A 72,089-nucleotide genomic window follows, 5' to 3' on the forward strand; every position below is an offset into this window, starting at 1 on the left:
CTGCTCCTGTGTGTAAGGATCCTCTTTTTGGGGTAGGGTGTTGTACCCTAATTAAATATACAAATAGGGTGGCGTTCAGTGCACATGTGGTTTTCTAGATTTGTGGGACCTCTGTGTGGAGTCATGATAGCATCTCCTCTTTCCTCATCCTGTATGAGATGCGGGTGCATCATGGGAAAGTGGGTGTGCTGGGATGATAGGTAAAGAGGTGGAATTATAGTGCAGGGCTTACCAGAGGGAAACATGGTGAGAAAAATTTTCCAGCTTACCTATTCTTAACTATTCTTCCTGACTAATTTCTCCATTTCAAGTCTGTTACCTTTACCTCTGGCTGCAACATGTAAAACCAGCCTAAGAAAGAATATCAAGGCTTTTTTGAATATTAAAACTGTGAGGGCTGCTGGCCACAAGCAAGGACCTGCCAAATGCCAGGAGCTGCATGAGGATCAGCTAGGGAACTTTTCAGAAACAATTGACTTGGTAGATTCAGATTAAGATGCCTCACAGAGCCCAGGCTACAGTTGTTCCTGTTGGTCTAAACTACTGCTTGGACTCAGAGTGGAGCTTGATGTTTAGCAAAAATCTTTAATCTGCTCCATTCTAGCTATATGACTTAGGGTATGCCATTTTCTCTCTGCTCTGGCTGGTATTTATTTTGTCCTGATAGAGATTTTGCTTTTGTATTTTGGCTAATTTTCACAGTAAAATGCATTGTAAAAAAAAAAAAAAAACAACCTGGGGTGAAATAAGTATTATACATTCTCTCTCACTTGTTTGATATTTGCATTTTTTTTACTGCCTCCCCCTGAGGGCTTCAATCCTGCTGGTAGGGAAAAAAAAAATCCAGGGAGACATAGAGAGGTTCTTACACAGAGGCTGTGCTTCCTGACCACTGGCTGCTTCCAAGGAAAACAAATTGCCTGCAACATCCAGCATGCCACACAAAGCCACATCCGCCAGGCCCTGGTATGTCATATCTAGTCTGTCCCCGGAAGCTGCAGCCTAAGCCCTAGATGTTGGAGAAAATAGAGCTAGGAATCTGAGGTTGTTGATATCCTGAGATCATCGGGCTGGACAGATTTCAGACTGGTTCAAGGTTTCAGGAAGATTGGGCACTCTAAGCTTCCTCCAGGAGTGAGCACTGCCAGTCCGTGTCTTCAAAATGAGGTGACGCTGCTGAATACCTTGCTACATGTAGTGGCTGTCTGGTTATTCCACTTCCAGGAAATTGAAAACACCGAGTTGCCTATTTCACTGCAAATATTACTTAAATACGATTGCATTCAATAGTATTTAAATACAATTGCTACTATACACTACACTTCTTGGGGGGCAGAAAGCCTTCAGCTATCCCATCTCTCAGGAATGTCCTTGGACACCAAACTCTGTCTCCACCATGCTCATGCCCTTTTGCAGGGTTGTGTGATCCATGAGGTATCCTGGTCACCCCTGGCTCAATTCAGGCAAATCCCAAGGGCTGTGGCCAAACCTTTCACTGATTCTGTGGCAAACAGCTGAACAGCTCTGCCTGACCAGCCTTATTTTCTTCCATTCCCTTCAATAGCCTCAGCCCCCAGGGGCCTCTTGCACAGAGCACTCAGAATCTACTTCCCAAAGGGTCAAATCTGCAACAGAGCTCATGCATGAGGACAAGAAATTATCCTAGGAACAAATTATTTTTTTCCAGAATAGAGGTCAAAACTCTTGACATTCCTGTAGGATTCAATGCAGATGACACCTCCCCTTCAGAGGTGCTGAGTGGAATTGGGCATCTCCTGAACTGTCATGGCACTGTGAGGTGGGCTATGCAGTTGTATTTCTGAAAGTTCTTTGACCCCATTCTTTAGGAAAGGCAACCACATTGGCAGGGCCATTCCCTCTCAGAAGAGAGGAAAGAGTCTAAGAGTCTGCTCAGCCCAAACCAGCCAAAGCGCTTAGCAGATTCTTTCTTACAACTGTTCTGTGGAACTCTTTTTTTTTTTTTTTTTGAGGCTGTACCTCAGATGAAAATAATCCCCAAGATTTCTGACTCATCTCTCCTCCTAGTACTCCAGAAGCTGAAGCTTTGTCTGGGGTTAAGCATTTCCAATTTTTGGTGTTCCATGTTCCATAAACAGGATGAAGGAGATGAGCTCCCTAGTCCCTCCATTTGATTGATGAAGGAATTAGTGATTCCTACAGTGAGGCCCAAGGGCTTTGGCTGGCTCACCTAAACTGTAACACATTTCTTGTCAAGTGTGCTGGTTCTGTAGCGATTGAAGCAGCTGACCCTTTAAAAGGCAGATTTTTCTTTAGAAAAAAGTTGGCAGAATTGGGCTTAGAAAAGATTTTTTTTTTATTCCTTGTCCAACATGGCAGCCAGACTGCGAGTACACACAGAGCCTTAGAACATTCTGGTCATAGCATTACATATCTTGTAATATCAATGCATGCTTTTCCTTCTGTGTTTCCTTCTGTTATTTCTTCCTCTGCTTCCCAATATTTATACCCTTTGTCCCCACCAATTTTTATTTAGCATTATCTATTTATGTAGGAAAGGAATGTATACTACAAAGATTCAAGGACAGAAATAACTTAAGTTTAGGACAAAATTTTGAGTTAATCAGTTTGGGAAGAAGTAAGAAAGTCAAGAGGTCTTAGCTGCTAGTCCCCTGGCCTACTTTCCACACTTGGAGGTAGGTAGCCAGAGAAATCATCAGATAGGTTTGAGACTTCTGGAAGGGAGAGCAAGACAGTAAAAGAAAGCGAGGCGTACAGACAAGTAGCCAACATGCAGTTAAATATTAAGTCGGAGCAGGCAGGAATACTTCTTTGGCCCAGAGAGGCTGGAAGGTTTGTATGTGGGAAGAGTCCAGAAGTAGCTGATAGAACCAAAAGAGTCTTGCCAGTAGGAGTAAGGGATGATGCAGCAGCAGCTTGGACCAACAGCTGAGGGCCAGATGGAAAGATGCTCACATCAGGAGATGCTGGCATGGACAGAAGACTAAAGCCACATTTTTGCCAACATGTGCCTCACCCTTGAGTTAACCTTTAGATTAAGACAAAACTCTGGTGAAGGGAAATGAATCTGAAATCCTGACAGAATAGGAACTTGTGTTAAAATCTAGAATTATAACTGCCTTTATGTACCAACAGCCAAAATTTCTTGTCAGGTGGAAAACCCATTAGACTGTTGGTCAGATTCATCTCCTTTCTGATCTGATTGGACTACATACTTCAGTGACGATAGCCACTTTACTTCCTAAAATAGAAATGAGAGACCTTGCTCCAACAGATTCAGTCTCATTGCTTAGCTCAGACATGTCAGGATTTTTGGCTGCACACAACAGATATTAGTTCAGGTTAATGTACTCAGAAAAGGACAGAGGCTCTGAGGTTGCTATGGGAGGTACCAGCCATCCCAACTGCTGGTCTCTTGACTCTCTGCAAAAGCCCTGTGTATACATCCTCACTGTCTGATTATTCGTTCAGTAATGACAACACAGATGGACAGGAGAGAGGGAACAGGTATATGAATATACTCATTTACATACATGAAATACAAAATAGCTCAATGTATGCAAAGCAGCTTTGGAGGATATCCAAGAAATTGGATAAATTTGGTTTCCCTGGGGGAAAGTGGGTGGTGGAGAGACAGGTGTAAGGAATGTTTCTCAGCTACAATACACCTTTATTACACTTTTTGAATTTTGATCCAAGGCCATACAAAACTTATTTTAAAAATCAATTATTGGGGCTGGTGCTATGGGGGTGGGGTTACTGCCTACAGTGCTGGCATCCCATATGAGTACCAGTTCAAGTCTTGGCTGTTCCACTTCTGATCCAGCTTTCCTACTAATGTGCCTGGAAAAGCTACAGAAGATGGACCAAGTCCCTGGGGGCCTGCACCTATGTGGGAGATCTGGAAGAAGCTCCTGGTTCCTAGCTTTGCACCTGCCCATCTCCCATGGTTGTGGCCATTTGGGAGTGATCTGCCTCCTTGCTCTCTGTAACTCTACCTTTTGAATAAAATAAATTTAAATAGATCAATAATTAAAATTCTATCCAATTCAGTTACAGAGTTCAAACCTACCCCTCAATTAAAATGCTTCCTGCTTCTCCTAGATCTGATAAGAGATGTGGCTCCAGAATTCAGAGCAGAAAGAGTCAGCTCTATTTTCTTTCCCTTCCCCTTTGGTTGCTGTTCCCCTCACACCCTTGCTCTTAATTCCTGCAGGGGGAGGGTGAGATGTGGATACAATCTCTTAGATGGTACTATTTGCACTTCTCTTCCGATCTTCCACACTCTGTGGGCACTTCATGGAGTGTTCAGAAGTTCCTCTGCCCCTTCACTGCCTGGGGAACTCCCATCTGCAGTGTCCTGGTATCGGTGGGTTTGGGGTTCTTGAACTGATCTCTACTAAACACCCCTGCCTACTGCTGCCCTCTCCTCACTCGACCCTTGCCCTGGGGTCTTTCATGGTCTTTTAATATAGGTTCTCTGCCCGAGAAGGTGGTGCTCTTGAGGTAAACACTTAGCTTTCCTTTTGGCATCCCATCCATTTCACTCTTGGAATGTTGCATTACTACTTGCAACACCAAATATACTGCCAATAAGAAATGCTCCAGCCAGTTTCTGGCCGTTAGTACTCTCCAGGGAAGAGGCAGACATTAGTCTTAACATTGAAGTCTGCCTTCCAAATCCAAAATTACCCAACCACTCTACATGTATGGCACTGAGGTGGGAACATAAATGACTGAGCACCAGCCTTCCTCTGGCTAGAATTTGATGAGGATGGGGGTGGAAGGAAAGGAAAACCTAGACTGGTAACTAGTAACTCAGAAGAATCAGGCCTCTTATTAATATACAGCCTCATGCATATGTGAGCCAGCCTGGATTGTCCAGGCGAGAAGCCAAACACAGGTCTGGCCATTTCCTGTCAAATCCTGTAAACTGCTCTCCCAAGGACTGAAGAAGGTGATAGCCTGCTCTCCTCAGCTTTAGGGTTCTAGCCAAAATTGTGAGACAAATAGAAATGTATTATTCCACATTCTACTTATATTGGTTAAATCTTCAGAATATCATCCTGACATGTGAAGAAAGTTCTTAGCTATAACAATAATAAGGCCAATCATCATTTATCGATATTGCTTAGGACGTACTAAGACCTTGACATGCTAAATGTGTTTCCTGCTCACAACACTCTCATGGGATAGGGACTTTCAACTTCTTCCCACATGAAAACCTAAAACCCAGGGGCTGCCCAGAGAGAGGCAGGGCTGGAATTTAAATCCACATGTGTCTGATGCTCAAGCTTAATCTGCAAATAAAGATGCCAGGTATATTTACTGTCTAATGCAACTGCCCCCCACCCCCGAAGTGCAGTGCGAGTGTCATTTTTCAAAGGAGTAATATATCCTTAAGTTCATCACATTCCCTATGGATTCCTTAGTAATGTATATACTTCTGTTTCTCCTATTTACAAATTCAGCTCATCAAATAATGAGCTTTCTCTTTGTCCTGGCATTGTTCTAGGTGTTGGAAATACATAAGTGTGTAAAACAAGCAAAAAAATCTCTCCCTTTATAGAAACTATACATTCATTAAAGTCATACTGAAATAATTTTGTAACTATATGCTTTATCAATTATGTGACATTAAATGTGTAACTACTATCTAGTGAAAGCTCAGGAAGGATTTTGTGATTTAGTATGGGTCTCATACTGAACATACTTGGAAAGCACTGATACACTATTTAACTGAGAAATTCACTTATCACAAGGGCACGACCTTCTGGATGAGGGAGTTTGTTTGCAGTCGAGTTCCACTCCAGACTGAAAACATTCGGGACACAGAGGAAACATATTGATATGATGAGGCACCTCAGGAGCAGGAGCAAGGCTTCAGATTAGGATTGCTTTTATCTTTTGTTTTCCTTTTGACCCTGCGACTCTGAAGAAGTGCTTGCTGGAGTAAAGTCACATGACCCCCAACTCCTCAGGGAAGAGGCGCACTAGGTGCTCGTTAAGACGTCTATCATGACTTGTTTAGCTCAAAGGTTCCCAAATTCAGGAAAGGTGTCAGTAAGCCAACTTGGTCTTTCTGTCTCGGACCTTCCCTTCGCCGGTCACTGGCGGGAGCAGATTCGCTACGACCGTCAGCTATCCTTCCGGATCCTGCGCAAGGACAGGCGATAGAATGAGGGGGCAGGCGACTGGCCTAGGACACCGGGAGTTCTGGCGCGACTCCTCGCATCCCACCTCGCTGTCTCTCCGCTCCTTTTGCCCCAGCGTCCCTCAATCTCCTCAGGTTTGACTGTCTGCTTACGTCCTCGCTTCCCTTCGTGGAAGTTCCCACATAAGCTACAAACTACATTTCCCACAATGCCACGTACAGCCCAGTCTCCGTGGTATCTCCCTAAGATGCCGTTATAATTAAAATAGCCCAAATTCACATTTCTGAGGAAGAAACGACTTATTAACTTCTTCCCAAAAAGTTATCGCTTCTTTTTCCCCCTCACATAACACCTACTTTCGGCAAACGACCTGTGGTCCAGAAAATTCTGACAGGCGACTGCTTTGGCCACCCTCCTCCTGAGGCTTCGGGGCTTGCTAGGTCCCCGGGGACCTAGCGGTGTCATTGGCGGATGACCGCAGCTCTAGCTGCTGCCGCGTCCACCGCGACCATGGTCTCTGGCAGCAGCGGCCTGGCGGCCGCCCGCCTACTATCACGCACGTTCCTCTGTGAGTCGGGCCGGGACTCCATCCTCCTGTCCCTTAGGTGCTCGGGGTCCGCAGGTCCCCACCGTCCGCGCCAGGCCGCAGCTGCGTCCTCCTGGCGGGACCTCGGCGAGGGCTGGGGAGCCTTGTGGGGTGACCTGAGCTTTACCGGATACGTGGGGCAGGGCCCCGAGTCAGGCCGCTGGAGGATGGTGACCCGGAGCCGGGAGCGTGACGAGGGGAGCGGCGGGGCGGCGCCTGGCCTGGCCCGGTGTGGCGTGGGGAGTGCGGAGGAGCGGGGCGGACTCAGCCCGGAGAGTGTCTGGGTGGAGAGAAGGGGCACACGAGCTTTCTAATAGGAAGTGGGAGCTGGAGCTGTTTGTACTGCGGAGTCCGCAGTCGGAGTCGTGCTGTCTGCAGACCGAGGGTCTGGGCAGTGGCCGTGGCCCGCACCCTTCCTCCAGCCACTTAATTGCCCTGTCTCCACCTGGCGGCATGACCCTCAGGTTGCGAAAACTGAACGCGCAGGGTTGCTGGTCTTTGAGTAACGCTGCCTGCTGAAAATTCTTGCCTGTGTTCAAAGTCTGTAAGTTAGGGCTGGAACAAACTTTGGAATTCACCACATCCGAGTTTGACGTCTGGTTGTTCTGGTGCCTGCTGTGTCATAACCTCGGGCGCTTTTTCTCGAATCTGTTTCTCAACAAATGGTTCAAACCACCCCCCCCAAAACCATATCCTGTTCGATTGAAAGTGAGGCGCCAGCACTTGTAAGGTGCATGATTCTGTCTGGCGCCAGAAGTGGAAAAGGATTACTGGTTAAAGTTATGACGCTGTTATTTGGCAGGCGCATCGTGATTGAAGATGCTTTGCAAACTAGAGCTTTCAGAGGCTCTGGGTTCTTTATGCAGCCGAAGAAATTGACGCAAAATGTCCAGTGTGTAATACGTGGCTACATCTCTTTTCCTTTCTTCCGCCTTGCTTTATAATTCTGCTGCTCATGCTGAGTGTTGAATAAGACTTCGTTTCTTTCTTAAGGCGATGTTCCCAAAGTGTACAGCGGTGAACAGGCCTTCAGGGCTTTGTTTTGTTACCAGAGCACTTCAGGGCAGAGGTCTGACTGGATAACTGGTGAAATAGGGAAGAATTGGTTTGTTTGGGAAAGTTTCTTGCAGTTTTTTATGCAATCACTTGAGGGTGTTTTAGGCATTAGGGGGGAGTGGGGAAGGATTAGTTATGCCCAGTAATCCCTTTGGTCAGTGGAGTTTTGAGAACAAGGCTCGAAGAAGTAATGGGTATTGACTTACACTAACTCGTTTGAAGGGAGCACGGTTTAAAATGTGGAAGGTGAGATGGGTAGCCTGGCCCTGGGGGCGGGGGTGGCCCCAGGAAAGTGTGGGCCGCCTGTGTCTTGCTCTGGGCCCTTGCCGGGCTGAGGTGCTGGGGAGTCTCGCCTTGGGTGAGTGGACTGTTGGAATAGGAGAGGCATCCAGAGAAGGAGGCAGCTAGAGCAGTAGGCCCCTTCGTTTACCCCAGCAGCACCTAATGACACTTCACCAATCCTCCTCTCACAGAACAAGTGTTTTTCTTCCTAGATCCCCTGGTTTGTTTTTCTGTTGCTGGAGTTGCCGTCTTGGATTCTACAAGTCCTGTGATTAGCCTGAGAATTGAATTATCTGAGAAGTTTGAGATCTAAAGCAATATAGTGTCTATACAAGAAGTTGGGTTACAGACAACAGTCTTTTTAATGTATAAAGCCCAATAAATACACAAAGCACCAACTCATCTTTCCTGTGCACAGTTTGAAAAGGCAGCAGCCACAACACTACTTTGCAAACTTCTTTTAAGTTGCTCACAAATGATGGTCTGAAGGTTAATCGAAACTAGAGAGGCAGGTGTTAGCACCGTGGCTTGGTGGTCTTGCTGTTTACCCCAGCAGGCCTGTGTGAGTCCACTTCCTTCTGCTCTACTTCAGCGTCCTGCGAGGCAGCAGATGATGGCTCAACTCCTTGGGTCCCTGCCATCCACATGGGAGACCAGGTGGAGTCTAGGCTCCCTGCTTCAGCCTGGCCCAGCCCCAGCTGCGGCTGGTATTTGTGCAATGAACCAGGCCATGGAAGGTTTCTCCATGTCAGGCTGTTTTTCAAGTAGATGAAAATGAATACGTATTTTTTAGAGGCTAGAAATGCTAGAAAATGTTGTTACCTCTGTTCTCTTTCATTTCTGCTGATGGTGCACTACGTGCTGAAGGTAGTAAGTGTTGGAATATTGATTTGAGTTCAAAAAGAGAACAACAAAACACGTAACTATGCCTTCCAGAACTCTTGAAAGGGGTAGCTTAGAATGTTAGAAAATTTTGATCCCCTAAGCCCTCTAAGTCACATAGCTTATGAAAAAAAGGAAAGAGTCCAATTAAAATTGGGAAAGAAAATAAAGTGAGATTTCTGTTATAAAGGTTTAAGTTTTATAATCATCTTTTAAATAATGATGTTTCAGGAGATCCTAGAAATTCTGTATTTTAAAATTTCAAAATTATGAGGTTTTAAGCCCCAGAAAGTGAACCTCACAGTCTGTAGGGTTCCCCACCTTTGGCAAATGAGAAAATAACTGCAGAGACTCTCCCAGCCATACCACAAGGGATACGAGAGCCTGGGCTTTTGACTCTACAGTGTCCTTTCCATTAATGTGTGCTGTGTGATAATTTGAACATTTTATTTGAAGTGCTGGGTTTTTTTCCTTTTTCTTTTTTAGTAGTCTCAGGTTTCTTGAGAAGGTCACTGCACTATTCAGTTGTACCACTTGGTGTTTTACCGTTACGCTTGCCAAGTTGTGTAGGACTGTTTTTAGAATCAGGAAAATGTTTAGAAATGTAGTAGGAAAAGGAGACTCTGAATCATTAATGCTTCCGATGATAATGTGTTATTGCAAGGCATTAACATCTTTGTTTTGCAAATCTTTGTTTTGCAAATCTTCGTTTTATAGTTTGGAAGTATGGGACAGCCATGGTCCAAATATTCAACTATGACTGTGAGAAAATGTTTTGATTTTTAATATCACTAGTTCTTCCATAGAAATGTAGTTGGAGATATTCAAAATAATTTCTTTTAAGGATAGAGGAAGTTTCGTTTGGCCAAAGGATGGGCATTTTATTGGCTTAGGCCCGCCCTTCTTTTTTATTATATTATAGTATTAGAGCAAGGGATCTTGCAGCTTCTGGTTCACTCCCTGAATGGCCACATGGCCGGAGCTGCGTCAAGCAGAAGTTAGGAGCCTGGAGCTTCCTCTGGGTCTCCTACATTGTCACAGGGTCCTAAGGGAGTGAGCCAGCCTCACCTGCTTTCCTAAGCCATAATCGGGGGACTGGGAAATAGAGCAGTTGGGACTTGGAAGTGGCATCCACATGGGAGGCCAGTGTGCCAGCCCTGACAGCATTTTTTCTTACTAATACTTGATAGTGCTTAAAAACATTGTGTATTAGATTTGATGAAATATGGCACAGTCAATAAAGCTTCCTGTGTGAGTCAATATTAAAAATATAATTTCACATTTGAATAGGGCATTGTTTAGGATTTGGGGCTAAATGATTACTAACCAGTCCAACAGGCAGGTAACAGTAGCCTTGGCATTACATTTGCATACTACATATGGTTAATAAGTATATGTTAGTTAAATTCACAAGTATGTGGGTGAATAAATGAGTAGCAGGCATGGAGTTGGAGTTAGGAGTATGTTTATGAACAGAGTCTTAGGATATTGGTTAGGAACACAGTGCTTGTCACACAAGGGTGTGGCTTGTGTCCACCTGGGCACGTTCACTTTGGACATAGACTGCACCATTTGTCTTGCTGGACAGTTCATAATGTTGCAATTGTTGCTGAAGAACAGGATTTGAATATGTGACCTACTGGTCCAAATGCCTTACTCCCTGTAAAAGCACATGTCTGAGACTCCCTAATCCGCTTCCTTCATCATTGTTACAGTTTGCACTTTCATTTTTGCTTAATGTTCAGGGCAGAAAGGGCTTGAGTCTGTCTTGTTCAGCTTGTGGATGTCTGACACCTGCTGGGTGATAACCTGCCTCAGTGAATGCCACAGAGCAATTTGGTCTGCTCATTCCACATCAGTAATAAACAAAATAGCTGGGCCTGGTGTGGTAGCCTAGTGGCTAAAGTCTTCTCTTTGAACATACCAGGATCCCATATGGGTACTGGTTCTAATCCCGGCAGTCCCGTTTCCCATCCAGCTCCCTGCTTGTGGGCTGGGAAAGCAGCCGAGGACAGCCCAAAGCCTTGGGACACTGCACCTGTATGGGAGACCCGGAAGAAGCTCCTGGCTCCTGGCTTTGAATTGGCTCAGCTCTGGACATTGCAGCCACTTGGGGAGTGAACCTTTGGGCGGAAGATCTTCCTCTGTCTCTCCTCCTCTCGTATATTTGATTTTGCAATAAAAATAAAATCTTAAAAAACAAACAACAACAACAAAGATAGCTATTAGTAATCCAGTGCTTCCCCTCCTGTAGGCATTACTTGATGTGCTTTATATATTATGAACTAAGTCTCACATCAGACTGTGAGGTAATAAAAATTATCCTCATTTTTACAGTGAGCTTGCAATATCACAAATCCTTTATTTGTTAAACACTGTGTGTACATACCATGTGTAGGCATGAGTTAATATGTTTATAAAAAACATAGAATATCCATTAGAATATATATTAAAACATTATGGCTGGGCTTACTTGGTTTTTAAAATATGAACCATGGGTTTTGTTTTTTTTAGGACAAGATTCAGATTTTGTGCCCTTGTAGATTTGTGGACCCAATTATGAGAGTGTACAAGGGACTGCTACCCTCTGCATAGAGATCATCTCATAATAACCTTGCAGCTTCCCCACTGACAGCTGGTGCTTCATTTACAGATAGGAAGATCAAAGCCAATACTGATGAAACGACAGGCTGTGGATTCTGGGCCGTGGCTGGCGAGCAGCAGAGCAGGCCTGTCTGCCTTGGTGGTGTTCCCAGTGGCTCCTGGGACACAGCCCCAGGGTGAGGGTGGCCTGTATGGGGAGAAAATGTTGCCACTGATTCCCCTGCAGGTGTCCCAGGATATGCAGCGACAACTATCACCATTAGGGAGTTCTGGTGACCAAATACTGGCCACCTTGCTGTCTTAATATTTAATTAAAAATGCTCATTTTGTCATTAATAATAACGTTAGAAATTTCATCATACATTGCTTTAACTTTTGTCATCAGTTGTGTTTCTTGTGTATGGCCCTTTTTGTTTCTTCTGTTAGGGAAGGGCAAGAGTGGGCCTTGAGTGACAGAGTGGGCTGGTTGGGCTCTGCTGCTCATTCAGTGGAGATATCTTGGGCCTCGGTTCCCTGCTGCATCTGCCGACCTGGGGTCAGGTACTGAGTTGCTGTTGCTGAATTGGGACTTGACTGTCACTCTCCCTCATGGCCCCTTGTTCAGCAGTCTGTTACCCAGCAGTTCTGTGGGTGCACACAGCAGTCCTTTCCTGGATAGTAAGGCGGGATTTGGGGCCCATCCTTCCCTTGGAGTCCCAGGGGACTTTAGGTCACACCTGCTAGGAACAGACACTGGTGATCCTTGTAGAACATGAACCCTGAGGATTTAGGGGAGCATGAAGCAGAAAGCATGATGTTGGTGGGTTATGGGTAATGTATGATGAGAGAAGATGTTCTTTTCTGGTTGTGGGCTTCATGGGCTACCTCACTGGGAGGTGGGGGCCTGACTGCTTAGAGGAGTCTTGGGTTGGCCCTAGAGAGGGCAGATTGGTTAGCTGTAAAGCAGGGTTAGAAGCTAGACACCATTGTCAGTCGTGTGTTTTTCTTCTTACTGAATTTTGAAGTAAGGAGCTGGTAACAATTGAAAAATTGTGGATTTTTCTGTTTTCTTAGTTATTGTGAAAAATGGCAGTATTTTTAAAAAAATAAACTTCTCATATCCCTTCCTATGATTTCCATATTTGTTTTTTTGTGAGTCCTTGTGTCCTACATCAGAAGAAATCAAATTGACATTGTTTATATTTTAGATGAGTTTTATTCTATGACTTTTTTTAGATTATTTTTTATCTACTTCAAAGGCAGTGCTACAAAGAGAGAGGGAGAAATAGAGAGCAAGGCCTTCCTCTGCTGGTTCACTCCTCAAATGACTGCAGCAAGCAGGAACCAGAACTTCTTCCCAGGTTTTGCCCGTGGATGCACTCCAGCCATCCTGTACTGCTCCAGCGCATTGCATTAGCAGGGCGCCTGGGTGGGATGCTGTTGCTTCAGGTGGCCACTTGACCCGTTAAGCACCAGCACTGGCCTCCGTGACTTAACATTTAATGTATTATTCCTGGGCAGCGAGTTGCAGAGTAGTTGTCACCTATACCCCTGACACATTGTGCCCTCTTAGCTCATTTATTGTTTGTTGTTATTGGACTTAAGAATACTGAGTCAAATGGGAAACCACGTGGCAGTTTAATAACTGTTATTGATGGGGGTAATACCTGGTTTCTAGTCCTCACTTTTAATTTGATATGTTTGTCTTTGAACCTCACTTTGCTTTTGGAGAATGAAGATAATAAACCAACTTTCCTGTTTTGGTTAAGAAAACATTACAAGATTTGGTAATGGGGATCCTGAAGAATAAAGCAGGGTCTATTATTATTATATATTATTATTATCTGCTGTACTCAGTGTGTTTCATTAGAAAATGACATTTGGAAGCAGGCAGTTAGCCTAGTGGTTAGATGACTGTGTCCCACTTCAGAGTGCTTGGGTGGGATTCCCAGTGTTGGCTACTTATTCCAGATTCCTGCTAATGCAAACTTCCTGGGAGGCAGTGGTGTGGCTCAAGCAGCTGGGATGCTGTGCCCCACATTTGAGACTGGGTTCTGCTCCTGAAGCCCTGACCCAGCCCCCGAGGTTGAAGACTTTTTAGGGGAGTGAGCTTGCAGATGGGAGCCTTCTGTTTTCTTACTGTCTCTCTGCTTAATTAAAGAAAGTACCATTTAAATTTGCTGTAATCATAGGATACTCTTGTAGTAAAGGTTTTTTTTTTTGGTGGGGGGTGTCACCAAGTTGAATTCATGGTTTCAAAGATGAGAAAAATTTCATAATATATCATGTTTACTTTTCAGTGCAACAGAATGGGATTCGACATTGTTCCTATACAGCTTCCCGGAAGCATCTGTACATTGATAAAAATACAAAGGTTATTTGCCAGGGTTTCACTGGTAAGCAGGTATGTGTATTTGGATTTTTGTTAAAAATTTTTTTTTCTATTTTTAATATTACAAAAGTAATAGGTTACTCTTGCTGAAAAATATACTGTGTAGTGTTAAGGCTGAACATTTAGAAGAGAATGGGTGCTATAATCAGCTGTGAGATGAAAGTTTTGTTTGTTTATTAAAGCTTTTATTAATTTTACTTAAGAGTTACAGAGAGAGAAGGAAAGACATAAAGAGAGATCTTTCACCCACTGTCATGCCCCAGGTCCCGCAGTGGCCAGAGCTGGGCCATTCTGAAGCTAGGAGTGTCTTCCTGGTCTCCCATGTGGGTGCAGGGGCCCAAGCACTTGGGCCATCTCTGCTGCTTTCATAGGCCATAAGTAGAGAGCTGAATTGGAAGTGGACCGCCTGAACACACACCGGCACCCGTATGGGATTCTGGCACCTCAGGCAGATGCTTAGCTTGCTGTACCATCGTGTTGGCTCTGAAAATTATTTTTAAATTTATCTTGAAAATCCATGGACTGTGACATATTGTTTTAAAATGACTACAGTGCCACTTATTTTCTGCCAGTGTTGAATCTGATCATTGTTTTTAACAATTGATAAAGTAGGTTGCTGCTGTTCAAAAAGTGTTGTGCAGAATCTACCTGCAGTACAGAGAAATGCTGAGATGGTCATGGGAACTGAGCAGGGCAGCGGCAACAGCACGTTGACATTCCCCATCACTCACAGGGACTTACAGGCAAGATCGCCTGAAGGATTTTAATTTGTTCTCATTCACTTAGTTATTCTCTTTCTTCTCTGCCTACATCATAGAAGTTGTATACGTTTAAATATATCTGTCATGTGATTTATGATGAAATCACAAAATGAATATCTCCTTTTTCTTATTGTTTGTTCCCTAAGAATTGCTTTTGTTACTAAGTTAGCATGAACTTGGAAGTGTATTTGATGCAAATGGCACAGTAAAGCCACGAAGCAGGTGGTTCCTGAGGCCTTTGTGCGGAACAGATTGAAAGTGAGCATGGACAGTAATCCCTGAAGAGTTTTGGGTAACTTAGGTCAAGGTGGCAGCAGTGAAAAGGGAAACTGTTGTTTATGATTTGAAGGTAGAGCTGTATAATTTATTAATGGGCAGGTCTGGGTTATAAGAAAAAGAGAAGAAGTCAGGGTGACTTCCCTGGTTTTTGTCTGAATGTTGGTAGAGGTTGTTCCTGAGATGGGCGGGACTGGGGAGGGGCGTGGTCAGGAGTGCAGGTTCAGAGCTTGTTCAATCTGCGATGCTCACTGCACCTCCAAGTGTGGATAGGCAGCTGACGGGGTCAGGGTAGCGTCCAAAGCAAATGTCTGGGCTAGATTCGCATAGTGGAGTAGAGTGGCTGTGTATATAGTGAGGAGGGGATCATCCCATGGATGGTATTGCTGTGATAAGTGTGATATCACTCAGGACATGAATTTGGAGAAAATAGGAAAAGTTTAAGAGAAAGCAGAGGAAAACTAAAGGAGGCAAATAGAGCTTTAGAAGCTTAGCCAAAACAAACAACCAACAACAGCAGCTTAATTCCTGGAGACAGTTTTGGTTGTCTCAGATTGGAGGAAGGAAGGACATGGTCCTGGCAAATGGGTAGAGGTAAGGAATGCTTTTAAATAACCTGTGAAGCACAGGATGATTTCACATAACAGTAAAAAATCACGTGTCCCAGTGGCCACCGAGGCTGTGGTTGGGAGAGAGAGAGTGGGCAGGGAAGTAGTAGCTGGGCAGCATTAAAAGCTCGCTTAAGATGGCTAGAATGGAAGGCAGCTTTACAGGCAGGAAAGACTTTCTTGATGATCAGTAATTTAAAGTGAGAGCAGCCAACACGACTTTGTTTTGTTTTCTCTAGTCACTGGCTGCACAACCACAGTCTCAAAGTAGGTAGCACACGGGGTTTAGCCAAGGTTTCGGTTTTATTACATGTGTAGTTTCAAGTGAGGGAGATCCAAGGTTGTTGGGTGGGTATAATGCTTGACCACAGATTTTAAACTGAGTAAAGACAAGGGTGAGGAGAGAGGGAATTTAGGAAGAGATGTTCTTTTAAGTAAACACCATAGTATTTCTGGTCTTCAACCAACTTGGAAAATAGAATAAAAATAGGCTAATTTTCATAACTATTTTGGTTCAAAACTGTACATAGTAAGTTAATGAATACACTGGGTAACTTTACTGTCTGGGAAAAGTTAACCTATTTGTTTTTCTTTTCCTAAGTGGCCAACATTGCCCTTTGAACTCTTAGCTTCCCAGTCTGCCTTTTCTTATGGATCCTCTGTTTTTCCCATTAGGGCACCTTTCATAGCCAGCAGGCCTTGGAATATGGCACCAAACTGGTTGGAGGAACCACTCCCGGGAAAGGAGGCAAGACACATCTGGGTTTACCCGTCTTCAATACTGTGAAGGAGGTAATTAATGGCACCTGAGTTTGGCAAGGAAAGAAGGGAAAGAATGTGCTTTATTTGGGTACAGTTTTTAAATTTGTCCCATTTGGTGGAATCACTGTTTGCTATTTTAAAATCTAACAACCCAAAGCAATCTGAATTATAGTGAAAAACTGGAATATCATTTTTGTTTATAGACATGCATCAGCTGTAAAGGTAAGAAGTGCTATGATTGGCAGTTATCTTTTTGCTTTGTTATCTTTTGCTTACCTTTCGTTGGGATGTCAGCAGCCACCTGCTAACTCTTCATGTGTGCAGGACTATGCTAGGTGCTTTGTACAGATTGTCTCACTTGGGCCTTACTCTCTGAGGCGGTGCTGTGAACCCACCACTGCCTCTCCCTCTCTGCCTTTTTAAGGCAGAGTTACAGGGAGGGAGAATAAGAGGAATGTTTCATCTACTGGTTCACGCCCTAAATGGTCACGATGGCTTAAACTGACTAAGTTGAAGCTAGAAACCAAGAGCTTCATTCATCTTGGTCTACCACATGTCTCACAGGGGCTTCAAGTACGTGGGCCATCTTTTGCTGTGTTCCAGGTATATTAGCAGGGAGCTGGATTGGAAATGGAGTGTCCTGGACTTGAACGTGGGATGGGATACTGACCTCACAGATGGTGGCTTAACCTGTGGTCGCTGTCATCTCCCTTCTAAAGACAAGAGTAATGCTGGTGCAGAGAAGTTAAATATCTAGCCATGTTTTCACAGTTAAAAAGTGACACAGAGGAAGGCTCAGCATAAATAATGTCATCTTCTGCATGCAAACCGACAAATCACATGGTGCTCATTCCTAATCTAAATTTCTGATTTCTTAGTATTTTTTAAATGCTTTATGAACTAAACTTATTTTGCTAAAGCTCTTCTAATGTGTACCTTTGTAAAAATTCACATGTTTCAAAGTTCTTGCTTTCCATATTTCAGATTTTGCTAGTTTAAATTTTATGTATTCTCTCAGTTTTACTCTAATAAGAACATATACAGATGGGCCCAGCACGGTGGCTCAATGCTAAATCCTCACTTTGCAGCACTGGGATCCCATATTGGTGCCAATTTGTGTTCTGACTGCTCCACTTCCCATCCAGCTCCCTGCTTGTGGCCTGGGAAAGCTGTGGAGAATGGCCCTGAGCCATGGGACCCTGCATTGTGAAAGCAGCTCCTATCTCCTGGCTTTGAGTTGGCTCAGCTCCAGCTATTGCAGCCACTAGGGAAGTGAGTGAATCAGGGAATAGATCTTAGTCTCTGTCTCTTCTGTCTATAAATCTGATCTGCCTTTTCAATAAAAATAAATAAATCTTTTTCTAAAGATCCTGGTGTGTTCAAGGAGAAGATCCTTATTTTTTTTAAAAACTAACTTACAGGGCCCACCGCGATTGCGCAAATGGTTAAGGTCCTCGCCTTGCATGCCCGGGATCCCATATGGGCGCCGGTTCTATCCCGGCAGCCCCACTTCCCTTCCAGCTCCCTGCCTGTGGCCTGGGAAAGCAGTCTAGGACGACCCAAAGCTTTGGGACCCTGCACCCGTGTGGGAGACCCGGAAGAGGCTCCTGGCTACGGATCGGCATAGCATCGGCCATTGCACTCACTTGTGGAGTGAATCATCAGACGGAAGGTCTTCCTCTCTGTCTCTCCTCTCTGTATATCCACCTTTCCAATAAAAAATAATAAAAATAAATCTTAAAAAAAAAAAACTAACTTATAAAACTTAAAGGAAGAAAAAAACTTGAAAAAACATTTTTAAAAAGACATTAAATTATTCCTTTGTAAAGGAACATGATTTACAGCCTTTGTTACTTTTTCAATCATACTCTACTTCAAAACACAAATACATACACAGGCTACCCTATCTTCAAGTTTAAAGTAAACTGAAAACCACAAAGTTTTAGGATTTTTTGTATTTGAGAAATAAGAGTACAAATCAACATCAAGTTGATTAGTATTTTTAAAGAGAACGAAGTCTACAAATCTGTAAATTTCAAAATGTAATACTTTAAAATATATACCATAAAAGCATGTCAAACCATTATACCATATTTCTACATATGTATTCTTTTTTCTTTTAAGATTTATTTATTTCTGGGCCTAGCATGATAGTGTAGTGGTTGAAGTCCTCACCTTGAACACCCCAGGATCCCATCTGGGCACTGGTTCTAACCCCGGCAGTCCCGTTTCCCATCCAGCTCCCTGCTTGTGGGCTGGGAAAGCAGTCAAGGATGGCCCAAAGCCTTGAGACCCTGCACCCATGTGGGAGACCCGGAAGGAGCTCCTGGCTCCTGGCTTTGGACTGGCTCAGCTCTGGACGTTGTGGCCACTTGGGGAGGGAATCATTGGATGGAAGACCTTCCTCTCTGTGTCTCCTCCTCTCTGCACAAATAGGTGTAGCATTTGGATGCAATGTTCTGTAAATTCTTTGACAGATACTATGTCTCTCACCTGTTCAGCTTTACAAGGAGCTTTCTGAGGAGTGGGATGGATTCCTTTTATCTGGTGTGATTTCCAGCCAGCACGTTGTTCTTTGCAGCATTATTAGGTAGACAATGATGGGATGTAGTTTTAAATAGAATATCTACATGCCTGTGGTTTAAATGATTTTGTTTCTAGGTTTTTAAATTTCTTTTGCTCCCCTCTATCTTCATCTTGAACAGGTTTTGTTTTTGTTTTTAGATTTATTTCTTTTCAAGAGAGAGTGAAAGATCTTCCAGCCCTTGGTTCATTTCCTCAATGCCTGTAATAGCCAGGACTGGGGCAGGACAATGCCACGAGCCAGGAGCGTCCTGTAGGTCTTCCAAGCGGGTGATAGAACCTGGGAAGTTGAGCCGTCACCTGCTGCATCTGGGGTGCACACTGTCAGGAAGGTGGATCGGAGGGAAAGGTGGGACTGCATCTCAGGCATTCATGTGTGGGATGTGAGCAACCTTACACCACAGTGCCTACCCCTGTACAGAGTTCTTCACAAAATGATTTTTGACTCCCAGCATCATTTGTGGATTATTTGTCAACATCTTTTGCCTTTGATCTTGTGTTACTCTCATGATACTTGTGTTTGTTAGGGATGCAGTTTAAAAAAAAAAAGCTTCTCAGTCTCTGGGCAACTGGGCTATTCAAGAAGGATTCTCAAGGCACTGCCTTTTACCTCTGTCTCTTTCTCGTTATACCTATATATTCTGTACCTTAGTATGCCTTGTAAACTCATGCTGGTGTGTAATGACTTGGCTTCAGTATCTGGTTTGTAAAGCTTGGGTACTAAGCAAGCATTCAGGATTGCTAGGATAGGTGTTGTTGCTTTTAGAGAGCCGGAGATCATCAGTTATTGTTCAGCAATGTCTCTTACTGTAGAAGCGATATAGCTGCACGTGGAGACAGTTTGATGGATACATCTGTATTTATATAGGTGGAGAGTATGTAAAGAAAGACCAAAGGCAGGTTCATGTCAGAGGAAGGAACAGCAATAAATAAATAAATAAATAAATAAATAAATAAATAAATAAATAAATAAATAAATAAATAAGGTCTCTTTAAGGATCTGCATTATAGTGGGTGATAATGGTAGGGTCTGTTGTTTGTTTGACTCCTTTCTTATTCTATTTCCCTTCAGGCATATGCACTTTAGTTCTATTTGTTTTTAATAAGTGTGTGTTTGGAGTAAAAATTATAGGCAAAAAAACTTCTTTTGCTGTGTTCTTGACAATCTTTACCAAGTGTGATGTATGTTTAAAGAGATGTTGAAGAAACAAGTTCTGGCGACTTGGGGACTTGTCACTAGATCTCGCTCTCCTGGGCAGGTTCCAGCTTTTGGGTACTGGACTAGTGGTACAGTGTCTTGGGTACTCTTTCTTGGTCACTGTGACAACAACAACAATAAGTGTGCCACAGGAATGAGGGTACACAAGTGTAAATCTGACAGTGCTCTCAGGTTTACTGACTTGACATCATCGATCTTGTAATTCATGGTAGTTTTCAACATGGGACAGAGAGGAAGCTCGGCTTGATTGTGTTCTTGTCTGTCTAGTGAACCTGAGAATGGGAAGAATGAAGACATTTTGTCTCTTTTGAGTGCTATCTTTTCCTGATCTCAAAATGGGATTAGAATCTTGCTGTTGATTTTATTTCCCACTGGTTATGAATGAACTAATAAAGTGTCTCATGGATGTTGTTTCAGGCCAAAGAACAAACAGGAGCAACTGCTTCTGTCATTTATGTTCCTCCTCCTTTTGCCGCTGCCGCCATTGATGAAGCTATTGAGGCAGAAATGCCCTTGGTGGTGTGCATTACTGAAGGCATCCCACAGCAGGACATGGTCCGGGTCAAGCATAAACTGCTGCGCCAAGGAAAGACAAGACTCATCGGGCCAAATTGCCCTGGAGTCATCAATGTGAGTTGAAAAAGTTACAAAAGAAAAAAAAAAAACACCACTAGATTTAGCCTTTCAACAGGATAAACAATTTTGAATAACTCTAAGCAAAATTTTATATATGGCCTGTGAGTTTTATTTCTTTACTTTTCTCAAACTATAATTGACTGTGTTATTTTCAGCCTGGAGAATGCAAAATTGGCATCATGCCTGGCCATATTCACAAGAAAGGAAGAATTGGTGAGTTTGTTATCTTTCTTATAGATTAAGAAAAATTTTTTGCCTGAACTCTCAAAACTTACAAAGAGAATTTATGAGTGTACAAATAAAAACATTTTTCAAAAATATTTGACTTTAGTAGTATTTACCTGGGGAAGTTTTTTCGTAAATCAATTTTATGTTCTGGGAAGCACTTACAGTTCTGCAGAATCAGTGAAGATGTTGGTAATGGAGTAGAGGGATAGTGTAATGTTTTCTTGCTTAGCACACTGTGTCCTTCTGTGTGTTTGCATGTCTTAGCAGTAAGTTTCAGTTTGTTACTGTGCTACAGCTTGTTTATCCATTCTTCCCTTAATGAATATTTGGGTTGATTCCATATTGGACCCTTATGAACAGGGTCAAGTAAATATTCTGTTGGTAGACATGATTAATTTCTCTTAGGTACAATACTTTGGAATAATATTATTAAGTTACAGGGTGGAGTACGATCATCTTTAACCAAAAAATTGCAAAATGGTTTTTTTGAAGAGGCTGAATAATTTTGTGTTCTTGCCTCCAATGCATGAAAATTTAGTTGTTATGTATTTTTGCTAGCATATAGGATTGATAGCTTTTTTTCTTTTAATTTACTTATTATACAGGGAGCAAATAGCATCTTATTGTGGTTTTAATTTCAACCTTCCTCATTGGCATTTGGTGTTGTCACTATTTTTTATGTTAGCTATTTTGAGAACTGTTTAGTGATATTGCATTGTCGTTTTCATTTTTACTTCTCTAATGGCTAATAATATTGACCATTTTTTCACCTTCTCAATTCTCATCTGTATACTATCTTCAGTGGAATACAGCCCTCCTGCCTTTACTGTTCACATTCTTATTGGATTATGTGTTTCTTTCTATTATGAGAGTTCTTTATGTATTCTAGATATTAGTACTTTGATAGATATGTCTGTATCTATAAAAACTTTTTGGGATATTGTTAGGAATATAGCAAGAACACAGCTAGCAGTCATTCCCCATGTAATCCTCTCAAAGATAGGTCCTTAGGGAAAGGAAGGGAGGCCATGTTGAGGAAGCCACTGAGAAGGACCTTGGACCTTATTGATTTAAAATCTATATACTGATTGAAGATCATTGGAAAAATAGTTGTGGGGAAGGTGGCTGATGGCCAGTTTTGATGGTTTGGTAGTTTGGTTACCTGAATAATCATCTGTTATGTTCTGGGGCCCTAAGCAGGATTGTACCCATCAGTTTCATATTGATATCCCTTTGATAAAGATTCTCAGAAGACATAATTTGTGTTTTTCTTGTATTTGCTTCTGCAGTTATTTGTGGTTATTTTAGTTACTTGTAGGTTAGTTACAAAGTTGTAAAATAACTTTAATATGCTTTCTTCTCTATCTACATTTAAAAACTTCCCTACTTTAATTTTAGCTTTTTCTTTTCATTTGAGGATATTAATTCATTTGGATGGAAAATCATGGAGTGAATTTTATGTATACTCATGTTAATTACTCCAAGTTTTAAAAATTTACTTTACCTTATGATAGTCTATGCTTTAAACAACACTTAATAGGTTTTAATTCTCTTCCTTTTAGGTATTGTGTCCAGATCTGGCACCCTAACTTACGAAGCAGTTCACCAAACAACACAAGTCGGATTGGGGCAGTCTTTGTGTGTTGGTGAGGGATTTTTGCTATTAATGAAAGAGTCTGATGTCTTCATTGAATGATATAGTTATCAATTAATTTTCAAAAGGTATTTATGACACTTTACTAAAAAGATGTTAGGAACTTGAATTTAATCTGCTAAAATATGAAGCTGTTATATATTTTTTTCAAGACTTATGGTCAAAGATTTTTCTCTTAAAAGATTTATTTATTTGAAAGAGCTTCAGACAAAGAGGGAAAGAAAAAGAGGCATTTTCTGTGTGTGGGTTCAATTCTCAAATGGTCTCAACAGCCGGAACTGGCCCAGATCAATGCCAGGACTCCTTCTGGGTCTCCCTCAAGTGTGGCATGGGCCTGTGCACTTGGACATTTTCCAGACACATTAATAGGGAGCTAGGTGAGAAGCTGAGCAGCTGCGACCCTGTCATAGCCCAAGATTTATTTCTTGGTTGAAGAATGATCATTTGAGATATGTTGCCCTAGAGAGCCTGGGTGCCCTGAAGAATCATTTATTTTGCTGTGAAGAATTGTTTAGTTATTGTAATGACTTTTGTTATTGTGATTATGGTCAGTGCTATATAGTTGCTAAATTCTTTGCCATTCACTGTCATTCTTAAAGCAGCCCTCTGAGAAACCCTCATCTGGGAAGTTGTACTAAGAAAACCACATTGGTAGGAAAGTGGAGGTTAAGGAAGATTAAGTGTCACATAACCCCCCTTCCTACCTCCCTCTTTAAAAATAGACATTTTAGCATGTTTTCACACTTTAATGCCATTGTTTATTGTGAAAAGCCAGGAAAATTTCTTTTATATATGTGCTCCTTTAAGTCCATTGAATATGTGTTAAATTTTGAAGATATGTTCTTTTTAAAAAAATTTTTTTAAAATATAAACCTGGAATATTTATTAAAATCCGAATATATAAATTGAGTATTTAAGTCATTACTTGGGTCCACTTTTTATATGCAAAACACAGTCTTGTGCATAAGAAAATGTGGTGTGACTGGGAATAAAAAATGTTTTGAAACAAAAACATTGGCCAATTCTGTTGTCACAATTTCAGTTTCTTTTTTCTTTTTTTTAAAGCTTTATTTGAAAGGCAGAACTACAGAGAGAGAATGAGATGTTCCATTCATTGATTCACTCCCTAAAGACCATAATGGCTAGGGCTGGTCCAGGCAGAATGCAGGAGCCAGGAATTCCACCCAAGTCTGTCACATGGGTGTTGGAGACTCTAGTACTTGGGGCATTCATCTGCTGTGTTCCTAAGAACATTACCAGGGAGCTGGTTCAGAAGTAGAACAGCCAGGATTCGAACCAGCACTCTCAGGTAGGATGCCAGTGTTACAAGTGTTAATTTGCAGCGTTACCATACTGGCCCCAGCTTCATTTTTTATTCTGTAAATGAGGAATAATTAAGTTCTTCTCACAAGGAAATTGAGGATATTAGGAATTTATTGGTCCAGTGTATGCTAACGGATAGGGCTCAATACATGGTGGTCACATAATGAATGTGAACTGCTTTTCTCAGCTTCATTTTTTAGAGGTGCATTTAAAAAGTAAGAAAATAATCCTACCCTCAGTAAGTTCATAATTTAAAAGTAAAAATTGGTAGTCTATAGGGAACTTTTACTTTAACCCAGTCTAATCTTTCTTTCTTAAATGGCATCTGCTGGTAGTAGAACCCCACCCCAATATGTAGTGTTTGCCATTACCTACTCTTGCATCTAAAGCAGGGATGGGGAATATTGGCCCATATGTAAGGTACGTGAAATCAGTTGATTTGGCCTTGCCAGGCAACCGTAGGTAAACTAGAAATTGAATAAATCTACAGCAGGACAATTTTAAAGTTGATAATTTTGTGTGGCTACAAAGGATGTTAAAAGCAGGTATTTTGTCCACTGTAGGAAAATGGTTCCCTCTGATGAGCTAAAGAAAGGGAGGGCAGTGTACCTTTCTGCCTGTTACCCTGTCGCTTTTCCTAAAACTGCAGAGTGTTTCTCTGCAACGTGCTTTATCAAGTACTTTTTTGTGCAAAAAATTACTAAATGTTTATTTTTACAACATAAACATGTTATTTTCTTAAAGCACTTATTTTTAAAGAGTTATCTGGGAATAATTTTGTAGGAAAGAAGAGGTTTGATAAGGGAACTAAGCTATAAAGAAAGTGAATGTTACAAAACAACTACCTTTTAGCATTTGTTAATATTGGAAAAAGAAATAATTAGCATTTTGATTTTTGAGTATTAGGTAAAAGATTTCTGATACATTTAAAAATAGAAAATAGAGATAGGTAAAATAAAAAAAAATAATTGAAACAGCATTTCTTGGCCTAAGTTATATGATTCATCCTTACATTTTTTTGTTGTTTAAATATTTGTTTACTTTTATTGGAAAGGCAGATTTACAGAGAGAAGGAGAGACAGAGAAAAAGATCTTTCATCAGCTGGTTCACTCTTCAAGTAGCTACAGTGGCCAGAGCTGAGCCTATCTGAAGCCAGGAGGCAGGAGCTTCTTCTGGGTCTCCCATGCGGGTGCAGAGTCCCAAAGCTTAGGGCCATCCTCAACTGCTTTCCCAGGGCACAAGCAGGGAGGTAGATGGCAGGCAGAACAGCCAGGATATGAACTGGTACCCATATGGGATGCCGGCACTTGCAAGGCGAGGACTTTAACCACTAGGTTACTGTGCTGGGTCCTCATCTTTAAATCTTTGACTAATGTTGATATTTTTTGACTTTTTCAGGCATTGGAGGTGATCCTTTTAATGGAACAAATTTTATTGACTGCCTGGAAATCTTTCTGAACGACTCAACCACAGAAGGCATCATCCTGATTGGTGAAATTGGTGGTAATGCTGAAGAAAATGCTGCGGACTTTTTGAAGCAACATAATTCAGTAAGTCTGGGTGCAGGACGATATAGATAGCTCTTTGCTGTTGAGTAACATCAAAGATTTGCTTTAGAAGTTGTGTGTATGTGTATGTGTTTTCCGTCTTTGGAGCTGGACCTTTGATATCACTTAGACTATTCTGGCTTCTTTGGATTTTTTTTTTCCCTCTTTCTTGCCATCATTGTTCTCTGTGTCTCCACTGCGAACCTTCCTCACTAGGATTCACCTCATATTTTGTGGTGGATAAGTTGGCCTTCTGTTGAACAGCGAACATTCAGGCCATCAGCCTAAAAACCCCACTTAGCCAGCAGACTTACATCTTCACCTGTGATTGGTCTTTTTTTCTTACAGTTTCAGGGGGGAGACAATTGTTGTTTCTAAACATCTTATCCCTTACATTTGTTGCCCGATTACCTCTCTCTGGCTTTGGACTTTGCTTTTGTAGCTTTCCCACTGATGACATGCTTTAATCTTGCCATCTGTGAAGGCTTTCCTTGTTGCCTTTGTGTCAGATGTAAAGGAGTAGAGAGGAGTAGCCTTATAGTTCTCTGTAGGTTGAGGGAGTTGAGCTCTTTGTGAGTGAAGGAGGGAGAAGAGGTAGAGCAGGCACAGTAATGACCACCACAGTGACTGTTTGCTCTGGCCATGATTATGTCCAAGAACCATGGGGAATAACGTGCAGGTAATTTCCAAAGTTTCTCTGTTGCCTATGGGTGAGTGGAAAAACAGCTCTAGGAAGCCAAGCAAGAGAGTGGAGATAACTTTCTATGCGTATGGGAGAGTGGAGGAATGAATGAATGAAATGCCATAGAAAAGTAATGAATGCTGGAGAGTTAAAGAAACTAAGTATTATGCCTCTAATTTGATACACACAAAACAGTGCATTTATTTGTGCTTTAGGGATGTTTAAGAAGTACTTTGAATATGTGATTTTCTTTTATGGTGATGTTAACCCTAACTCCCCCAAGATGTGACTGAACATTGCCCTCATTCTGGCTTCTGTATGCTTCCTAGAAGTTGTGAGATCTTGGACGTGTTTGTTGGTCTGATGCTTCCACTTTCCTACCTTGGTAATAGGGAGGATATCCCTAGCAGAATAAAGTAGTAGCTGCCTCCTCAAATTTGTTAAGGGTTGGAAGTTCAATGACTTAGCAACGTGTAGCCAAATAGGACTTGCATATGGTTAGCACTCTTGTTGAACTGCTTGCTGCTGTTGAGTCTCACTCTCCTGATACTGTATTTGCAGAGGTTGCCATGCCCTTGATTCCTTTTTCATCCTTTATATACTGTTGATTTTTCTCCTGGTTTTCTTCCTCTTTCTCCTTCCTGTCTATTTAAGTGAAAATGATAATCCTAAATATACTCTGTCATACATTCTGCAGTGTCCAGTGACAGGAGTCTGAGAAGTATCTTTGTTTTCTCTCATCCTCTGTTTCCACTGAGTTACAAAGCTCTGTCTCTCAGACTTTAGTGCTTTGTCTAGATTCAGGGCTCTCTCTGCCCCTCTCCCTACTGTGCTCAGGACTGGACTTTTTTCTCACTGTGATCTTCTCCATGATACTACCCTTCTTGATGTCTCTGCTTCTTTCCCCCAACTGCCTCTGCCCAGTGTCTCCCAGACCATCCTGATGTCCTTCTGAAATACAGACATTGTCGCCATTTGTCCCTGGTTAAAACCAGAAAGCATCTCACATGACGTGACAGATAAAGGGCAGGGTTAGCATGGTATTCTAATTCCTAGCCCAGTACCCAGACTTCCTTTTTAGGTCCAGTTCTTGTCCCATGTCACACACCAGTTTTCCTTCCCTAAGACATTCTAAGTATCTGACTGTCACTCCAGACTGCATTATGAACAGCAACTGTCATCTTTACTCTTGGAGCCCGGCCCAGTTCCCAGACGCAGTAGGCACAATAAATGTCGAATAAGAGAATAAATAATGTATTGTTAGGAGATCAGAGTGAAATGCTGGTAGATCATTTTAAAAGCAGGAAAGTTGTGAAATTTGAGATTTAAGTAAATATTTCTTAAGAAAAAATAAGTTAATATGGCATTATATGATGTTAAAATGAATTTTAAATGTATTTAGACCCAACTCTGTATCTCTTGAATAACTTAAATTTAGTGGGAAACTAAACATATACATTTTATTTCATTTGGCACATGTTTTCCTATTTTTAGTTTGTCCTTATGGGACTGATTTTTACATGGAATCTAATGAGTATGAGATTCTAGGTTTAGCAGTATCTGGCACAGTACTGGGTGTGGAGCAGATACTCAATAGACGTTACCTGCTGCTAACATACTGTTACAGTTCATAACAAGCAGAAGTGCTTTAATCTTTGTCTTGACCTTTAGAGAAAGACATTTTCTTTAGGAATGAGGAAACTGGCACGAGGAGGTCAGCAACCTGCCTGTGGTACACATCCAGGGGTGGGATTCGTGCCCAGGTCTGCCTAACTTTACCACCCTACTGTGAGAGGATCAGGAGGAAGATGGTGGGGGTTAAGGACAGAGCCAGCTGTCAGGCTGTGTGTGTATCATCCTACCTGGGCTTTCAGCTTCTTATAGCTTGTTGTTAGGCTCATATAATGACCAAAGGGCCATGAGTGAATAAATAAGGAGCTGTTATTTGTTTTTTGTCACAGATACTATGATACATGCTATATGTACAGAAATGAGATCATAATCCTGTTTTTAGTTTTGTACAGGAACTCTTGGGAAACAGGTTACAGACATTTTACTGAATGTAGTAGTAGAGTCATATAAAAGCAACAGAAGTATAACTGAAGAAATGAGGTGATCAACTGGAAGAACGTTTGTGGGGTGTGGAGAAAAGTCAGGAAAGGTTTATGGGGAAGAAGACATTTGACCTAGGTCTTACAAGTTTGCTAAATATCCAAGGGGAGTAGAGAAGGTTCTCAACAGAGGCCAGTGTAGATAGAGCAGTCTGAGTTAAAGACAAAAGGGAGAATGTAAGGCGGCACATCTAGAAGAATCAGTGTCAGACCGTGCAGCAGTGTGCGTAAAGTCAGGGCTGTGGAGTCATACGCGAACCGTTTACTGCAGTGTACCTCTAGTAAAAACAAAACAGAAGCCTTACTGTGCTGATCAGAACTATTGATTTTATGAAGTTTTGACAACTGAGTCTGTATTTTGTGATGAGATGGTAAGTAAAGCATTTTTGCAATAGGGGTTGTCAGCTGAACTACCTTAGTTGCTTTTTTTCTGGAACACCAATTTTTACTTTAAAGAGGTACTTGCAGACAGAGTGGTTTTTCAGACTTGGATGTTTGGCATCACTTGTCTCAGAAATGAAAAATGTGAACCTGCTGTTATCAGGAAAGCAACTGATATTTGTTGCTAATGACAGAATTTGAGGTTTCAGGTAAGTATTACAATTTTGAAAAATTCGTGTCTGCCACCCTGAGCTTGATGATGTCTCCCTATTTAGTGACTTTTAGTGAGATTTGATAATGCTGGCTGTGGTTTATTTGAAAGTTTTACATAACTCAGTGAATTGATATTTTCCAGCTTACCAATGCATGTTACAAAATCATTGTGGGTAAGATATGCAAAGTATAAGACTAATGGGTTTCAAAGTGACAAAGGACTAAGATTTTATTAGCATAATTTCAGATTCCAACATTACATCTAACTTTTGAGAAATTGCCACTTTAGGAACTTCAGTTATCTGAAATGCAATTCACATACTGCTTCTTTTTCTAGCTTTGTATTTGTGTAACTCCAGACTTTTTTCTTACACTTCAGCCAAATTAACATAGAGTAGCATATTGACTACAAAAACAGATATCACTTTTTTATTAAACATTCAAGACTTGTGACACATTTTAAAATGCCACTGTTACTAGAATATTTTTAATAGTTTTAAGTTGTTTTTAAATGAACTAAGAATTTATTAAAAATTTTTATAAAGTTTCTATTTAATTTTGAATACAGTAAATATTAAATATAATCTGTATGAACAAAAGCTGTTTGAGATCCTCAGGAATTTTTGTAACATTTTCTCTGATCGAATAGTTTAGGAGCTGCTGGTCTAGGGGAAGCTCTTAGTGCTGGAATCAAAACCGTTACCATCGAAGCACTTTGGTCAGGTTCTGCCTCCTGTAGGCCTCTCTGCTTTGCTTGTATTCTTTATTACCTCTGAACTATTGGAACTGTCGCATTACCTTTTATTGTGAAATTTAACTGTATATTCACATTTTCTTCTTGGTATTTCATAACTGATAGTGATATATATTTGATATTCTTCAACTACAGAGTAAATACAGAGTATATACATTCTTTTTTGTATGTATTTTATAACTCAGAATCTAGTACAGTGATAGTTTTGTGCTTAGATATTATATATTAGAATGGATTTTTGTTAAATGAAATCAAGAAATTCAGAGTAGAAAAGGCTCTTCAGCATTAATCTCATTCAGCCATTTAATTCCAAAGATGAGGAAAGAGGTTTGAAGAGATGTATCTTGTCCAAGGTACATAGGAAATTCAGTCTGAGTCCTATATGCTTTCTGCAATACCTTTCTGCCTCATTTCTTTAGCACATTTATTAAGGGTGAATAGACAAAATTAAGTTGAAATGAAACAGTCATATGTGTGTTTCTTAAGTCGTTATTAATCCAAGTCATGTATCACATGTTTTCAGATTTCTCTATTCCAGTGAATGATTGATACGTTTATTTGTAAAGCAGATTGTGCCAGTGAAACAGCAGTTTAATTTCCACCAGATATAAAAGCTTGCCAGGATTGTTTTCCCGAGTTTATATTGGAAGTTGCAACATTCTGGGGGGAATACAACAGGTATTTCATTCATAGTGTAGCATTTGCGTTGGTCTTCCTAGGGTGAATGATGGATATTCTCTGTCTCAGCCATTTACCATTTACCAGCAGGATCATGGATTTGAGTTCCAGTTCAGATTCTTAAGAGCATTTTAAATGCCACTTTGTCTCCAGGGTCCAAATGCCAAGCCTGTAGTGTCCTTCATTGCTGGCTTAACTGCTCCTCCTGGCAGAAGAATGGGTCATGCCGGGGCAATTATTGCTGGAGGGAAAGGTGGAGCTAAAGAGAAGATCTCTGCCCTCCAGAGTGCAGGAGTGGTGGTCAGCATGTCTCCTGCCCAGTTGGGAACCACCATCTACAAGGTGAGCTCTAAGCCGAGTGTGTGGAGTCACACTGGGTCCTGGAAACCATTTTCTTTTCTTCTGAGTCTTCATCTTTTTTTTTTTTCCATTCTGAAATGCATTTAAATTGTCTTAAAGCAACTCCATTAATGTTCTAATGCATTAATTTGGCACAACCAAGAATAATGTAATTTTAAAAATTGCCTTTAAACTTTGGGTTTTGTTTTTTTTGTAAGTGGCACAATACAGTTTGTAGTACAGCATTTTAAGAACCAAAACAGCCACACATTTCATTTTCTAGGTACCATGGAAGGTCTTTGAATGTAACTGCCCTGACCCCCATAGGAGTTGTGTTACTGAGGAGAAAGTTTGAGACTGAGGAGAAGAAATGGAAATTACGTGAAGAGGGAGTTGCTATACAGGGAGGTCTACAAAAGAGGATGGGGAGTTTCAGCCTTTAACTTCTGGCCCCGACAGTTGTGATGCCATTGTTGTGTATAGGTTGGAGGAGTAACTTACCTACTTCCTCTTTTCCCCTACTTTTTGTCGGATGGTGCAGCTTGAGGTATTCTACACAAGGAGTTTTTACCATTTTGGCACCTAAAACTTTAAAGCAATTTTTATGATGGTTGTAGACTTGCCAAAAACAAAAATAAAATAAGACAAAAATAATAGCCAAAACAATAGTAACCCTGCTTTTTTAAGCATGTTGAAAATCAGCACAATTTGTTTTCCCAGAAAGCAACGATATTCATAGAATTTTAAAGTCCTGATTTGATAGAATCATCTTTGCTGTTAGGAATAATAAGATGGATTCCTTGTTTTATTGAGACTTCTCATGTTCTTTGGAACATACTATGTGTCATGGTGTTTGAAATTAATCTAGGTGATTAGTAATGTACGAAGAAGTGTTTTATTTGAAAGTGGGGGAGAGAGATTGAAAAACATGGTTAATTCACATTAAATATGTGTGTTACCATTTCATTCCAGTAAGGGGCAGTAGGCACCTATACATTTTGTCCAACTCTAATTGTAACAGTCTAGAAAACTATGATTTTTAGTATTGTTTCCTGAAATCATTCTTGGTTTAAGGCATATATTTGTCTCAAGGATTTCTAAAGTCCTTGACATTTTGTTCAAATTCTGAGTCTGTGTTTAGTTTTAATCTTAGAAAATATAAGCAAACCTGTTTGAGGTTTGTATATATAGTATTATGGATTTGTGTAAGTGCGGTGAAATTTAACAACTCCTGATAATGATACTGCAGGGAAAAAATATTAATTAGAGCCTCCCACTCAGCCTCTGGATTAGGAGGTGTAAAATTGGAGCCTTGAATCTTGCTTAGTGCAAGCTGACACAGACTAACTTGAAAGTTGCTACGTTGTGTTCAAGCACCCTTCTAATACATTGTGCTTCTGTAATCTGGTTCAGAGATATTAAAGATAGTAGATTTCAGAATCATTTTGACCATGTATGTAATTTGGATCTTTTATCTCTTTGTCTCCTCTCAATTCTCCCATTTTTTTTTTTCTTTCTTCCTAAAGGAATTTGAGAAGAGGAAGATGCTATGAAAGAACAAAGCATAAAGTTTCTTAAACTTGTGGAGTGAATCATGACATGTGAACCAGTGGCAGTTTGCTTCTCTTGTCCATTGATTGTCAGCCTATGTGCCTGATATTGATCTTTTAAAACGATGGGAAGCCAAAGCAAGATTTAAAATGTCCTAAATTGAGATGTTTTCACCTCATTGTATAACAGAGACAGCCAATAAATCTACCTTGATTTGAATATGGTTTTGGAGACTTGTTATTTTGGATACTGGGGAGAGAGAGAGAAATAAAGGAATGTGTGTGTGTGTGTGTGTGTTGGGGTTGTGGGGTGGGAGCTTTGAAGTGCATATCAGGAGCACAAGAATATTATAACTAAGACTTTTAAAACAGACTTTATTTGAAAGGCAAAATGACAGAGACAGAGCTCTTCCTCCTGCTGGTTCTCTCCCCAAACAGCTGCAGTAGCTGGTTCTGAGCCAGGCTGAAACTAAGGACCACGGACTCCATCCTGCTCTTCCATGTCAGTGGCTGGGACTCTGCTGCCTTCCCAGGTGCATTGACAGGAAGCCAAGTTGGAATCAGAGTATCTGGGACTCAAGAAGCAAACGTGGTACTTAACTATCTGTACTGCAGGACCAGCCCCTGAAACTAAAAAATTTGAGAGAATGAGGCTGATAATTTTATCATGCCTTTGGTCTAATTATCTACACTAAGAATGACCTTATCTTTTGAATCAGTTATTTCATACTCGCATATACTAATTTCTATTTTACTGGGTGGATTATAGGGTTATAAATAAATGTATAAAGTTCCTGATATGTAAGAAGGCAACTTAATGGTCATCAGTGCCTCTATTATCACCACCACCATAGTCATCATCAGTATTGCAGGCAGCTCTGTTTTTGTTCAGGAAATGGGGAGTCTTGCTTAATGCTGTCCTTTTTTTGTGAAGGTAGTCCTCTACTCCATACAAAACCTAACTTTGTTTGACATTTAGGAAACATCTGGAGGCCCAGTGCCATGGCTCTGTGCCCAAATCCTCGCTTAGTAAAGGCTGGGATCCCATATAGGTGCTGCTTCCTGTCCTGGTTGCTCCACTTTCCATTCAGCTCCCTGCTTGTGGTCTGGGAAAGCAATCGAGGACGGCCCAAAATCTTGGGACTCTACACCTGCATGGGAGACCTGAAAGAAGCTCCAGGTTCCTGGCTTTGGATTGGCTCAGCTAGGGCCATTGTGGCCATTTTGGGAGTGAGACAGAAGATGGAAGATCTTTCTGCCTATCTCTCTGTAAATCTGATCTACCTTTCCAATAAAAATTTTTTTAAAAATTTAAAAGATGCTTACTGAAGAAAAGCAGGGACAAATCGGCTCTCTGTGCTTAGAAGGGAGCTTGTTAGTGTAAAGCAATTCCAATGGGTAATTGTCGATAAAAACCAAGCATGCCTGTCATTAGGAATTTATGTTGTGGACAGAGACAAATATTTTTAAATTGTGTAAACTGCTTTGAAGGCAATGAAAAGCTTCAAACCAAGAGCTTTAAACCAAAAGCTTCAGGAAGTAGTGTTAGGGAGAAGGCTGATGGCAGTCATCCCTGGGGAGGAGAGAACCTGAGCTGAGAGGGTGCAGCCATGCAGCAAGCCATGAGCACCCAGGCAAGGGGAACAGCCTGGGTAGAGATGGGAGGAGAGATGAAGCAACAAAAGGTGCACAGGAAGAGTTAGAGGAGGATTGGGGAACCCTGGGGAAATGTGGGAGTTTACATGACTATCTGCAAACACTGCTGAGGTACTATGAGCAAGTGCCCAGGACAGTGATTGGCTTTGGCATCTAGAAGAATTCCTGCACACAACAGGCATAGTGACCACCCCGATACCCCATGCCAGTAGGGTACCTGTGTGGAGACTGAGGTGTGTGGGGCTGCTCATGGCAGGGGTGAATTCAACTGCATCTTGGCCTTGGCATACATTCTGGACTTGCCCTTCTAATGTGTCTAGGACAGCCTGGGCTGACAACCCTGCCGGGCAAGAAGGCACTTCATCTTGGGTTTTCTCACAAGGCAAAGATCTCTTATCTAACTTACAGAGCTTTGTTTCAGTGATGCAGTTCAGATGAGGGGTACCTGATATTTCTTATCTCAGTTTTCCGTAACAATACCGTTAAGATGGAGATGACAATAGAGTAGTTAAAATGTCCATAGCCTACATTGGAGTAGTTGAGGTTTTATCCCAGCTCTACTCCCAGTTCCAGCTTCCTGCTTATTTATACTCTAGGAGGCACTATGCCCAGACTTTAATTGGGCTCCTGCAACCCATGTGAGAGACCTGGATTGAATACCTGGCTCCTGACTTTAGCTCAGCTCTTGGCATTTGGGGAGTGACCCAACAGATGAGAACTCTGTTTACTCCCTCTGTGACCCAAACCAACCAACCAAATAACAAAAACCTACTCAGAACTGGGTAACTTAAACAATAAATGTATCTCATAGTTCTGGAGTCTGAGAAGTCCAATGCTGAGATGCAAAGGTCAGGTTCTGGAGGCAGTGCTCCTTCCTTTATACAGGCACCTTGTCATATCCATCTGCCATGGAAGGACTTAGCTAGCTCTCTGGTTTGTATTAAAGTACTAATGTCATTCATGGCTTAATAACCTCCTAAAGGCCCACTTCCAAACTACAGTTAGGGTAGCTAGGTAATGAATTTTGAGTGTACTTTTTTTTTTTTTGTACTTTTTTCTAAAAGAAATTTTTGTTTTTCATGCTATAGCTTCACAGGCTCAAGGATTTCTGCTTTTACTCTCCCCATTCTCCTCACTGCAGTGTTTCACCCCATAGTATTACAAGAATATAGTGCTTCAGCAACAGTCACAACTCCATCATTCTGTTATTTAAGTGAATCCTGACATTGTAGACCAATGGTAGAGACTCCAGCATCCTATTGTTGAGATACATTTAACAGTTTCATTGGGAGTCTTTTTTTCATTGGGAGTAGAGATGTATACTGCAGTGTATCTTCACTTCTTGGTATGCTAGTTTCCATTATAGAGTTCCTCTAGGTAAATATATGCACTTACAATGGTACTTTTAAAGCTTTTGTTGTAGAAACTTAAACATTTCCAAAAATATTTACTCCCATTCCCATCATTCAGGTTTGAACATTACTGACAATCTGCTGTTAATGGCAAGATCTGAACTTCCCATCTGCCTCCCTTAGTGTTGTGGCTACACAGTTGCTTGAGGTAGAAGTCATGTACATTGAAATGTGTATGTCTCAGCTGCATACATTGACAAATGAACACAAGTACCCAAACGCTCCTTTGTCATAGAACATGTTCATCATTCCAGAGTTTTATTTCATCCTGCCAGTTCTCCTCCTGCCCTAGAAGATTACCTGTATTCTAACTCACATTAAATTAATTTTGTCTGTTCTAAGGATTTATATGAGACAACACAAGGTGTAGTCTTACTTTCTGGTTTCTTTCATTCAACATATATTTTTGTCATGTTCATCAGTATCTCTGCTTGTAGAATTGGTTTGTATAATTTTTTTCCTGGCTGCATTATTCTGCTTACATTCCTTTTTGGCGTGCAGTGTTGTCCCAGGCTTTTGGCTGTTGGTTTAGAAAGTTGTGGGTTCCTTTGAGCACAAGTCTTTTTGTGAATATAATGTTCTTTCTCCTCGTAGAGATTGCTAGGTGTAGAATTGGTGCAAGTATGGTGCCTATATGTTGCAGTATTTTTCCAAAATGGTTGTGGCTTTCCATGACTATCTTAGGAAAGTTGGAGAGTTTGGTTTTCCTCATCTTGGCAAATTTCTGATGTTTTTGATCTTTTAATCTTAACTGTGGCATAGAGGTTTCAGTGGCATCTCATGGAGTTGTTATTAGCATTTTCCTGGAGAAAGATGATGCTGAACAGCTTGTAATGTACTTTCTGGCTTTTGGTACTTTTTCCTTTGTGAGTTATCAAGAAAAATTTAGCCATTTTTCTCTTGTTTGCTGTGCTCTCATCTTACGTTTTTGTAACCTCAAGTTCATACTCTCCTGTTTGCTTGTAAAACATGTATTACTATTATTACTACTTAGAAATATACACAATTAGTTGTTGGATCAAACTTAAATTAGTTTTTGTGTGTGTTTGTGTGGTATGAGGGGGAGATTAAAGCAGAGGTTTTTTTCCCTATGGATATTCAAATGAGACTAGCAGAATGTATTGAAAAATCTTTCTCTGTCCATTTAAATTACTATTGTGGTTGCCTATATATGAATGGATCTGCTTCTGGGGTATAAACTACTAGAACTTTTGTAATTCCAGTTAAATTTAGAATAAGCTTGTTAATTTCTACAGGATTTTAATTTTGATCGAGTCAAATTCCATAGTCTGTTTTGAGGTTTTGAGAAGAAATGTTACTTAACAACGTTCAGTCTTCTGTGTTTCATGTTTTGTTGCAAAATATTCAAATGTAAGCAGATTTTATACATTATATATTCTAAAATATTGCTATATACATGTATTAGATTTCACATTCTTCAAAGTAGATCTTACAAGATTTTTAAATATAAGGTTAATATAATCTATGCATTAGAAGAGTTTTAACTTTTCTCAGATCTTCAAGCCTTTTCTGAAGTCACAGATGATGTTATTTTGAGGAGATTCGTATTTGTAGATGTCCTTAATTATGTGGAGGAAAATCCCTCTCTATTCCAAGTTAGCTAAATGTGTTTCTTAAAATTTTTATTTACTTACCTTCATTTTTATTTTTATTTGGAAGGCAGAGAGACAGGGAGAGAGAAATAGAGGAAGATCTTCCACCTGCTGCTTCTCTCCTCCAATGCTGCAGTCGTCAGGGCAGGGCGAAGCTGAACCCAGGATCCTGGAACTCAGTCTGAGTCTCACATGCGATTTCCAGGGATCCATGTTCTTGAGCCATAACTTGCTGCCACCTAGCGTATGTTCCAGGATTGGAAGTGCAGGAGCCAGGACTCAAGCCAGGAACTTCCATATGGTAAGCAGGCATCCCAAGTGGAGCACTAACCATTATCCTAGATGCCCTTCCCAGCTGAATGCTTGTTATTGTTTATTGGTTTGCATTTAAACTTCTGACTAGGTGATGATTTTTCTGCAATGATTTTTCTGAATCTGTTGAGGGTTTTTTTTTTTTATAATAAACCCTTTTTTATTGGAAAGTCAGATATACAGAGAGGAAAAGAGACAGAGAGAAAAATCTTCCATCAGTTGATTTACTCCCCAAGTGACCACAATAGCCGGAGTTGAGCCGATCTGAAGCCAGGAGCAAGGAGCTTCTTCCAGGTCTCCCACACAGGTGCAGGGTCCCAAGTCTTTGGGCTGTGCTCTACTGTTTTCCCAGGCCACAAGCAGGGAGATGGAAGGGAAGTGGAGCAGCTGGGACACAAACTGGTGTCCATATGGGATCCTGGTGCATGCAAGGTGAGGACTTTAATCTCTAGACTTCCACACTGGGCTTGAGGTTCTATTCTTTATAGTGCATGGCCGTCAAAGTGAGCACATTGAAGTTCTAGTCTTTAATTTAATCTATTCTTGGTTTTATTTTGTTAATGTGTTGATTTAAAGGTTTAAAAGTTAGCTTATCATCCTGTCCGTAAATGCCAGTTGTTCTTATCATACAGTACTGGATCAATTTCTAATACTGTGCTAAAAATTCCTGCTAACATTGTATTAAGGGAGATATTCCTTTGTCCTTTGTTTCCTGAAAGAGTTGTTTTAAAGTGGGGAACATTTTCTCCTACATTTGATCTTAGTCAAAAGGCCGAGAAGCAATTATTATTTTTTTTTGCCTTAGATTTAATGGAATTCACCAGTAAAATCAACTAAGCTTGAAATGTACTTTGTGACCATTTTTGATTAGAAGTTCAATGTCTTTGATTCAAAAAGGACCATTCAGATTTTCTATTTGACCTTGTGCTATGTTTTACTCTCTGCTGCGTATTAGGCAACAATCTTAGGCAAAATCAGAAATCTCATCCTCTTGTTGCTTTTTTATCAGTCACCTGCCTGATTTTGATCCCTTTGTAGTACCTTCCTGTAAACTTACAAAGAATGTGTCCAAATTTAGTGATTGTAATCTGTGGGAACACTAGTCTTATTTTTAAAAATAGATTTAGCATTATATATAATTTGAAAGGCAGAATGAGAAAGAATATGGGAAATAGTTCTTCCATCTGCTGGTTTACTTTCCAGACAGTCATGCCAGCTGAGGTGATCAGGAGAGAGCTCAGAGTCTAGAACTTTACCCAGGTCTCCACATGTCTGGCAGGGGCCCAAAAATTTGGACCATCTTTTTTTTGCTGCTTTGGAAGGTGCGTTAGCAGGGAACTGGATTGGAAGTGGGGCAGCTGGGATTTGGACTATTTCTTCAACATGGGTTGCTTGCATTGTAGGAAGAGACTTAAACCCTTGTGCCACAGTGTTCACCCCAGGAAAATTAGTCTGATCAAGAAGTTGCTCTTGGGCCCGGCGTGATGGCGCAGTGGTTAAGGTCCTTGCCTTGCACGCCCGGGATCCCATATGGGCGCTGGTTCTAATCCCGGCGGCCCCGCTTCCCATCAAGCTCCCTGCCTGTGGCCCGGAAGAAGTTCCTGGATCCTGGCTTTGGATCGGCATAGCATCAGCCATTGCGCTCACTTGTGGAGTGAATCATCGGATGGAAGATCTTCCTGTCTCTCCTCTCTGTATATCCACCTTTCCAATAAAAATTTAAAAAAAAAAATAAATCTTAAAAAAAAAAAAGAAATTGCTCTTGTCATCAGCAGCTGGAATTTGACCACTGCATCTGTGAACAGAAGTGAAAGGGCCCCTGTTGCCTAGCACCTTCACTTTTGCCCTAGGATGAGTAACAGAGAGTAGGATCCACTATTCTCAGACGTAGTCAAATTTCAAAGGTTATTTCACTGAGGGTATCTGGATTTGTGAGAGTCGCAGGCCCTGACTTTGAGGAGATACAGCATGTCATGGTTGAAGACCAAGGACAAGATGTATAGCAGATTTCTGTGGTCTTCACTCTCCTAGTCACTTCTGGCTGGTGTTAACATTGCTTTTTATTTATTTGAGCATCCCACATATTTCCCACCTCTCTGTTAGTTCTTTCAGCCCAAACACAGAACAAAGCCCTTTCTTCAACTCTCTAGAATCCTTCTTGAGAGTTTTGAGGTGTGCTCAAGTCCAGATCCTGTATCAGCTGTGCCTTTTCTTGAGTTATAACAATGCTATAACAGAGAAGTCCTCACTACTTCCTGCCCCAACCCTTTTTTCATCTCAGGCTGAGATGCCACTTTTCCTTTCAGCCCAAACTCCCCTCCCTATACCCTGTCTTTCCAGCCATGGCTGTTGCCATCTGTAAAAAAAAAAAAATCACTCTGATTTCCCTGAAACTTTGTCACTTCTGTGTCATAGCCCCAGCACATCCCAGCTCCACAGGAGGTCCTGGTCCTTAAAATCAACCACATTAATAATCGCTAAACAGTCACAATCACAGTGTCCACTGGGAGGAATTCTGGTGTCAGTGCCAAATGGGGACTGCTTTTCCCCAGCTTCCCCAGACTCCTAACCTCTGATCCTGGTCTCTGTTATCAGCCTGGTATCCTACCGTTCAGTATGATTCTGATGCTAACTGCCTGGAATTGACACAGACCTCATGGCTTAAGGGGTTCAGTTCTAGAAGCCTGTCTCCACTTTAGATGCCATTCAAAAGTCCCTGTGTGTCCTACACTTGTATCTTAGCTGGATATTAAAGCAGGGCTTCCTATATCCCTCCCAGTTCAGTGACATGCTAAACTGGCACACAGAGCTCTCTGACAGCATGATCCTTAGGTTTGCAGTTTATTAAATGCAACTCAGCAACAAACAAATGGAAGGGAATACAGCAAGGTGTGGGGAATAGGGCACCGGAGGGTCTGTGTGCAGAGTTGGAATGCAACACCCTTCTGCTACATCAGTACCAGTGCTGAGAAAACAGGCTTGCCCCCCACCCCCCGCCGAGAGAGAGAGAGAGAGAGAGAGAGAGAGAGAGAGAGAGAGAGATGAAGTAAATGGATTTAAGGTTAGCTAGAAGTGTTTTTTTCATTGTGTGTGTGTGTGTGTGTGTGTGTGTGTGTGTGTGTGTGTGTGCGTGCTTTACTTCAGATTCCCTTTCTTTTTAACTGAATTAATCAGTTTGAGAGGAAAAAAAGGAGTCGGGGGGGATACCTATCCACTAGTTTATTAGGAGAGAAAGAGATGGCAAAACAAAGGCAGAGATAGAGGTAGAAGGGAAGGGAGAGAGAGGAGAAGTTGAAGGAGAAGAAGAAAGAGTGAGAGAAAGAGAAGAGGGGAGAGAGGGAGAGAGGGAGAGGTTTGAAGGGAAAGAAAGGGAGAGAGAGAGAGAGAGGGCAGGAAAGAGGGGGAGAGAGAAAGAAAGGGAGAAAGGGAGGGAAGACAGAGGGAGAGAAAGGGAGAAAGAGGGAGAAAAAGTGGGAGAGAAGGAGAAAGAGAATGGGAGAAAGGGAGAAGAGAGTGAGCAAGTGAGCTAGCAAATGAGCATTTCCATCTTTTGATTCACTTCCCAAATGTGTCAGATTAGACCAAAGGCTGGTAACTCAACCCTGGTTCCTGATGTGGGTGAAGGGACTCAATCACTGGATCATCACTGTTATCTCTCAGCGTCAGTGTGAGCAGGAAGCTGGAGTCAAGAGGCACAGCTGGATATTGAATCCAGGAACTCTGATATAGGACTCAGGGTTACTAGCTGATGGGTGATATCCTAACTGCTAACTAAACACCCTCCCTCTTCTCATTGCTTTTTTTTAAAGGTTTATTTATTTTTTATTTGAAACACAGATTTATATATATACATGAAGACAGAGAGAGAGAAAGAGAGAGAGCGCGCACTCTTGCATTCACTGGTTCACTCCCCAAAGGCCATATTGGTGAGCAGAGCTCTGCTGGTCTGAAGTCAGGAGCCAGAAGCTTCCTCTGGATCTCCCACATACATGCAGGGACCCAAGCACTTGGGCCATGTATGCTGCTTTACCAGGCACATTAGCAGGGAACTGGATTTGTTTCTTTTCAAGTCCAATGAGTACTATGAACTCTGCCCAGAAATGCATAATCTTGCAGACTGTAAGCAGCAGGTTTGAAATCTTTGAGTGAAATTATTTCCTGATGCCTTTTCATTTTATTATTGAGTTCTTGGGGAGAAGAAATACCAAAGCCTTACATGGAAACTACAGAATTCACTGTATTCCTTATCCTTGAAACCAGTGTGTTCTATTCCAGCAATTCATACCTGCTAACTGGAAAGATGAATGTGATTCTTCATGGGCAATCTTTTGGGAAACACTTTTACTCATCTTTGACTGGGTATGTTTATTTGGCCCTGTCTTCTCTAGTTTCTCACCATCATCTGACTTTGCCAATTCATTGTTGATCTCTGGTCTGACTCTTGAAATGGGAGTTAGCATGGTGGTTTCATATATAATCGTAAGCTCTCCTCTGCAGACTCTAGTTTGGTGGTTTATTGGTTTCTATTACCTTGGGTTGCCCTTGGAAGGTTTCTAACAGATGGCACACACAAAAATGGAACTCTGGGATCAACAGTAGTGACAGCTACTACCATCTTTAGTACTGAACTGACAAGGGTTAGGGAAGGTCTCCCTGAGGCTGGTGAGACCAGTGCTGTGTGAGGCCTTTGCAGGCATGTGGTTCCAGGGAGAGGAATACAATGGCCCGACTCAAGGATTGACATGAAGGGAGGGAGGGGAGTTATGCCCTGACTTCACACCTCTTTCATCTACTAGCAGGAGGCTTGGCTGAACCTGACTGGAAGGCAGACAGTGGGCAAACCTGGACGATGCAGTGTGTGGAGTAGCCTCCTGGGGGCACCAGAAGGGTGAGCAAGGCAGAGGATGCAGATCTAGAAGATCAAGCAGAGAACCACAGCTTCACCCAGTCAGACAAGGAAATAATGAATCTCTTGTAGAGGAAAGAAACTGGGTATCAGGTACTGTAAGATGTTTGGGGCAATACCTGAGGTCTTCAGGGGAGATTTGGGTGGTCATACCCTATATTAGGTGAAAAAGAAAAATACTAAGAAAAAGTCTGCTAATTTTTGGTATGATCTCCAAGGTGTTGAATAACAACAGGATGTTAGCTTTAAGCTTCCTGAGTGCCCCATGAGACACGTGAAGATAGATTTAAGTGTGCTCTAGAGGGTGAGTATGGCATCTACAGATGAGCACCATAGGGTCCAGGATACAAAGTACCTGGCACTTGAGAGGGGTTGTGATGCTGGGCTGATGTATTGTCTCTGGAGAGTTGGCATGTCTTACAGTTTATAGAACATTCTTTGCACCTTCCAAGAGTGCTAGTGGTGACTATGCAAGCATGACTTCCTTGCTGCCAGGCTACTTTCTGGATGGCTTTTTCAAACTGGTCTCCTCTTGAAGTTACTGGAAGGAAGAATTGAGCCCAGAACAGGAGATTAACACCTGAGATTTACAGGTGGTTAGCACTAGCCAAGGGCACATTACTCTTTCTGTGGGTTCAAAATGGTTTGTGTCTGTCCACATTTCCTTAATTACACACAGTGGCTAAGCAGGAAACAAAACAAAACAAAACAAACAGTACAATAAACTGAGAAGATTGACCAGCTCTCATTTTTCAGGCAGGGGTGCTAAAGTCTTAAGAGTAGGGCTTAAAATTACCACCATGTTGCTAGCAAAACTAAGATACCAAGTGGGGTTGTCTCCCCTGGTTCCCAGACTTGTGTCTTACATGGGGAGGGGTGCAAGGACACAACATTTTCAGGGATATTGTGTGTCTCCCTCCTCCCTCAAGTAATGTGCCTTGGACTTCTGACCCACTCTCTTGGAATTCTATATACTTGAGAAGTGGGATAGATTTGCCCTGGGGATCTGGGGACAACTGTCAGGGTGTGGCCTGTACCTGTGGGATGGAATAAGGCTGGAGGACTGGGAGGCACTTGCACTTGCATTTGGCTGCAGTAGCTGAGTGCAACTCTTCTTGCTACTTAGCTGGCCACAGACAACTGAGATAGACTCAGGGGAGTCATGGACACAGGGGGAAGCCACTGGAAAAGGAGTCACAGTCCCTTATCAATATCACTTTACCGAAAATTGCCGCAGACCTCTCTGGGGCTGGGCATCTCAGTCCCATATGGGATCAAAATCTGCAAATGCTTATGATCAGACGCCTATTTAGGTATTCCATCACCCACGGGAAATGGAGCAGGCAATGTGAAAGTCAGTATTCACAGCTGTGATTCAAATAAAGGAGTTCTATTTTAATAAACTTTTATTTCATTAGTATTCTGATATGGAAAGAAGGGTATGATCTCAGTAGCTGGATTAATGATGTTTCATATTTCAGAACTTTAATTTTGGCCCTTTTAGGGAGAGGGGGCCTTTACAATGTGGTCCAGTAGTGATGGCTAACAGCTGGAGAAAGTTAAGCAGCGAGTGTTGAATGTGTCCTCTTCAACAAAGCACCTGCAGGTGACAGGTTTCCAGTGATGGAGTAAGAGAAATGAAGTGCTGAACACAAGGAAGTGCTTCATGGGGGAAGGAGTTAGTTGTCCTGGAGCACTAAGACTTGTGCTACAGTTGGCGGAACCCTGACACAAACTATGTTGTCCCCTTTCACTTTTGCCACACCACCTGCTTACAAATGCATCTTCTTTCTCAAATGCTTACCTTCCCCTTTCTGTCAATATTCTTCAGTCTCTCACCAGCCCCTAAGTTTTAAGAGACTGCTTGGCGTGCGACCTCATTTGACCTAAATGGTCTATCTCACAGTGGTCAGCTTGGCGTGTGACCTGTTCTGATCTAAATGGTCTGTCTCATGGTGGTCAGCTTGGTGTGTGACCTGCTCTGACCTAAAAGGTCTCACAGTAGTCAGCTGTCTTGCCCTTTATTTCTCACACCTTGTGTTTCCCAAGCAGGCTGTACTCTCTGAAGGGCACAGCTTGCATTATGTGTCTCCATGTGTTTCCTAGAGTCATTCCCTGCACTTACTTGGTAGTCAGTAAATATTAAAAGAAAGTGATACTCTTTTTAGACCCAACTCTGCAAGACTCAAAGGAATTGTTTTATGCAGCAAGTTCAGAAATAAGAAACCAAATCCCACAAAAATTGCTTCCTTTTGCATTCTTCATTTTGATGATGTCTCTAAGGTGTGGTTTTCTAGATTCTTTATGTCCCTAATATACTCCAAATTACCTTATATTTCTGTTTTATCTTATGGATAAGAGGTGACATGTAAGAGTACAGGGTCCCCTGTCACCTACAGTGATACACCAAAAACCTGCTGCCATAATCAGAAAAATAGATCTGAACAGAACATTTAATTAAAGGCTCTCTTACCTTGTACCAGTTAATTATGCCTCATAAAGTTAATTCACACGGGCAGAAACACCCCTGGAAATCTGGGGTATGTTGAATGTCATTCAGCCATTTGAGATAATGGTGATTAAGACTACACTGAAGGTAGTCATTCTGATCCAGGCACTACTTGGAGGTCTTTGAGCAGATACTGCTACACTCTGGGAAAGAAGCAAAGGAAGAAAAACGACCGAATATTTTGAATGATCCAAATTCTGTGTGAGAGTTATTTAAAATACAAAGTCTTTGGCCTACTGTAGTTGCAGGACATTCAAAGTCAATCTGCTGACCCTTCAGCTTGGACTCAAATTAGCCTCTACTCTTGCACAGTTATATAATGATAATTGTTGAAGATGTATCTCCCACTAAAAGCACTTTTAGAAAATGAGGGCTGACCTGACATTTGCCCTTTTCTGTCTCAGAGTCATTAGTTACCTGAGTTACTTCAGGGAAGTTGGTTACTTAGTTCCTGGGCACCCAACCTTCATCGTCCTGTCCAAATCCTGCTCTCTCAGCCTTCTTTGCTAGGAAAAAAAATCATTCACAATAAAAAAAAAATCAAACCACAATCCCAGAAAGCTACCTGCAGAAATTCTGCCTTCAATCCTTTGTTCTTTACAGGGCTCCATCTCTGCCTAAAAAGAAAAAAAAAAAATCAAACTGACTGGTTGCCAAGTACAACTAAAATACCTTACACAGAAGAACAGTGTGTGTGTGTTCACTGTTTACTGAGCAATCAGCTGTTCTTCTCACAGATGCAGTCTTTTTTGCAACAATCTTTGAGATTGTCCTGCTTTCAGGACATTTTTGAGATTTTCATACTCTTTGGAAGATCATTAGCTGCAATGACCAGGTAATTAACCTAGCACAGGAGTAGGGAGTGTTTGGTCCACCAGCTGTGTAAAATCCACAAAATCATTTGGTGCATATGGAATGCTGGTTTTGCAGGTGGTGGCTTTACTCACTGTGCCGCAATTCTGGCTTCATAGGTTAGTTTTTTTAATTTGATAATGTTGTATGGTGGTACACCAATGATATAAATATCCAAATGGCTCTTGGCAGATAAGAGGGGTTCTACCCTTGATAGACCTACAAGGATACTTATTTTACTCACAAATTGCTTACATTGCTTGATCTCTGAGACCAGCAGGTACGTGCGTTTCATTTACAGTTACATCCTCAGAGCTAGGATTGTACCTGATGCACAGTAGAGCAACAGGTCATGTCCACTAAGTACTCTACAATTTTCATGAAAAATGATACATTTAAAATTTAACCTAACAACTACATGTATGTGTTAAATGGTCAAATGTATCTTGACAGTCTTGCTTTTTCAGGATATTGGCCTGAAATGGGAAAAAGTGTATTCAGAAGTGTAAATTAGTCTTACTTAGGACAGCTCTATGGGAATGTTGCAGGAGACTGAAATTAATAGGCAGAGCAAGATTGGATTAGAGGTAGCTGAGCCAACCTGTCTCAAAGCTAAACAAACTACAGACTTGAGGTCTTCGATTTGCTCTTGCCCTTTCAAAGCTTTTCTTGGTGTCCTGGCAATTTCATGTTTTCTTAGTTTCTTTTTGTTACAGCTTCATAATGCTGGACCCATATCTGAGAGGTTCTCATTGGAATCCTTTTTTGATTTCCATGAGATGTTTGTCTCAACATAAGTATATCAAGCCTCAGTTCAAAAGACCCCAGTTGTGTGACTGTCCACCAGATTCCCTTAGCTACCCTGCCTCTGCTTGCTTGTCTTGCCTCACTCACGGTGGCTACTCTACATCTACTTCCTTCCTCCCTCTGGCACACAGCACACCTCACATGTTACTGCCTCTGTCCAAACTGGCATCACTGTTTAGGTCTGCCTTCGCAGATCCTTGCATCACTATTTTAGATTCCTCTCTCTCCCTATTAATTCTCATCCAGAGTAACAGCTTTCTTGTTTCAACCCTAGAGATTAATACATGTATTTGGTTTAGAATTTTTGCATATTTAATTGTGTCATGTCTTGTCTGTCTTTCCTTGGATTATCAGGTTGGTGAAAGTTAATGTGCTTATTGCACATCCACATTTGCCATGATAGACTTGGTGCCAGCACAGAGTGTGTGCACATTGAATATTTAATGAATAGGTAAACAGGTGCCTCTGAGGCACTGGGAGAAAAATCACAGAATGTTTTGGCTGAGTTTTTTTTTTTTTTACATGATCATTTCTTTCATTTCACATTCTTGCTCCTAGAGGGCAGGAGCCATGTGTTTAGGTTATTTGTGTCAAGCAGTGCTAAAAGAAGCCAGAACAAATATCTTAGTCCTCCCAAGCTTTTGGACAGAACATATGCGGTGATTTTTGCTGACTCTTTAGGTCTGCATTTAAGTGCTTGATTTGTTTTCCGTGGTAGTAGCTGAGCTGAGGAAGGAGTCACTCAGCCGGCGCATTCCCTGGTTTCTGCTTCCCTGTCCTTGTTGGTGATGGGCTTTGGATGCAAGAGGGAAGAAGTTCATGTTCCCTTTGTTGGCAACTCTAAGTATCATCTGAAACACCAGAGCCAGGTTGTTTATTTGGGAAGCTCTGACAGAACACCAGGGCCTGGGTCCCATGTGGGGACGATTCCAGCCAGATGGTGTGCCATGAGTATCCTATGGAGGCGTTTTCAACATTTCCTCATGGTCCTAATTGGCAGCTAGGGCTGAGGGCTGCTGCCACACAGGCTCTTGTTTTACGAGTGGGCATGTCCCAGAGAAGGGTTCAGAGAAGCTCCAATGAACTGGTCTAAGTTTTCTGTGACGAACTCGAACAGAAGAGCATTGCTCCCAAGCTAAAATTCATTTTCACCCCATAAAATGTGGGAAAAAGGAGTCTGAAATGGCTCTGTAGCCTTGGAAACTTGTGAAGAGAAAAAGCTGTTTGGTGCCTGAAGTTTCTCATTTGATTCCCTACACTCTTGTTCTTATTGTCAGTGTAGACAGGATTTATGAGGTCCACGGACAGTGAGGCCAGGGTGACTTAGAACTTGATTATTTGGTGTGTCAGGGTATTCAAGAGAGAAATAACACCAGGAGATACAGACAGAAATGCCATTTATCTGCCCTTAGGCCTTTGACATAGGACTCTGGGTATTCCTTCAACCTGTGATCAAAAGATCTGCATTTGATTCTCCACTTTGTTATTTGTTCTGTATGATTCTGAGCAAGTCACTTAGCTCCCAGAGCCTTAAACTTCTCATTTGCTGAGTGTGGACAATGGTATATGCCTCAGTGGTTCCTGTGAGGATAAATGGGATAGTATCTGTATTGTCCTTCAGTGCAATGCTAGGTGCATACCAAACACTCAGCAAATGGTGTAATTGGCTGAGTGATTCCTTCCTCAGCTCAGCTACTGCCATGGAAAACAAATCAAGCACTTACATGGAGTGATGAAAGTAAAGGCAAGTTCTGTTTACATGGCTGGTAGTAGGGCCTGTGACAGTAAGAATATTTTTTCTTATTGTTTCTATTCTCAGCTCCTGCTGTGGGTCTTAATTATAGTTGTGGAACTAAATGGAGCAGGTTGTAGTCCTCTGCTTACAGTGGGGTTGAGAGAGGAAATGTGCAGTTGAAGCTTTCTAAAGGGAAAGCAAGTTGAATAATCAAGGAAGGTTAGTTCCAGGAAACAACTCTAGTTTTTCTACAGAACAGAGAACCTGTTCAAGCTCAGTGGACATAGAATGTTAGCATGTGTTTCAGGCACCTGTGGAGCTGCTTGTAACTGATGCGTGGGCCTCACCGTAGAGTTTCTGGCTCAGCAATTCAAGTAGAAAGCCTCTGAGATGGACCCTAAGGATTCTATCTCCTGGTACTCATACCCTTGTATGGGCCCTTTCCCCCGAGGGTGAATGTGGCATAGTGACTTGTAATGAATATGGTGAAAGTGGTTGCACATCACTTTCGAGATTAAGCTGTGAAGACTTTGTTCTCTGAGTTCCTTGCCCTGAGGGAAGGCAGTTACTGCTGCGAACTGATCTGTGAGGACACCCACACAGCAAGAAACTGATGTGTCTGAGTAAAAGCCAGCAATAGTCGGCCTGCTACCAGCCATGTGAATGAACTTGGGAGCATTTTTTTTTCTCTCAGAATGACTCTTGAGATTATTGCAGCCTGGCCAACACCTCCATTTTAGTCTTGCAATAGATTTTGAGTCAGAGGTTCCCACCCCTACCCCCCCGGTAATAGCATCTTTCACAAGTTCCCAGTTGCTGCTGGGTTAGGAACCGTATTTGAGGAACCACTGGTTTATCATCATAGGATCATTCTGTCCTGGGATCTCTGATGACTAGACACCTTGGGGGTAACCAAGGCATCATTTAGGTGTATTTGTCAGATGATAAGGCAGGTAAATAGCAGGACACTTTGCTATCTCTGCCTTCGGTATCCTCTGTGCCATCGAGTTGATTCCTGGGGCTAGCCTTGCCTGGTTGTTCAAGTTAATTCCAGGCGCCTGGCAAAGTAGCCTAGTGGCTAAAGTCCTCACCTTGCACATGCCAGGATCACATATGGGTGCTGGTTCTAAATCCAGCAGCCCCAATGCCCATCCAGCTCCCTGCTGGTAGCCTGGGAAAGCTGTCAAGGACAACCCAAAGCCTTGGGACCCTACACCCACAGGGAGACCTGGAAGAGGTTCCTGGCTCCTGACTTCGGATCGGTGCAGCTCTGGCCATTGCTGCTGCTTGGAGAGCGAATCAACAGATGGAAGATCTTCCTCTCTGTTTCTCCTTTTTGTGTATCTGACTTTCCAATAAAAATAAAATACATCTTTAAACAAATTTAATTCAAGGAGAATTAATTGAATTCCTGATATGCGATAGGACCCATAATTTTATTTAAACAAAGTATTAATGTTTAAAAATATTTTCCTGGAGTGAGTATTTGGTTTTGTGGTTGAGATGACTATAGCCTATGTTGGAGGGTGTGGATTTAAATCCTGGCTCCAGTTTCTTACTCCAGCTTTTTCCCAGTGCAGACCCTGGGAGGTGACAACTAATGATGTTCCTACCGACCCTGTGAGAGGCCCGCATTGTAATTCTGGTTCCTGGTTCTTAGCCTAGCCCTGGTCATCGTGGCTATTTGGGGTGTGAGTTAACAGATGGGAGTTCCCTCTCTGCCAGTATCTCGCTGCCTCTTGTCTGTCCCTCCCAGCAAATAAATATTTTCCTAGTTAATATTTCATGTGCCTCTCTAGAAAATCAGAGGGGTGCGGATGTTCTTATCACCTTAGCAATAAGAAACTAAAGTCATCAAGAGGTAAAGTGAAATGCTTAATAGCATTAGACGATAAAGCCAGAGTTAGGATTGGAACTCTCGTCTCCTGATTACATGAAACTACCTTTCACTCAAACCTATCCTTCAATATTCAGTGATTATTTGTTATTTTATGATGTCAGAGCTCAATACTTTTCAGCAACATAAACTCCTTAACTTTTTTCTTAAAAGATTTATTTCTTTTTATTGCAAAGTCAGATATACAGAGAGGAGGAGAGACAGAGAGGAAGATCTTCCTTCCGATGATTTACTCCCTAAGTGACTGCAATGGCCGGTACTGTGCTGATCTGAAGCCTGGAACCAGGAGCCTCTTCCAGGTCTCCCACATGGGTGCAGGGTCCCAAAGCTTCGGGCCGTCCTCGACTGCTTTCCCAGGCCACAAGCAGGGAGCTGGATGGGAAGTGGAGCTGCCGGGATTAGAACCAGCACCCATATGGGATCCCGGGCACGTTCAAGGTGAGGACTTTAGCCGCTAGGCTACGCCGTTGGGCCCAAACTCCTTAACTTTTACTGAGGGTTATGGAAGGCTGTTAAGTCTAAGAATATAGTCTTAGAGTTTGTGATTTTAAAGTATATATAGCTTGGACACATGCAGACTGAGACTAGACTCACCCCAGAGCTATTTCTTTAGTCTCTCGTGGGCCTGTGGGTTCTGTCTTATATCCTCCCCTTCATCTTTCTTTTTTAAAATATTTTTTAGAAGATTTATTTATCTTCACTGAAAGGAAGACCCACAGGCAGAAGGAGAGGCGGAAAGATTTACCATCCTCTGGTTTACTCCCCCAAATTGTCACAATGGCTAAAGCCGAGCCAATTAGAAGCCAGGAGGCAGGAGCAAAGAGCAGGGAGCTTCTTCTGGGTCTCCCGTGCAAGGGCAGGGTCCTTAGCCTTTGGGCCATCCTCTACTGCTTTCCAAGGCCATACGAAGGGAGCTGGATGGGAAAAGGAGTATCCAGAACATGAGCTGGGGTCCATATGGAATCCCGACACTTGCAAGTTGGAGGATTAGCTGATCGAGCTATCACCCCATCTCTCTCTTCTACTTAATCATGAACTTTGCTCTTGCTGAACTTTTACTTGAGTTTGATCTTGACTAGTTATGGTGACCCTGGCTTTCATTCAGGAATGCCTCTTCAATTCAAGGCCTTAGCATCAGCTGATTAGACTCTTTTAGTGTCATTTCTGAAGACAGAGTAACCTGTTGAGCTTCTGAGACTTGTGGTTTGGGTGCTTCCTCACCATTCAGATAGGAAATGGAGGGGGCTTCATGGCTTGAGAGCCACTCAGTGAGTCAAATGAAAATTTGGGAAACTTTTTAATAAAGGCTATATAAAGATTAGATAGTAAATACTTTGGACTTTGTAGGTTGTGTGATTTGTATTGCAGCTACTCAGCTGTGTCCTTGCAGGACCTAAGCAGGCATAGACAAAACCTTAAGAAGTAGGTATGGTATGTTCCAACCAAATTTTATTCCCATAAGCACGAGTAAACTAGATTTGACACCTGGGCCGTAGGAACACCCTAAAACCTGTTAACTTCTTCATTAGGAATGATTTAGTACTATTCTTTCCTTCCATCCTTTTTTTCTTTTTTTCTTTCTTTTCTTTTTTTCCCTCTCCTCTTCCTCCTCCTTCTTATTTTACTGTTGAATAGCTTTCAAATGTTTGTAGGTCCTTTAACAAGACAGAAATGCCATTGTGTTTGTATTTATCACAGCACTAACATTTCTCAAAATATTTGCCACTATCAAAAATAATTGTTTACAGGCTTATTTTCTTCCTCTGCCAGAATGTAAATTTCAAGAGAACAAGGCCTGTTCTATCTTTGTTGCATCTTAGTCCAGGGCATTCAACAGAGTGGATTCTTAAAAATTGTAAATGCCATTTTAATGAATAAATGAATGAATGGATGAATGGATGGATATTTTAAGACAGTATCCCAGAGGGATAAAATGGAGGTGAAGGAGCAGAAGGGAGATTGTGTTCATTTCCTATTGCTGTAAAACAAACTACCATGAAGTTAGTCACTTAACATGTATTTGTAGTCTCATAGTTTGCAGGGGTCAGGAGCCTGGACACCCCTTGCCTGGGTCCTTTGCTATGGTAAAACACGGATGCACATCCACAGAAGTGTCCATTTCTAAGCACACTTAGGTTGTTGGCAGAATTTGTTTCCTTGTAGGATGACTAAGGGACTTCTGCTTCTTGACTGGATATTTATGGAAGGCTGTCCTCAAGAGGCAATGGAAAATTCCCTGGCTTGAGGACCTCCCCTCTGCAGTTCACACAGGGGTATTTACGTTTTCAGGGCCAGCAGAGAATGTGTGTTAAATCACAGTTACCCACACTGAAACATAATGAAAGGAGTGATATCCCATCTTGTTTTCTGTGTTCAGTAGGTTAGAAGCAAGTTTATAGGTTCTGCCTAAACTGTAGTTTGACTCATTGGGGGTCCTAGCTGAAGACGTGTCTGTCCCAAGAGCACAAGAAGAAAGGGACATGGTCCAAGGAGAGGGACACTTGGCATTTTATGTTTCAGACATTTTTTTTCCTATGAAATTCACTCTTAATTTCACAGATTGTGACATAGCTTACATATTCAGCTTAGGTATCCCCAGTGTCTTTTGGAAGCTTCCAGGATCTCAGATTTGTGGTTTGGTTAGTGACTCATGCTATTTGGAATCTGGATTTTACTTTCATTCTGATGAAGAGAATATTGGGAGAAGAGGAGGTTGGGGAGAAGACACACACACACACACACACACAGAGAAAGAGAGAGAGAGAGAGAGACAGAGATGTTCATTTAGATTGGTTCTGATGATCTCTGGTTAGATAAGAACTGGGAGAGTCTGGATAACAAGATGGGTAAAATGCTAAATTGAGAATTTAGGGCACCCAACCTGGGCCTATATACATCAGTGACTTTGTGGGACACGTGTAGTTGTTAGCCTGGAATTCTCTTAAAGAGAAGCTTCATTCAGTAACTAATGAATCTGGACTGCTCACTCAGGTGAGTTATATAAGGCAGCGTTGCAGAGATATCCCTAAATACTTTGACATCCATTATTGCTGCTTGTCTCTGGTCCATGTCATCTAATGGACTGGAAGGGGCTTGCCTATAAGACTTAGAGCTAAGAAGGTAGATTATATGTATTTTAAAATAACAATCAAAAGAAAGTAATATATTGACTATGCTTATGTTAGAGGAATCTGCAAAATACCTAACACATTTAACTGAATCTAAGGCCACATCACTTGGCCAAATCAATTTGTTGATACTAATGTGTGTACAAATGTTTTTTAGAATTAATGCGTAATGCTTGCTTGCTAGTGCCCACATACCTGGAATTTGTATCACAAGCAGGCAATCCTGATTCTCAGCAGAGCTGGGGTTGACAAGACCTAGGAATATGATACTGGCTACTTTGCATTCACTAGGAGAATAAAACCTCAGAAATGAAAGCCTCTTGTGCTCTGCAAATGGTCTTCTGGCCTTTGCTGAAAGACGTGTTGAGTTAGACTAGATGTGAGTCCCTGGTTAATTAGGTACAAGAATGTAGTTAACAAGATGGGTAGAATTCCAAGCTGAGAATGTGGGGTGCCCAGCATATCAGATGCATGCCAGTGGTTCTTTGGGAAATGTACCTTTGTTGGTTGAATTTTTCTGATAGAAGCTTCATGAGTGAAAGCTGAAGAACTCACTAGTTCACACATTTCATTTTGGGATATAATGTATCAGATAATGGCATCCCTGTTTAAACTTAAACCCATGGTTACCTACATTTTCCAACTGTATATGTTAACATGTATGCAATTAATAAGATTAGTGACACCTGTGGAATGAGAAAAAGATGTTTTTTTAAAAAAATATTTTATTATTTTATGATACATTCCATGGGTTTTGGGATTTCCCTTCCTACCTTCCCAGACCTCCACCCCCCCCATCATTTCCCTTATATCATTATAATAGTATAGTCCTTATTAATCAGTCATAAACCCATCACTCTGCTATTTAAATGTATCCTGACATAGCAGGTCTGGACAATGGTAGAGAATCCAGCATTCTATTGTCAAGTATATTTAACAATTTCATTGGGAATCCATCTTGCCTTGTATCTTCACATCTGGAGGTGATAGTCTCTACTGTACAGTTGTTATCATTCCCATAAATGAAAAACCATAAAGAAATTAACAATAGGGAGAAAAATAGAAAATTAACAACATGAAATTAAATAACTTAGTACTGAATGACCAATGTGTTGCTGAAAAAATAAAACAGAAAACCTGCTTGAAGAAAATGATGCTACTGTGTGACCTGAGTCAGTGAAGAAATTAGTAAGAAAAAACTTTTTTGAATGAATGAAAATAAAAACAAAAATATCCAACCCCCTGATATGTAGTAAAAACAGTATTGAAAGAGCTATTGATTTTGTATTTTGCATTAAGGTTGTTTTATATCAGAGAGAACATATGTGGGAATATATCCAAAGGAAATGAAATCTGAATATGAGAAAGTGATCTGTAATCCTATATTCACAGCCACACAATCTACAATAGCAAAGACATGGAAACAACCCAGATGCTGCTCAAAAGAGGAGTGGATAAAGAAACTGTGGTACATTTACTCAATGGAATATTACTCAGCCTTTCAAAAGAAGGAAATTCTACCGTTTGCAACCAAATGGTAGCAACTTGAGACCATTATGCTCAGTGAAATAAGTCAATCCCAAAATGATGGTTTTGTAGAGCTCATTCCAATGGAAAGGGAAGTAGGCTGTCAAGGTGTGCCAATGACATCGCCTCAGTTTGTTCATCCTGTCTTTCAGTTCAGTGAAAGAACTTACCATCTACCATGGTGAAAAGTTCCCCGTGTCTGCCCCTCATACTTAACAGCTCCTCTAACTCCAGTCTGGAAAGCAAACCAGTAGTGCTCTGATTGACAAGTCTGGCTTGGGTGCCTGCATGTGGCCTGGCTAACTACTCGCAGGGTTATTGTGGTCACTGGTGTTTCCCTCCCATGGGTCCTTCACAAAGCAGATGGTTGCAGTACAATGAGCACTGTGTTGTGGGTGTCGATGGAAGATGGGCACACGGTATGGCTTATTGCTTTGCTTTGGACCTCAGTGAGCCAGACTGAGGTAAGAACAGTGAAGGTGAGAAATGAGAAATGATAATACATGATATCAGATGGACTGTGTTAACTGAGGGGAGATACCCCCAAATGACTATCTCATATTGTTGGGGGTTATTGCAGTGGAACAAGACCTTGACATTTCCATCATGGGACAGAATAAGTTATGTGTTACTTGCCAGTGCTGAAGGAACCCTGCTTTGATTGTCAGTGACGAACTCTGTGGAGAAGAGTGACACCATTTTTACCAGATGTATTGTTTATAGCCAGTGCTATTATAGTGGCCCCTAATCATCATTAATACTAAATTTGCATTTTACTTCCATTTTAAAAACAATGGTAGAATGATAAAGTGTTTATCTATTCATATTTGATAACGTGTAATCTCATTCTTCTCGGATATAATTAATGAGTCCAAATGGTCAAACTCTTAAGAGAACTGTTGCTGGCTATCTATGCCTAAGAGTGATTTTGGAAAGCTATGAGTAGATTCTTTAAAAGTCAGTGTCAATGATTTGTTAATTGCCATAGAAAAATCTAAATGAAAAGGAAATCATTTTCTTTTGAGTACAGAAAGCACATTTGCTTTTAATTAGGGCGAAGGCAGAGATGTCAATGGAATGAGAATAACACACAAGCTCACTGCAGTGCTCACTATCAAAACATATTTTCTGGCTTGTGTTCTTTCTGGTTGATTTATGCATACTGATTATTGGCATCACACAAATTTATAAGTTTTAAAACATTTTTGCTTTTCTTATTTCTGATGCTTGTTATCTTTTTTAAAGATTTTATTTATTTTTATTGGAAAGGCAGATATACAGAGAGGAGAGACAGAGAGGAAGATCTTCCATCTGATGATTCACTCCCAAAGTGACTGCAATGGCTGGTGCTGTGTTGATCCAAAGCCAGGAGCCAGGAACCTCCTCCAGGTCTCGCAGAGGCTCCCACATGGGTGCAGGGTCCCAAGGCTTTGGGCCGTCCTCAATTGCCTTCCCAGGCCACAAGCAGGGAGCTGGATGGGTAGTGGAGCTCCCGGGATTAGAACCGGCACCCATATGGGATCCCGGGGCGTTCAAGGTGAGGACTTTAGCTGATAGACCACTGCGTCAGGCCCAATGGTTGTTATCTTACTTCATCATTTTCTGTTTTGGTATGGAGGCAATTCATCACAGAGGAAAACTTTACTCATTCTGTGTTTTTATGAGTGTATTTAATCTCTGGGTTGTTGGAATTCTTTAATGCTGTTACATTTGGGCATTTAGCTAGTGGTTAAGAAGTCTGTATCATACTTGAGATTGCCTGGATTTGATTCCTCATCCTGGCACCTGACTCCAGATTGCTGCCCGTGTAGATGCTGGGACTCAGAGGTGCTGACTCAGAAGCGGTTGGGTTCCTGCCACACACTAGGATACCTTGTTGTGGTTCTGGCTCCTGGCTTCATCTGTACAGACTGGTTGTTGCAGGCTGTGAAGGAGCAAGTCAGTGAACAGGAACTTTCTCTTTCTTTCTTTCTTCTTCTTTTTTTTTTTTTTTTAAGATTTAAAAATTTTTATTGGAAAGTTAGGTATACACAGAGAGGAAGAGAGACAGGAAGATCTTTTGTCTATTGATTCACTCCCCAAGTGGCTTCAGTGGCCAGAGCTATGCCAATCCAACAGGAGCTAGGAACCTCTTCTGGGTCTCTCATATGGGTGCAGTGTCCCAAGGCTTTGGGCCATCCTCCACTGCCTTTCCAGGCCATAGATGGGACTGGATGGGAAGCAGGGCTGCTGGGATATGAACTTGTACCCATATGGGATCCCGGAGTGTACAAGGCAAAGGCTTTAGCTGGTAGGCTACCGCGCTGGGCTCTCTCTGTTTTTTTTTTTCTTTCTGTCAGTGTTGGGAAGGTGATGTGAAGATGAAGCCATGAAGACCCTCGATTTCGTAGTTTCACTCTGAAGAGAATATTTTGATTGTTTGGAGCTGTTGTATCACAGACCACAGACTTGCTATCTTAAACTGTAAAAATTGATTTTCAAACGGTCCAGGAAATTGGAAATTCAAGATCAAAGTTCTAATAGGGTTGGTGTCCTCCTGCTTCTCCCCTTGATCATGAGGATGGCAGACTCTTGTTATCTCTTCACGTGGCCATCTTTGAAAATATGCCTCAAATGGCAAGTTAAACTCTGCCACTGGTCCCCTTCTGGCTGTGCGTCCTCACCAGAGTAAGGATGGACAGATTTTTTTTTATGACTGAGTAGTATTCCATGGTGTATTTCTTTATGCAGTCATCAGCTCATGGGTATTTAGATTGATCCCATACCTTATATATTGAATTGAACTGCATACATACATACAATATAAAGAATTGATTTGCTATAAATGTGTAAATGATAAATGTTTGACAGATAACACTATCATGTGCTGTTTTAATTTCATTTTGATAAATCCAAAGAATGAGATGGTTCGGTCATATGGTAGATCTATTTCTAGGTATCTGCAGCATCTCCATACTGTCTTCCAAATGGTTGCATTATAACTTTTAAGGCTGTTATTAGAGCTATCTGAATTTATTTTTGTATTTTTAATATTTATTTTTCCAACCTTTAGGTTGAGTATTATTATATTTTAAAGATTTATTTATTTTTACTGGAAAGTCAGATAAGATTTGTAGAGAGAAGGAGAGACAGAAAGATCTTTCATCTTCTGGTTCATTCCTGAAATGGCCACAATGGCCGGAGCTGAGCTGATCCAAAATCAGGAGCCAGAAGCTTCTTATGGGTCTCACCAGGCCCAGTAATTCCTTCCCTTCCCTTCCCTTCCCTTCCCTTCCCTTCCCTTCCCTTCCCTTCCCTTCCCTTCCCTTCCCTTCCCTTCCCTTCCCTTCCCTTCCCTTCCCTTCCCTTCCCTTCCCTTCCCTTCCCTTCCCTTCCCTTCCTTTCCCTTCCCTGTTCCTTTTTCCCTTCCTTCCTTCCTTGCTTCCTTCCTTGCTTCCTTCCTTCCTTCCTTTTTTTATGATTTGTTTTGCTTTTTATTGCAAAGTCAGCTATACAGAGAGGAGGAAGGACAGAGGAAAATCTCCCATCTGATGATTCACTCCCCAAGTGACTGCAATGGCCAGAGCTGAGCCAATCTGAAGCGAGGACCCCGGAGCTTCTTCCGTGTATCCCATGTGGGTGTAGGGTCCCAAGGCTTTGGGCTGTCCTCCACTGCTTTCCCAGGCCACAAGCAGGGAGCTGGATGGGAAGTGGGGCTGCCAGGATATGAACTGGTGCCCTTATGGGATCCTGGCGCATGTAAGGCTACCGTGCTGGCCCCAGCAATGGATATTTTATAAAACTCATATATGAGCACATGAAGAGAGTGAGTTCCATTATGAGAAGATGCGGAATACAGAGATTAGCCTTACCCATTAAAATAGTTTGAGAGTTTCACAATTTAAGAACAGTGAATTTTGAGATAACTGCAGTCTCTTCTAAAATTCTGTGATTCTGTTTACACTTAAAATACATTTATGTTTTTTGTTTCCATAGGTCTTTTTAAAAAAGATTTATTTAGTTATTTGGAAAGCAGAGTTACAGAGAGAAAGAGAGAGAGAGGGAAAGCTCCCTCTGTTGGTTCACTCTCCAAATGGTGGCAAAGTCTGGGCCAAGCCAAAGCAGGATCCAGGAGCTTCTTTCATGCCTTCCATATTTTTGTAGGTTCCTGAGCACTTGGGTCATCCTCTACTGCTTTCCCAGACACGTGAGCAAGGATCTGGATCAGCAGTAGAACAGCCATGAGTTGAATCAGCACCCTCATGGAATGCCAGAGTCATAGGTGGCAGCTTAACCAGCTATACCACAATGCCAACCTCAATTTGTTATTATTTGGGTTGATCTTTTCTCTTTTGGTAGTTAATTCCTTAGCTTACAGTCAGTGTCATACTTATTTACTAGAAGAGGCACAGGATGAAATGATGGTGAGCTAAGATTCAAGAGTGACCTGTGAACACAAAGAACCAGTTACCTGGGTTCGCATTTCAGCATCCCTAGGTGTTACTTAGCGAGCTAGTTAGTTACTATGAGTCTCCCTTTCATCATCTTCATTTAGGAATCACCACAGTATGCCCTTCGTATAGGATCATAAAGAAAATTAACGAAATCAGGAGCTTACCATACTGCGATTATATCAAGAGTTTATCACACTGCCTGACTCAATAAATGTTTTCTATAATTACCAATAGCTGTGGTATTTAAGGCACCAAAGGGAAAATTCTGACCGTATTTCTCCTCACTGATGACACTTTCAGGGACCATATATGACAAAATGTAGAAATTCTGCTGCATTTGATGCAGGAGTTGAGGAATCTAGGCTTATGAATATGGATGCTCATTTATGTGTTAGAAAATGTTACATGGTTTCATATCATAACATCTTCCTCATTAAACATATGGTTCTCATTATCAGTAAACTCTAAATGACGCGGTGTGCCTATTTATATTTAACAATGGAGTCCAGAAATTCTCAGTGAACGATAGCTGCTGAACCGTATGACAGGTGATAATCCATGCGAGCCACATAAACCTGAGCCGATCAACACAAAGGGCTAGAATTCTGCTTCCATGCCTGGGCTCTCCCATTCGGGCAGGTGGGTCAAGGTCCTGCATACCTGCTAATCTCCAGTAATGCTTTCCTTTACGAGAGAAAATGAAGGAAGCTGCAGACACTGAGCGTGGCATAGCCAGCTCCTACTTCAGTCTGGTAGCTGTTAGCTTCATTGTGAAAGGCATGATAACTGTTAGTGGTTTCTGCCTTCTACTGTGGAAGGAAGAAAACAGGTTTCTTGATCAAAGTATTTTTTTGTCATCTTCATCACTGATGAACACACAGATTTCTCTTGGTCCAGGATTATAAATATGGCTGATCTGGAGAAGGAAAATGCTGAATTGGACAGTATTTTGCCTGCAATTCAGCAGCTTTTGATTCTTCTAGGTAGACTGTACGGTCCATGAAGAAAATATCAGGTGCATCATACTTCTATTGCTGCTGTTCCCAGTACTGCAATGTTCTTGACAAACATAAATGCTTAACGTTGGATGCACCATCTGGCTTTTTAAAGCATTAAAATAAGTCTGCTGACATTCTCAGAGTCACAAATTTGGATCAAGTCGTCTGTAGATACTTTCAATAAATCTACCCCCTAAGAAATCTGTGCAAAGTCTTATGAATGTAGAAAAACAAGTTTGATGCAACCACTGCTGGGCTTCCTGAGGTGGAATGATTCTGGCTGGCAGTTTGTTGAACCATTTTCTTGCCCTAGAAAAATGTCTGTAGGTATTAATGGAACCATGTGGTGGGAAAGTATCGATGGATATGAACTTGAGCTGCGATGAGCATCTGGTGTCGTCTTCTCATAGGAATGTTGATGTTTCTCTTTTTTATAAGGTACTCTGTCGTCTGTTTCCTCCAGTGGCTTTTTCTTTTTATCTGCATCCTTGTTCTTGAAGACCTTGGCTCGGCAGGTAGCTGAGTCTGAGTGCTCAATATTTTCCTTGTTCTTATTCTCTAGAAGGTAACAATTTGTGCCTGAAATGACATTCCCCTCTCCCCTACCTTTTCTGTTACATTTTCTCATAGTGACCTCTGGGCTTATGAATAAGCACAGGTGTCATCTTCCCACGATGGCACAGGAATTCTACTGTATTTAGTTGGCTTTGATTGGCTTTGAGATCGCAGCCCTTGGAATCTCAACATCCAGAATCTTATCTCCATGTTGGTTCTATCTCCAGTCCTGTAACCATTGATGAACAGCATATTATAGTCTTCCATTAGAGAACTCCACACAGAGTATACTGCTCATCAATGAACTGTTAATTTCTGGGAAGGCCTTTGAGTTTCCTATTGATTAGCATTTGGATTCCATAAGAATGCCCTTGACTGTGTTGTCAGGGTTTTATCACTGTGGGGGAGTGGGCAACACAAAGCAACTATTGGAAAGGTAAGATTTTATTCTCATTTTCAGGAGGTAAAGTTGAATCTTTTTGCTTAAAAACATGCAATGTTAGGAAATATTTACGCTGTAGGCACTAGCATACAGTTCTGGGTTAATTAAGGATGGGCCAGCATCAAAGTTTTCTATTAGCCCAGATCCAGTCACCTAACTAAGCCCAGGAAACTCAGGGTCCAGGTCATCCTGGTAACTTCCTGGTCCAAGGAGACACCATTTCTTGCACAAAGTGTAGAACATATTCTGTGCAACAAGGGCCAGATGCAAAACTATAAACCAAGATCTCTCACACAGTGTCCATTAGCTGCTCCCAAGCCCTTTTGGCTGCCCGCTCAACTGCTCTCTCTAACCCTCTGGTGCTTGCTTTTTGTTCCCCATGCATCCCAAATGTACTCTGTAAAATTCTCAGGAACAGCTCCTTCTTGCTTATCCACTCCAATGTTCCCAGAGTAATCCCCAGACCCTTGCACTCCAACTCTGAGGTGGTGCAAGACCTCTGGGTGGTCAGTGGAAGTTTTCCAGGTGAACTGTCCAGTAGACTCACTGGCATTCACATGCCACGTTTGTAACCTTCCTTCACTTCCTTCTGTGGGAAGATCCCCTCCTAACCCCGCTCTCTCTTAGTCCTCTGCATTTTACTTGCAGTTGGTTCCTGCCACTTTCTCAACTCAGGGTTTTTAGAACCCAGTCCACATTTCCACTGAGCTAACTCCTTTGACAGAATCCATGACCTGAAAACCTGGGTGTAAGAAGTCTTGCATGGGCTTGAAATCCACTAGTCAGCCCTCCATTCTCTACCATGATCCATGCACCCTTCTTCCTGACAAGTCAAGTCTTCCATGACCTTTAATGTCAGCAGTAAATGCCTAAAGGTTTGTGTATTCTGTCACTGATATCGTGCCATTCACTTTCCTTGGTCTTATTTCTCTGCTATCATGTCAATCTTTAACTCTGAGTACTGATACTTTTTTTTTAAAGATTTATTTTTATTGGAAAGTCAGATATACAGAGAGCAGGAGAGACAGTGAGAAAGATCTTCCATCTGATGATTCATTCCCCAAGTGAGCGCAACAGCTGATGTTATGCCGATCCAAAGCCAGGATCCAGGAACTTCTTCCGGGTCTCCCACACGGGTGCAGGGTCCAAAGGCTTTGGGCTGTCCTCCACTGCTTTCCCAGGCCACAAGCAGGGAGTTGGATGGGAATTGGAGCTACCAGGATTAGAACCAGCGCCCATATGGGATCCCAGCGCATTCAAGGTGAGGACTTTAGCTGCTAGGCAACGCCGCTGGCCCAAGTACTCACACTTTTGGCATTGTCTGGAAATAAGACTTGGGTGAATTTTTTTAGTCTAATCTGAAAATGCTTATCTTTTAAGATGATAGTACAATAATATTGATCATAATTATTGGTGTATTTAGATTCATTTTGACAATCTTTGTGTTTGCTGGGTTTTTTATGATTGCTGTTTTTTTAATTCTTTTCATTTTCCCTTATTCTCTTTTGCTGCTTTCTTTTGGATTGTCCATTTTTCATCTATGCACATGTGGATGTTGTTCATCTCGTATTATTCTGTACTTATCCTTCATGAGTCACATCTGCTGAGGCTTCAAGATCCATTTATTATTTTAATAAATTGTGCAGTCTGCTTCCTTCTCACTACTCCTCTTTGTCCTCTTTGAGTTTAGACCGTCATCAACCTATAACACAATTATGGCGGCATTCTCTCCATCTTCAACTTCATCTTCTCTCAAGGTGGTTTCTGTATCACATTTGCTTAAAACTCTTCAATGCCCTGCTATCCTATTTCATTTTCAGCAAAAATAGAGTCTCTTTCTGTGGCATGGAAACCCATCATGCTCACAAGTGATGACTGTTCAGCTCCTGTGTGTGGCCACCTGCATGGGCCCCACCACCTCCTTGTGAGGGCGGTACACAATGACCTGGTGCTAAGTCCTCTCTGGTATATAGATGTGCACCTGACAATTTGTCACTCACCTTTCCTACCTTTGTTTAGGGTTGCTTTCTCTATGAAAAACTTCAGTACCTATTCGTTACTAGTTATGGTGCTGGCCATATTTGTTTGGTAACCTTAAATATGATCCTCTTATAGATGAAGAACTTCCTAAAGGCAAGGAACATTTTCACTATTTCTGTTTCGAGAATTCAGCACAATACTTGGTCAAATTTCTGTTTATCGAATTAGTGAACAAAAAATAAGATATGACTATTATAAAGGAAAACCTGTTTTACAAATTAAATTATTGATATTAACAGTTTCACTTCTGATAACTTTTATGTTGTTTTTTTTTCCCCTAATGAGAGTGACTTGGCTTTCTATTTACATTCTGAGGTTTATGTAGTCAGTGACTGCATTTGTTATTTGGTAGTTGCATTTTGATCTTATTAAGCATGATATTGAGTATGTTACAAAATCCCAGAGAATACTATTTGATGGATGAGAGATTAAATACAGCCTACATTCTGACCACTTATACTTTATCTATAGAGTATGTTTTCTTTTTAATTGAAATACAGGCTTGTTATAGCCATAATATACTAATAATTTGTGAAAGTGACCAATGGGAATTTATGTAAAAATGCTCCCAAACCAACAATTGTATTCTATTTCAGTGACACTAGTCAGTCTTGGTCTTTCTCTAGCAATTCAGGCTTCCATAGGGGCCCATCCTGCCTATCACATGGGGTCCTGAAATTTCTGTCTGGATTATTCACTAATTTTAATTTTCTTTCTTTATCAGAGACAGAGAAGCCACAAATCTTCATCTACATACAGTCTTACAGAGTACTCTTTGGTTTTTCTTTTTCTCTTTAGGAAATATTTTTCTTCTTCACAATGATATAAAAATGATCTAGGGTAAAATCTACTATCCAGAAATGTATTGGTCTATTAGCCTAATGCTTTCCAACTTAAAAGTAGGCATTTTTTTGGTCAGTGGTTTTCAAAATGTAGTCACCGAGACGACACACCATTAGCAAGTGGAAAAGTATGGGGATGCTAAATTCTGGGTCCAGATCTAATACTCAGAAATTCTAGAGGTATAGAAATGTGCTGTAACATGCCCGAGGAATCCTGATGGAGGACTAAGTTTATGAACCAGTACTTTACATCTTTTGCTAAGGAATGAAAGGAAGTAGCTATTCTTTCCCCGATTTTTCCCTCATGATTATATTAAACACACTTAATCATAGGAGACTTACTTGTAAACAATCATACAACAATACTGGAACAAGGTGTAATGAGATCGTGTATAAAAGCAGTGTAGACATTAATTGGAAGTTGTTTGCATTCACATCCTGTCCGTAATCACTCGTGTGTCCTGGAACACATTACTCAGTCTCTCCCATGGCTCTGATTCCTCCACTCACATCTGTAAATTGGGATCACAATTGTACCTACATGACAGGGAGTTTTGGTTAGAATAAAATAGAATCCTCTTTAGAACAGTGTTGGTGCAGAATGAGAATTGCACAAATGATAGTGAAATAAAATAAGTGAACTAGATGCTGAAGAATTCAAGGAAGTGTGAAACAGTGTAGGCCACTATGCAGGGGATAGAGAAGAGCAAAGTTACACCCATAGCCCTGTGACCTTTGCTGAGACCTGCTGGTGCCTGCAAACTCTTCTTTAAGCCAGAGTTGTTCTTCTAGATGCTTGGTTACTGGCTGCAAAACACAGGAAATCTGCATCTATTGAAGCAGAACAGACATCTTTGTTGTTCTGATTGCAGAAGGAGGAAGCTCTGAGCCCCGCAGTCATGCTTTAGCAGCATGTGGTGGGGGATTTAGGTACTTGGGCCATGGCTGCACTAAACCTTAGCTTTTAGAACTTTCATAACCATTGTTTTCCTGTTTGTTTGTTTGTCTTTTATCAATTGCTGCATTATGTGAGCACTAACACCCACTTCTGTCAGCTGTGTATAGTTCTCATCACTTGGCAGGTTTGATGTGTTTTAACCCAGCCTTTACCTCTCTAATCTCATTTTATCAATCCTCCGCTGTTCAGGCTTGTCTGCCTTCATTTGGCAGACATGGCAGGGTTTTCATTTCCCCCATGTAAATGACTTGTTTATTACAGTAGGGGTCCCTGGTCTTTGGAAACAGCTTATAGAAATCCTCAAATAGAGCTCAGAAAGGGCTTCATGAATAATAACGCCCAAGTAAACCTGAGATGAGCTTGGACATTGCCTATTTGAAATTCATACATCATCCAAACTGCTGTCATTTTAACAGAAAATGTAGAAGGCTTCTTGTGAAGGAAATATGTTTGTTTCTACAAAACGTATCATTTCAGCACAAAACAAACACTAGAAAGGAAAGGTGGGACTTGGTGATTCCTGATATGTTTTACTTGAATGTAAATGTTTTTTTAATTGTACTCTGATTTTTGTCATCTCTTTGCTTTGACTTTTTAATTAAATTTCTCTTTCTATAAATATTTCTCAGCTTCCTTACTTTACAATAAAAAAGAACTGATGATGAGACCATGACAATACAAAGCAAGTTAACTCTCATTTTTGTCCTGGAGGACAAAGGAGAACTGTTGAGTATGTTTGCAACGTGGACTTGGGCTCTCATCTAGACCAGGGGTCCTCAACCTTGGCTGCATATTGCACTTGGCACCATTTGGAGATTTTATATATATGCATATATATATATATGCATAATTTCTGGTATCCATCTAAGAGTTCCTTTCTGGATATGTCCTGGACATTGTAAATTTTCAAAGATGTTCGTAGATGTTCAGGTGGCTCAAACCTATGGCAAAATATGAGCACCAATGGTATAGTTGTGTCAATGACATGCATTTGAAGCTGGTCAGGCACTTGAGAAGAATGGGTTATGTAACACCACAAAGCCCACTTGGAGAGGGCTTAAATGACCTATTAGGGAGAACTTGAGATAGGAATTAGCCAGACATGTTCAGATATTAAGGCTTGGGAGTTCTGAACCTGGATAGAGTAGTTGCTTGAGTCTGTTCCCCAGCTGGTGTCCTGGTCCTACATTTCAGATCTAAGAAAAGAGAGGAGAACCATGAGCAGAAACAGAAAGTACCATCCCAGTAAGTAAAACATTAGGTCCCTGCAGAACAGGTAAGACTTAAGGGAATGAGGCAAGCTCATCTGCTCTGTGGCAGGTCTTGAAGCAAGTATTTCTCCTAAGAGCTGGAGGTCAGCAGTGCAAGTGGCCCTATGTGCAGACAGCAGAGCCCCATGTCACTGTGCCGGCAGACGTGAAGTGTGCTGGGGATGTCTGCACCTTGCTGTCTGAGGGAGCATGGATCACATCCAGCAGATATCCCGGAAGGACAATAGACTTGCCAGGATGCTGTCATTTATGAGAACAAGAAGATCAAGTTTTCTTGGACTCCAGGTATATATCTACTAGAAGGTGATGACTGGGAACACAAGGCATCGTTTATCTATTTAACTGAGGAATCAAGGATATAAATACCATGTATCAAATTAGGTAACTGGAAATGCTTCATTTCTGGCCATACATCTCCTGAAGAATGACAACAATTGAATGCGCTGCCCTTTGTCTAACTTGAGAACATGAGCATATCAAGAAAGTCTGGTTGTTACTGTGAAATTGCTGTAAAATTGTCTATTATTTCATTAAATAGCCTTCATAAAGTTCATCAAGTCCCTTTTACAATTGAAAAATGATTCTATCTTAAAAAAGTGTGATACTTCTATTTATGTTGCTATCTTCTACTTATCAGCAGGGATCTCAAAATCAAATGGAACATCTATTTGCATTGAAAACAACCCCCTCTTTCCATTATGGCTTTACTGTGGTCTTGCAATTTTTTGAATGCCTATCATTGTTAAAGATCATTTACTTATTTGAAAGAAACAGTGAGAAGAAGAGAGGGAGACACATATATGTACACATGCATGCATCCACATCCCCACCGTAACAGAGAGAGAGAGAAGGAGAGGGGAGAGAAAGCAGAGGAGGGGGGCGCAGAGAGAAAGCAGAGAGAGAGAGGGGAGGGGGGGAAGGGGAAAGAAAGAGCAAGAGAATGAATTTGCTTGATAACTTTCCAGATGCCTGCAACAGCTAGGACAGTGCCAGGCTGAAATCATGAGTCAGGAACTCCTGACTCAGATGAGTATCAGGGACCCAAGTACTTGGGCCATTTTATACTCACTCCCTCTCAGGCATGTTACAGGAAACTAAGTCGAAAACACAGTATTTCAGGGAATCCAAACATACCCTCTGATATGGGGGTGGGGGGGCTTAACTTGCTATTCAAGCTATTTTATTTTCTTTAGGTTTTTTTTTTTAAACTGATTTTCTGTGGTATAATGCTTACAACATACTGCACATAATTGATGTATTACATCTGGTAAGTTTCAACACATGTATAATCCTGAAACCATGAAACTCATCAGACAGGTCTTTGTCCATAGGCAACTACTAATCAAATTTCTGTCACTTCATATTAGTTAGCACTCTCTAAAATTTTATTCAAGTGGGATCATATATTCTGTGGATTTTTGGTCTGACTTCTCTGATTAGCATAATTACTTTGTATTTCATCCATCTTGTATGTGGTACCATTTTTAGTGCTAAGTAGCTATCTATGCTAGGTGATATTTTACTGTTTATTTAGCTGTAGGTGGAAATTTGAATTGCTTCTGGGTTTTAGTAATTACCAGTAAATCTGTGACAAACATTCATGAGCAAGTTTGTATGGATATGCCTTTATTCATCTTTAGTAAGTACCCAGTGGTGGAATGGCTGGGTTGCATGGCAAATGCTCATTTTGGTTTTTGAAACATTGCCAAAGGTATTAAAAAGTAGTTGTAGCATTTTATGATGTATTACTGGATCTCATTGTTATTCCCTGGGTATGAGAATTGCAGTTACCTCCTCACCAACATTGGATAACATCAATGTTTCCAATTTCAGCCATCCTCATAGGTGTGTTGAACTAGTAATGTTTCACATCTTCCCCTGTTTGTCATTTATATACATTTGGTGAAACGGCTATTCAAATCTTAAGACAGTTCAAAGACTTAAACTTGCCTTCTTATTTTGTTTTTGTCAGTTTACATATTTTTGAGTCCAAATCTTTCATGAGATTTATGATTTGAAAAAATATTTTCTTGTTGTCTGAGGCTTGTCTTTTTATGGAATTTGATTCTTCAGTTTAGTTGCTGAAGTCACCCAAGCTCACAGTCTATGATCTCAATTTTTATTCCAAGTTTTTGCCCCCACAGAGGTAAGAATTCAAAGCAGAGGTCTAAACACAGTGCACAAGTGACAGCAGGATTTATTTAAAGGAGAGCATATAGTATATACATACATTCATGTATGAGTATGGGTGACTCTGTCTGGAGAGAGATCCCTTCATGAGAGAATCAGAGGGTTCCCCATGAGGGGGCCAGAGGAGGACCACAAAGATCTAGAACCCAAAAGAGCAAAGTGGTCACTCCCAGACGTATTACTCTTTTTAAATTTAGTGGTACTGTCACCCTAATTGAACTTACAGTGGGTTGAATTTAATGTTCCTTATGCCTTCTGGGAATTTTATGGTGCTAACATATGGAACTTAGTACCCACATGACCATCATGGTATCTCCTACCTGGTTCCAGGTGAAACACAGGTACTTTGTGGAAAAGTGGGTGTATTTGGTAAGTAAGGGGTTACAAAGTTAAGAGTTACAAAACAGTGCTACACACAAATGATAAAAACAAAGTTCTGTCAGATTCATTTATTGCTACTCAACTTCTTCCTTAGCTTCTCTATATCAAATCTAGGTCTGTGAGACTGTGAGAAGTGATTAGAATTATGTCACAAAGATCTGGAAACATTTTCAGGAAATATCCTTTCCTGTAAACAAGTTTACTGAATCCAGTGGATTAGAATAACCTGCTTCCAGATATTTCAACATATGAGGCTTTGCGGGACACACAGTTCAGTAGGCAATTGCATATGGTTCACTCTAACAACCACTTTCAGTCTACCCATTTGAGTTCCTAACCTTTTTATACTTTCTGCTTTGGTGATTTTTTCAGTTCCTAACCTTTACTGGTGCACCCTGAGATGAGACTGCTTGTGCCTCATTCCTTTCTTCATGCCTCCATTCACCCGATAGACATTTAGTTGTGACTTTCCTCTTCTGGGTCTGTTCCATCCTTTGACATTTCATCCATCTGTCTACTTTGCATCTTTGTGTATCCTGGTACATAATTACAGGTGTCGCCCACAGCTTCAAAGAGCTTTTATTTCGATTCTTTGCTACATGGTATTGAAGGTCATTTTTGAGAAAAGAGGGAGAATAAAAAATGATTCCAATTTGCCATATGGAAGTCAGGAACTCCCTTTTCATAAGTGAAATCCAATGGATAGATTCTTCCATCCATATTTTTTTAAACTACAGGGAGTCCAGTTTTGTTGCTATTATTGTTTTGCTTCTTTTTTGTTTTCTTTCTCACGAGGTTTTTATTTTTGTTTTAATATTGCTTACAGAGTTGAGAAAGGTGTATGCCCAAGTGGTCCTCTCATTAGGGTGGGGAGGTTCAGGTACTGAGGAAGGTGGGTAGGACAAATGTTTCAGTTTTTTTCTTTTTTCTCCTGCATCCATAGGGAAGGAAGGGGAGGGGGCCACTGCATGCTATGAAACTACAGCAGCATCTGGGTATGAGGGACAGTCATTTAATGATGCCTTGGAGATCCCAGTGTGGGAAAGAGTGTTCCAAGGGTGTTATTGGAGTGGTTTTGATAGTTCTGAGAAGTTGTTGCTTTGTTGCTCCAGGGCTGAGAAAAACTTTCCAAGGTGTATTGGTTAATGAAGTCCACCATAGAGCATCCAAAGACCCAGGAACATGTTGCAAAGCTTGGGGATACAGCTGGAGGAAGGTCCCTCTGCAGACTTCAGATTTCCTTCAGTCTCGTTGAGACATCAAGTTCTGTAGCCTTTCAGACTCCTCATTAAAATGTTTGGACCTCAAAAGCAAGCAAGCAAGCAAGCAAACAAACAAACGCTTGGCCAGGAGAATGGTTCAGCCTGTTTTCTAATGAGACACAAGGCACTTGACATTTCCTACTGTCCTATATGAGCTGGTTGTCATGTCCCTTGCATATGAGCATTTGAGCATGCTGTTCACTGCACAGACATTAGCAACTGAGAAGGCCCAGTCCTAATACAGTCACTCCAAGGTCAGACTACACATTCTGTGATTTTCCCTGTGACCAGGATCTGAGTCAAACAGTGTAGTTTGGAAGTCCACCAAGAAACCTTGCTTGGGATAACCTCCCACTTAACTCTTTGGTGCTCTAGCCAGTGCAGGATCAAGTTTGGTCTGTCACCTGCACCAGCCAGTGCACATGCTGACGGATCAGCTTCCTGGTCAGTTCTGCCCAAACCCCCTATTTCACATGAACTGATGGGTGCTGTGACCTAGCCCAGCCAGCCTTCCACAGACCTGGTCCTCATATATACCAGTGAGTGCAGAAGCCTAGTTGGAGCAACCCCTAGAACTCTCAACAGGCCAGCCTGCAGATCCACTTTTGGCATGTGCCAGCCTCTGCTGCTGCCTAATCCATTCCCCCCCCCCCCGCCAGTCTGCACCCCATCTGGCTTTTATGCACTCCTGTGGGTGCCAGAGCTTAGTTTATCCTGCCACACCCCCAGAACAGGCATTCATGTATATAAATAGTTGCTGCCACCTTGTGTAGCCTGCTCTGCCTCCAGCCCTGGTTCTTGTGCTCACCAGCGAGAGGTACAGCCTAGCAGGGGTATGCCCACAATTCCCCTGCTAGGTATGTTCCCAGCTGCAGATCATATGCCTGCCAGGGGGTACTGTGGCCCAGCCTGAATGACTTGCATTTAGTCCTGGCACTTGCAACTGGTGCTGTAACCTAGCATAGCTTGCCTGCATCCATTCTGGCTCTCATGTGCACTAACAGATTTGGAAGCCCAGCCTAGCTTGGTCCGTCCCCAGACCAGCCCACTCCAAATCCCAGCTCTTATATATAACAGTGCAAGAAGCAGCCCAGCAAGGGAGTCCCCATAGTTCTACTAGCCCTGGGTTTTATATGTGCCAGCAGGTGCTGTGATCCAGTCTGAGATGGTCTGCACCCAGTCTTGGCGTTTGCCAGCAGGTCCTACAGCCTGGCTCAACCTGTCAAACATTCCTCGGCTGTCAAATGTGTCCTCAGCCATTTTCACCCACCCCCAAAGTCCCCAGATCTCCTTCCCTGGGCCACCTGCAGCACAATACCGCCCCCCGCCCCGCCCAGAAGGTATGGCCTGGCCAGAATTCCTCACTTTCAACATTATAAAAAAAAAAAAAAGAATAATTTGCCAGTATGTTGGCATATTGGTATAGTTAACACACATTTGGCATTAATCAGGTTCATCATGCCTGCCAGCTACTGGTTGCTTTTCTTTCAGCAGTGTTAACACTTGCCTAGGTACAATGCAACACATGCGGTTGCCTACAGCTGAGGACTTGCTTTTAAAGCTATTTTCCTCTTCTGGCAGTTTGGAGGTTCTGTAGGAAAGGGTCAGCACATTTTATGTGCTGGAAATGACTTGTTGCTTTGGAGAGCCAGTGCCTCTCTAACTCACTTCTCTGCTCTTCCTGTAGGCTCTGCTCATTCACTCCCTCACTGCCTGCTGCTTCTTGGGGTCACTGCACCAGCAACTCATATGTGGTTTTGGTCTTTGTCTCTATTGCTTTAGCAAACTGTCAACATATGCTCTCTCTTAATTCAATTCTGTGATAATGGAATCCTGGATGAAACATTTCAAGTTAAGTGAAAGCAGGTGGTATATATTTGAGGTTAATAAGAATGCATATTCACAGAACCCAAGGTCCCAGAACAATGGCAAGAAACTTGCTTCTTTTTTGCATGAGTATGGGATGAAGTATTGAAGAGGATAGTGCATAAGCAAGGGAGGTACAGGCCTTGTACACTTGATCAAAGCTGCATTTTGAAATTATTTGATAAGTGTGTTTTTCATTTGCTAAATTGTGTTTTCACTTGATCTTAGCAAAAAGTCTGAGAAGCAATGCTAACT

The 72,089-nt window shown here is 41.5% G+C and overlaps 1 protein-coding gene across 1 annotated transcript; it reads left to right on the forward strand.

Moving 5' to 3' along the window:
• Window positions 1-6,595: 6,595 nt before the first annotated feature.
• Window positions 6,596-32,462, forward strand: SUCLG1 (succinate-CoA ligase GDP/ADP-forming subunit alpha). Its single transcript, XM_040993619.1, has 9 exons — window positions 6,596-6,723; window positions 13,845-13,948; window positions 16,257-16,373; window positions 20,563-20,775; window positions 20,937-20,994; window positions 22,572-22,655; window positions 25,386-25,537; window positions 30,507-30,695; window positions 32,219-32,462. Exons 1-9 carry the CDS (start codon window positions 6,627-6,629, stop codon window positions 32,243-32,245), a joined length of 1,041 nt encoding a protein of 346 aa, XP_040849553.1. The 5' UTR covers window positions 6,596-6,626; the 3' UTR covers window positions 32,246-32,462.
• Window positions 32,463-72,089: the final 39,627 nt, after the last annotated feature.

Source organism: Ochotona curzoniae, unplaced genomic scaffold (assembly GCF_017591425.1).
Source record: "Ochotona curzoniae isolate NIBS_2020 unplaced genomic scaffold, NIBS_Ocur_1.0 contig_883, whole genome shotgun sequence".
Lineage (NCBI taxonomy): Eukaryota > Metazoa > Chordata > Mammalia > Lagomorpha > Ochotonidae > Ochotona > Ochotona curzoniae.

Excerpts from the sequence above, each read along its gene's own strand:
- SUCLG1 (XM_040993619.1), top strand. The coding sequence starts at position 6,627 with ATGACCGCAGCTCTAGCTGCTGCCGCGTCCACCGCGACCATGGTCTCT. Across the intron at positions 13,949-16,256 it reads AGGGTTTCACTGGTAAGCAG|GGCACCTTTCATAGCCAGCA; the intron begins GTATGTGTATTT and ends TTTTCCCATTAG. Across the intron at positions 16,374-20,562 it reads TCTTCAATACTGTGAAGGAG|GCCAAAGAACAAACAGGAGC; the intron begins GTAATTAATGGC and ends ATGTTGTTTCAG.